General features: G+C 40.1%; 1 protein-coding gene, 1 long non-coding RNA gene and 1 pseudogene across 5 annotated transcripts; 2 read left to right on the forward strand and 1 right to left on the reverse strand.

Annotated features, from left to right (window-relative positions):
- On the forward strand, nt 4451-4856 carry LOC610170 (prefoldin subunit 4 pseudogene; annotated as a pseudogene).
- Nucleotides 7916-56452, forward strand: AQP9 (aquaporin 9). Of its 4 annotated transcripts, none has more exons than XM_038580538.1 (6): nt 7916-7985; nt 35920-36046; nt 41107-41244; nt 42599-42717; nt 48335-48552; nt 53456-56452. In XM_038580538.1, the coding sequence occupies exons 1-6, from the start codon at nt 7947-7949 to the stop codon at nt 53628-53630; spliced, it is 816 nt and encodes a 271-aa protein (XP_038436466.1). In that variant the 5' UTR covers nt 7916-7946; the 3' UTR covers nt 53631-56452. The 4 variants fall into 4 exon arrangements, with proteins under 4 accessions (XP_038436466.1, XP_038436465.1, XP_038436467.1 ...); XM_038580537.1 differs by lacking the exon at nt 7916-7985 and adding an exon at nt 9454-9952; XM_038580539.1 differs by lacking the exon at nt 7916-7985 and adding an exon at nt 9998-10109.
- LOC111093315 lies at nt 22397-27209 on the reverse strand. The gene is made up of 3 exons (XR_005381705.1): nt 27026-27209; nt 26783-26924; nt 22397-22611 (listed from the first exon to the last, which is right to left on the reverse strand). It is a non-coding gene; the product is annotated as an uncharacterized LOC111093315 (long non-coding RNA).
- Nucleotides 56453-72089: the final 15637 nt, after the last annotated feature.

The raw sequence follows: 72089 nt of genomic DNA on the forward strand, positions 1-72089 counted from the left end.
CTTGGCCTTCAAAAGAAGAAGTGAATAGGGTTTGTTCGGATGGGAAGAGAGGCAGAGGAAGGGCATTCTAGACGAAAGGATAGAGCATAAGTAAGGACTTGTAGGCAGAAATGAGTAAGGCATTTAGTGGGAACTAGATAAAATGGAGTGCATCACGTTGGGGGATATTGATATATATATTTGGATATATGAGGAGGAGTGATATTGTGGAAGACCTTGAATGTCAGTCTAGAGAGTTTGGACTTTACCCTTAAGAAAATGGAAAATCAAGGAGTTTTAGGGGAAAGGATGTTGTAATTCCTGTTTTAAAAAGATTTCTCTTTTAAGGATGTATAGGGTGAATCAGTGAGGAGGGGGAAGCAAGGAGATCATTTTTCCTTCATTTTAAATGTTGTTTTATTTTTTATTTTTATTAATAAAACAAATATAAAGTATAAAAATACATAGTACAGTGAACATCTATGAACCTACCTCCCAGTTTCTTTTTTTTTTAATTTTTATTTATTTATGATAGTTACAGAGAGAGAGAGGGAGGCAGAGACACAGGCAGAGGGAGAAGCAGGCTCCATGCAGGGAGCCCGACGTGGGATTCAATCCCAGGGTCTCCGGGATCACGCCCTGGGCCAAAGGCAGGCGCCAAACCGCGGCGCCACCCAGGGATCCCTACCTCCCAGTTTCTGATGAGCAACTAGTCTATTATATGACAGTCCCCTCTTTGGTTCTTCAAATCTGTCCCTTCTTCCACCACCTGATAGTTAGCCCCTATCTTGAGCTTTTTGTTTATCATTCCTTTGCATTTCTTCATAAATTTACTACCTAAGTTTGGTCCCTAAAATATGTTAAATAATTCTGTATAAAAATGAAAATACATTACTCAGTAAACTCAAATAAGAACAGTAAAAGAAATTAAAATAAATAAGAGAAATATATGAAGAAAAAAGAGGAACTAGTTGACTTGAAAGAAAACAAAACCATAATTGATAAAAAAAAGTCAAGGCATCTTTCTTCAAATATAACAATAAAAGTAGACGGGAGCACACCTGATGTGATGAGCATTGAGTGTTATATGCAACTGATGAATTATTAAACACTACATCTAAAACTAAGGATGTACTATATGTTGGCTAATTGAATTTAATTTTTTTAAAAAAAGGGTGCTTGGGTGGCTCAGTTGGTTAAGCATCTGCCTTGGGCTCAGTTCATGATCTCAGGGTCCTGGGATGGAGCTCCCTGCCCAGCAGGGAGTCTGCTTCTCCCACTCCCTCTGCCCCTTCCCCAGCTTGTGCATGTGCAAGCTCTCTCTCTCTCTAATAAATAAATACAATCTTTAAAAAGTTACCAAGAATTAAAGTTGTACACTTCTGGCAACTTAGATCAAAGAGAAAGGAGAGGAAAGTACAAGTAAATAATGTTTGAAATTTAAAAAGATACTTTAAAATTGTATGATGTACCTGTATTAATAACTTTGAAAGTCTACATTAAAGAATTTATAGGAAAGCATAACTGACCAAAATTTACTTAAGACATATAAACAGCAGTAACTGTGATATTAAAGCATTCTCAAAAATTGACTGCCCAAAAAGGAGCTTGGCTCATATTTGTATATAAATGGAGCCTACCATTTTTTACGGGAACAGATATTTCTTGAATTATTTATTTTTTTAAAGTTTTTATTTATTTATTTGACAGAGAGAAAAAAAGCACTAGCAGGGGGAGTGGCAGGCAGAGGGAAAAGGAGAGGAGCCTGATGTGGGGCTAGATCTCAGGAACCTGAGATCATGACCTGAGCCGAAGGCAGACACTTAACCAACTGAGCCACCCAGGCACCCTTTGACTTATTTAAATCATTCCATAAAATAGAGAAATATGGAAATCTTTCCAGTTCATTTGTTCATGGATAGTATTAGTCTTCTATCAAGATCTGAAAAATAAAGCACAAATCACCTATTTATAATTTTAATGGTGAATATCCAAGTAAAAAAAATATTGGAAAATTAAATCTAACAGTATATGTATTTGTGTATCATGCATGATGAAGTAGGGTTTTTTCAGAAATGCGTGTATTTTAACAGAACATTTAAAATACAGTATAATTAATTAATGACATAATGATTAACAGGAATAATCTTTAAATGCAATATCTTCATTAAATATTCAAGACATTTGATAAAACCCAATATCCATTCATGTTTTTAAAATAACATTTCTTAGCAAATTTTTAAAAATGTCTTAGTATGATAAATAGGAAGCATGAAACTTAATGAATGGTATAAGAAAGGCATTATTTTAAAATTCAGAAACAATATAAGGATGCCTGTTTTTCATTATTGTGATTCAATATTTTTGTAATAGTTTCTGCCCATACAATAAGGCAAGAAAAAGAAATAAATAGGAATATTAAAAAGGAAAATAGTAAATGATGATTATTTATAGTTCATACTATATTCTCCTACCTTAATTAGAAGCCTGGTTTCCCCCAAGTTTATAGGATGTGTATATGTTATAATTGAGGCTATAAGTTTCCCTGTACATGTCCAAGAGATAGTAGAAAACCGGATTTTTATAGCTTTCTAGAAGAATTAAGAAATTAAGGAATTCCTTTCAAAAGCCCCAGAAAGCTTCTCAAATTTATTGGCTCAAATTGGAACCACATTTTTATTCCTGAATGAGGCATGTTTTCAAAGGTGGGAAAATGATTCTGATAGGCTTATACTCATCAGTGTTTACCCTAAAACCTGGGTATAATCTATCTTTCACCCAAAGCATATAATTGGTGAAAAATAAAAAGGTAGGTATCCAAATGAAAATCTGATACTATTAGAAAAAGAATTGAATAGATTCCAAATAGGCAACTAACAGTTTCACTATAATGTCAGCCTAGAAACCTACGTGAAACTATTAAAAAGTTCATTAGGATGGACAGTTAATAGATATATACATAGAAATAGAGTTTTGCTTGTAATGGTCAATTAGAAAATAGAATAAAATAAGGGATTTCCTCCTAACTTCAAAAATAAATACAACTAAATATCAAATAAATAAGAATTTGCAAGACCTAATAGGAGAAGGGTACAATGTAATTTTGCTTGAGAAGATAAAAAAAGATGGAATAGAGAGATGAGAATTATATTTCTGAATGGGAAAATTCATATTATGACTTTATAAAGTAAAGGCTTCCTCATTAATTATAGTTGGGAAGAGATGGAACTTAAAAATGATTCTAAAGTTCACCTAGCTAATAAATATTTGAAAATAATAATGAAGATGGTACCTATTCTAAGCAGAAAGGCATCAAAAGGTATAGCAGGGCTAGAGTAATTAAAAATCATAATTTTATGTTGGGGAATTTTTTATATAGGATAGATGAAATTCCAAATCAAATGGTGTTGGAAAACTTGTCAAAATAGTTGGGAAATGTATTAGAATCCTACCTTATGCTATAAATCATAATCTAGAAAAATTTAAAATATAAGTATGAAAGGTAAAATCATGAAAATATTGGGAAAAATATAGGACAAAGTTTAATATTTTTGTAATTTTGGTATAGGTTGAGTCTTTCTTAGAATAAATAACAAAGTAAGGGATGTCTGGGTGGCTCAGTGGTTGAGCGTCTATCTCTGACTCAGGGCATGATCCCTGGGTCCTGGAATCGCGTCCCGCATCGTGAGGAGCCTACTTCTCCTTCTGCCTATGTCTCTGCCTCTTTCTATGCATCTCTCATGAATAAATAAATAAAATATTTTATAAAGTAAAAAATAAAATAATATTATTTTTTAGCTGTTATATTGGGGAATGATTGAAAATGGTTTGCATTAACCAATATTGAAAAGAATGGGAGCGATAAATAAGTACTTTTAAAGCACTTGATATATGCATATTCTTTGATCAGTAAATAACTCAGTTTCAAGGAAGTTGTGTTAAGAGATCAGTAAGTATATACACGAGAATTTTCATTTAATGGTGGAAATTGGAAACAACTGTCAAAAGGAGCTAGTTAAATTATAGCATGTTTGTACAATGCAATGCTATGTAGTGATTAAAAAGATGAGTTATAAAAAAAAAAGATGAGTTATATAGGGGTGCCTGGTGATTCAGTCGGTTAAGCATCCGACTCTTGATCTCAGCTCAGGTCATGGTGATCTCAGGGTCTTGAGTTCAAGCCTTGCAATGGGAGTTATACATTGGTATAGGAAGATGAACAGAATGTTTTACATGAAAAAAAAAAAAACACTCACCTAATATCAAGGAAAAAAAATATATATAGATCTACTGAAAAAGAATTCTGGAGAGATATATTCCAATCTATTAACAGTGTTTATCTCTGAGAGATGAGATTATGGGATATTTTTATGTTTTAATTTAATACTTCTGAATTAGTTTTATTTTTTTCAATGTAATGATTTTATGCTCAAGGGGGAAGTGGTTAATTTTTCCCCAAATAAGTCCCAAGATGGCAGCCACCATGAAGAAGGCGGCTGCAGAAGATGTCAACGTTACTTTTGAACATCAACAAAAGATAAACAAATTTGCACAGGAATACAAGTAGAATCACAGAGCTGAAGGAGGAAATAGAAATAAAAAAGAAACAACTCCAGAATTTAGAAGATGCTTGTGAGGACATCATGCTTGCAGATGATGATTGCTTAATGATACCTTATCAAATTGGTGATGTTTTCATTAGCCATTCTCAAGAAGAGACACAGGAAATGTTAGAAGAAGCAAAGAAAAATTTGCAAGAAGAAATTGACGCCTTAGAAGCCAGAGTGGAATCAATTCAGCGAGTGTTAGTGGATCTGAAAGTTCAGTTATATGCAAAATTCGGGAGCAACATAAACCTCGAAGCTGATGACAGTTAAACATTTTATAATACTTTTTTAAAATTTGTTTAATAAACTTGAATATTGTTTAAAATGATAATTTCCCTTCTTCAAATGATATGGAAAGCAAAACTTTCTTTTTTTAAATTTTCATTTATTTAATGGAAACTTGCCTATTTTCACATGTCTTGCTTATTTATTTTATATTTTTAAAAGAAGACAGTATTCATCTATGTATTTTGCATAACGATTCTATCAAGTGTAGGGGCTTTATGTCATGTTATTAAAATCGGTTAAGCAAAAAAAAAAAAAATCCCCCAAATAGAAAAGAAAGAATGTGGAGAAAACCAATAAAATAATTGCTATGAACTGCTCATTTATGTCCTCCACGCCCCCCCACCAGATTCATATGTTAAATCCTAATCTCTAGTGTGCTAATATTCAGAGGTGGGGCCTTGGGAGGAAACTGATTCTGAATGAAGTCTTGAGAGTGGAGTCCCCATCATGGGATTGGTGTCCTTAATGGGGGATAAAGAGGAGGTCTCTCTCAGCCACGTGAGGATACAGCAAGAAGGTTGCTATCTACAAACCAGGAAGTGTGCTCTCACCCAAACCCAACCACACTGGCATCCTAATTTCAGTCTCGTAGTGGCTCAAACTGACTAAAACAAGAATCTGAGGTGGAACAACCCTGAAGGAATATTTTTCAGGATAGGTGAGACCTGAAGTTGTTTTTAGGCTCTGGTAAAGAAACGAATGGGGAAAAGAGATTGAAAGTGTGAGGAGATTATTTACCAGCTGAGATCCTAGAGGGGCTAGAACAGTCCAGCAGCATCAGGGCTAAGTTCAAAAAGAAGGAAAGAAAAGGAGGACAACTCTAATAAAATTAGGTTTTATTTTATTTATTTATTTTATTCAGTTTTTTGAGAAGAAGAGGCACAAAAGGTGTTATAGCTAACAAACCCATGGTTTTCCCGAATGGATTGGTTAGGGGAAAAGTTCATCAGCTGAGCAGGAGGTTTGGGACAGGTATCTTGAGAGGAATAGAAAGTGTATTGCTGTTACATAAAATGAAATAAGGCATGTTATCTGAATCATCAGGTATATGCTTATGAGATTCCTGAACTCCATCCTAGACCTACTAAATCATAGTCTCTGAAGGTGGGTGAACCTAATGCACCCTAGAATCTGGAATCTTTGAAATAAAAGGTTAACTAAGAATGTGCTCCCAGTGCTGATGCTAGATCATAATGATCTGAAATAGGGTCAATCAATATATTAATCTAATTTGCTCCAGCATCATTCAACACCCTGGGATGTTGAGAGAAATAGGTGGCTAGGTACACTCAGAGTTGGGCTTTGGCCATGTGGATGTAGAAGAAAGTCAGGATGTCTGAAACACCAGTAGGTACATCATTAACCTGGAAGATCACGAGGCTAGGAACTGGGTGGAAAGGAAGGAACTGAGGGACTGAAATTTATGAGGAGGATGTGTAGCACATTTGTGAAAGTCAGAGAGTTGGGGAAATGTGAGAAGCAGAAGCTGTAGTCAGTGAGATGCACGTTGGTGTGAAAGGTTCTGAAAGAGGAGATGGTGACATCCCAACAATGGCCTTCAAAGGCATTTCTGAACTAGAGTGGAGATAAATTTGTCCAAGTAGAAGAGGTTGGGGAAGTGAGGTCAGAGTGTGAGATAGTTCTCCTTATGAACACCAGACTTGTTGAATCCCATGAATGGAGGCAGAGCTGGTTACTCAAGCTACAACTAGATGGAGAAGAAGAGAATGTTGGGGTCAGGGAGTGACAGAGTCACAGGGAAACTGTAATTGCTGGCTAGGCTGGCCCCAGAGAGTCAGCATGACACTGCATCTAGGGAAGTATGATTCTAGAACTATTGGTGGCAGGATGAGTCAATATGTTGACAATGTACAGTGATCTCTTAGATGCCCATAGCTGGAATTTTACTTCAGTGCTTTGCATATGATTCCATTTTACTATACAATGTATTCATTTGGAAGTCTTTGTCACATAGACTATATAATCCCTTAGCCACTAGACATCTGTCTTCCTAATTTTTGAATATCCCCTGTGCCTCACATATGGTATACTCAGTAAAATCTTTTTCTGAATGAGTCAGTGAATGAATGAGTGAATGAATGAATGAATGAAACTAAGCGGCCCCATATTTCCAATAGGAACTCTGGTGTGAGGGTACAAAGGAGAGTGTGAGTGAGTTACGTTTGATGATAAGTTGTTCATGGTGATGAAGGTGAAAGTGTGACTGTCATCTGAAGGCAAAATAAATGACATAACAAAAATTTCATTCTCTACCTGAGCATGGAATGTCCAGTACCACAAACTCAGCCTCTGCTTTCTTGAAATCTCCCCCTAGGCAAGCTCACCTTTATTCTGGGCTTCAATTGTCACATCTATGAGCACACAGACCTTTCTTCTGACTCCAGAACCATATCCCTTCCTATTTACCCCCATCCCCCCAAGCACCAGAGAGCCCCGGTGGCTTAATCTGCACAAGCAGAAATCATGATCTGCCCCAGCAGTCCTGGTCTTCTTCAAGTGTTTTCTCTCTCAGTACTTAGCACCTCCTTCCCCAGCAAGCCAGGGACCCAGCAATCAACTGAGTCCCTCTTCTCACCTTCTATAGCCAAGCTGCCAAGTTCTTCCAATTTTAAGATATAAAGAACATTTGAATCCTTCCATTTCTTTCCATTACCCAAGCCACTCAGTCCTGGAATTCTGTAATAGCCTCCAGTGGGTATACTTTAGTCCCCCTCCAATCCCCTTTCCACCTCACAGCCAATCTGATTTTTTTAAAACTCAAATTTGGTGGTGTCGTGTTCTTGCTCAAACTACCTGTGTGATTTATCATTGCTTTTAGCCCTGAGTATGATTTATAGGCTCAGTATGTATGGTCTGACTCCTACCCATGGCTCTAGGTTCATTTTGCACTGTGTTCCTTCACTGTACCTGGGAGCCAGGCAGTAGGTTTCTTTTGTTCTTGGACAGGCATCGTACTGTTCCCACCCCCACTCCCCAAGGCCATTGTACATGCACTTCCTTCCCCACTGCATGCAGTTAAACCCTACACTTCCTTCTGATCTCAGCTCGGACATGATTTCCTTAGAAGCCATCAGAGGTCTCTCTGTTGAGGTGAAGTCCCCCTCTTTTATTTGCTCATAGAAATATGTCTTCCATCTGTGTAGCCTAAATCTTAGTTGTGACTTCATAGTTCTGTGTGTATGATTATTTCACTATGCCTATCTCCCTCATGAGACTCTAAGCTCTGTAAAGGGCAAGAACTGTGTGTGCTTTGCTAGGGGCAGTCCTTGGCACATAATGAGTATGCCATAAATATTTGTTAGATGAGTGAATGAAAAGACCAAAGAACACCCTTGTGTGGGGTTAGTTGTAGTCACTGCAATCAAGTCCTGTTTCTCTGGTCCATCCACTGGGACTTGGGAATAGCGTAGTCATAAGTAACCCTTCTAGACAATGGTATCCATGATAACTTAACCAATAGTTAAAGCCAAAATGTTGGGTTCTTATCCTGGCTCTGCAATGGTGTTCCCTCTGGCAAGTAAGAATTTCTTTAGGCCTAAACTCTATATTTCATCTATAGATTAGGTATCTCCTTCTATACTTGGGCTATCAACAGCTGTTCTCTCCAGATCTTTTCTCCCTCCCCTCTTGTCTGCCTCTTCAGCTGGAAATGACTAGGCCTCCTGCAAAGGGGGGGAGAAGCCTGAAACAGAACTGGCTTCTCTGTGGGAGGATTGGGAGGAAGCACAAAGCGTGGGTACTGATTCCAGGGAAGGGCCTTGGTATTCAGAAACAACTGCTGGATTCTGTTTCTTCAAACGAACTAGTTTTGAGAAGCAAGACTCGAATACTTGACATGACATGCTAGTCCTAAACAGTGTGTTGCCTGCAAGGATGTTAATTAATCAAACTTAAATGATATAACCTAGAAGCCTTCTTGAAGTGTGTTTAATCCCTTTCTCACTTAACTGGGGTCTCTCTTTCTGGCTCAGTGATCTTCAAGCAGTATAGAGTTCCAAGCCGCTATTGTTTATTTTCTCTGTATTTTGCTTAAATATTTACTTCATGATAAGTGAAGGGGAGTAACTTGGTTTTCAAACTGGAACGCTTCTACAGAAGAAAGTCAACAGGTTGCTTTCTCCATCATTCTGATTCGTGGATCCCAATCTGTCCTCAGTAGATGAAGCCCAGCTACAGTAACCAAGGAGGAGATCCATCCTGTCCTAAAGTCTTGCAAAGTGAAACTTGCAATGGTCTCTTTGTATGTTAGTATCTCCATCTCTAGAATGGATGCAGTTGTTTTTAACCACCCTTAGGGAGGTGTCATTAAATTACTGAAATGATATTGGAAGAAAACAAGAGTGTTTAATTAATCTTGCAGAACAACACATCTGTATATTCTCCAGTGTGCATGAAAAGTTTCTTCAGAAGAGAATGTTTACACTGGATGTATATATACCTGATTTGATAATCCCAAACTACACCCCAACCACCCACTTCTGAATAGGGAAAAAAAAATCAGAAGCCTGCAATTGTGTAACATGCAAATCTCTTCTGGACCATTGCCCATCGCTGTGGTTTGGCAATACAACCAGCACAACATCTCTTTTCTCATCTCTTGGAGAAAAAAAAAACAAAAAACAAAAACCAAAAACCAACAGAGAAAAAAATACCTTGAGAATAAAGGTAATGATTAATCTATCAGGCACAAAAAGAATAGTTTTTGGGATTTCAGGTTCTAACTCGCTAAGTCAGATAAACAACAGTGAACAGGGGATGAATTTCACCAGAAGAGGATTAAGTCACGGGCTCTAATTGGGACAGCGTTTGTACAGTCATAGAATCTCACCGGACATCTCCAGGAATCTGTGAGCAGTTGTCAAAACTTCCATTTTCACGTGCGAGTGAAGTAGAGACCAGAAGAAGCAGATTGTGGTGGAGAGAGTGGTCCTTGGAGAAGCCCCACGATGCAACCTGGGAAGGGGCGAAAGGGAAAAAGTCTCAAGCAGAGGCTGGTCTTGAAGAGCAGCTTAGCTAAAGAAACAATCTCTGAGTTCTTGGGCACCTTCATAATGATCGTGAGTATTTCCTGAATTCTGACCCAATTGTACCTCTCTTTCTGTGTAGCTGGTGGCGGATAGTTTTGTTTTGTTTTCTTTAAGCTTGTCACTAGATTCATCTCTTCCAGGAAAGAGCACGTTACTTCCAGGCTCTTTGGCTATTTACTGGCCTCAGGTTTGGTTTTCATTTTTTCATTTCATTTATTCACAAGAGTTGATGGGGGTGGGAGAAGGGGAGTAAACTACTTTCTTCATTCCAGAGATTTACTCAGACTCTGAGCTGGCTTTGATTTCAAAATCAATGAGAAATTTTTCTCATTAATTAATTGATTTATACCCTGTTTGTTTCCCATGAACGTTGAGAAGATTCAGTCCCTTAAAATAAGGATTGGCAGTCAATAAATATGAATGTCAAGAAACAACTCAGTATTACAAATCCTTGGCAAGGATTGTGTTTTTAGATAGCTTGACCTTTAGTAAATTAGAAATTGCACTAGGTAGAAGTAAAAATATGTATTTTTCAACCATCCACCTTTGGTTTTCATGATTTTCCCCCACTATTTATGTTCAGTTACAAGAACCTTATATATAAAGGAAGGACTGATTCTAAGAATTATTCAAGAATTTTGCCCAGGGAATTGCACAGCTATTAATGAAAGACTGGACAGTTTACTTAGGTGGCATGGGCTCTAGGCTTTTCATCCTATTGCACATTATAGCATTCTTTGGATGCTGAGTTTTTAGCTGGAGCCAGACCATTTGTGAGCAGAAAATGAAATGTTCAAGTATTCTCATATGCAACAATTACTGACTTTAACTTGCCTTAAAAAAATAAATAAACCTGCTCAAAGATTTCCTGCTTCAGATATTAATAATTTTATTTTTCTTGTACATAAATTTTGAACATTAAAAGTTCTTTAGTAAAGTGCAGCACAGTGACTATAGTTAATAACACTGTATTGCATGCTTAAAAGCTGCTAAGAGAGTAGATCTTTAAAGATTGTTATGAGGAGAAAAAAAGTTAACTATGTGGTGATAAATGTTAATTAGACTTATTGTGATGATCATTTTGCAGTATATACAAATATTGAATCATTATGTTGGACACCTGAAGCTAATGTAATGTTATTATGTCAGCTCTATCTCAAAAAAATTCTCTGCTTTTTATAAATACATAATAATTTAGGGGAATAAGCCAAGATCAAGAAACAAATGTAAACTCAAAAATTTGAATTAGTGTAAATTGAGAGAGAGCCATAAGTTTTCTGGTCTCTGAGAGCCTCTTTTTACTGGATTCACTCCAGTATTTTCAAGGCATATGGACAACCCTTTCTTGACCATCCTCACTCACTTGAGTAAAAACGCAGATGAGATGGGTAATTTGAAGGAAAAGAGAGAGAATAAAAGCCCATGATTTTTCTGATCTTAGTCAGTGCTTAACTGAAAAATCACCTTCAGTGAGACAAGAACTCTGGGGTCATGTTACTTGACAATTCGGTCCCAGTGAGGAGAGTGGATGTCCTCACAGACTCAATTCAGCAATACAGTGACCTATGGTGCAGAGAAGTAAAGCAAATTCAATTATAATCCACAGTGTCCTGCAGAAAACACAGAGGAGGAAGTGAACTAAACATCATTTTGCAATTGAAAAGGTTAAAACCTCCTTTATTTCTTAATGTGAAGCTGTTTCATAATGCCATCCCCTCTGTCTTGAGTAAAAAAAAGTTGCTCTCAGCCATTCACCATTCTACTCATCCAACCAGTAGCATGTCTACTTCCTCTAGTATTTAAGATGAGAGCTAAAGAAATATCTTCATACTGTATGTTGAAAATTAAACTTTGTATCTTCTGGTGAAAGCCAATAATTGCCTAAGTGTTTCATTCCCATCTACACTGTACATTTATTTTTTTAAAGCCAACTCTGATAGACTCCATAATTGTGGCTATAATCTTTTTATTGAGGCTTGGGGGATATAGAAAGGACGTTTTTGCACAAACATAATATTTTTTAACCAATTAATCTTCATGGTTTTGCTCAACTATTAGCCAAAGCAATTGTTTCTGCTTTATTAGAAAATGTGCATTTTGCATTGCTTTGTGTTGTAAAAAGCTTTGCATGTTGATAAGGCACAGGCAAAAAGGAACATAAAGAAGATGACACAGGATATAATAGGACTCATCAGTCCTTCAAAATTGGCTTCTCCCCCAGATGTTGGGAGTCTGGAGCCATTTTCCCTTCTCTCAAAACTTGCTCTTAGGAGAAGCATCTTTTTTTTTTTTTTTTTTTTAAGATTGTATTTATTTACTTGACAGAGAAAGCGAGAGTGCACAAGCAGGGGAAGCAGCAGAGGGAGAGGGAGAAGCAAGCTCCCTGCTAAGCAGGAAGCCCCACACAGGGCTCAATCCCAAGACCCAGGGATCATGACTTGAGCTGAAGGCAGCAGACAGTTAACCAGCTGAGCCACCGAGGCCCCCCTGGAGAAGCATCTTCACCTCATTTACACCATGATGTAAATGACTGATAAGGCCCATTGGTCGCATTAAAGTTCATGAAAAATTCTCTGTAAACTACAACTAAAAACAGTAATAATTGAGTTATAAGCCTATGAACTAGTTCCAATTTGAGCTTGTAGATATGGGATGGGTAGGCCTTTTCACCTTTGCTATAAAAGCTTAGATCTTTGCCCTGAAGGGAGATAAAATGAGCAGAGACCTGGACACAGGATATGGAGGGCACAGGGCAGTGGGCAGTGCAGGAGGGAAGGAGGAAGTGGGATGGGTTGTACATGAGAAATGTCAGCCCCTACAGTGTTTTCCATATTTGCTCTTGCCTTCCTCCATGACTTCATGACCAAACTTCCCACCTTGCCAAGGTACCGAGTTTGTCATTCTGTTCTTGGAGCGGTCTCAGATACGCTGACTATAGAAATTCTGGGGCTTTAAAATTATTACTACAAAGTCTGCTCAGATCTTGGAGTGGGTCTATTCCAGACTGGATAGCTTTTGAAACAAAAGAATATATCATTAGCATTTAGATTAAAATAGGAAAAATCTTAAAATAAGCTAGTTCTCTCTCTCTCTCTCTCTCTCTCTCTTTTTAGAAAAAAAAAGTGCTTTGCAGGGCATAATTCAGTATGTTTTGTATTGCTACATATTTAGAATTTCCAGGTACTAGTGGGAGGGCTCTGAGATGCTGCTGGCCCTTCTTATTGGTGGGGAAGCTGAGGCATAGGTTGATGCAATTGTGTGTCCTTTGAATCTGTGTGGAACCCAGGTGTCCTGCCTTAAGCATGCACTTGTCCTTGGTCTCCACTGTCCTTTTCCTCCAAAAGGCATAGAGTGCTTTCTCATATTGATTCTTTTTTCTAGATTCCAGTATAGTTAATATACAGTTATATTTGTTTCAGGTGTACCATATAGTGATTCAACTGTTCTATACATTACTCAGACCTCATCATGATAAATGTGATCTTAATCTTCAACTTCACCTATTTCCCCCATGCCCCCACCCACTTCTCCTCTGGTAACCACCAGTCTGTTCTCTAGAATTAGGGTTAGGAGTCTGTTTTTTAGTTCGTCTCTTTTTTTCTTTGTTTGTTTTGTTTCTTAAATTCCACATATGAGTGAAATAATGAGGTGTTTGTCCTTCTGTAATGGACTTATTTTGCTTAGCATTATACTCTGTAGATCCCTCTGTGTTGTTGCAAGTCTCATATAGGTTCTTGTTTATTTTTATATTTATATCTTTCCTGGGAGAGAGAGGGAGAGAGAGAGAGAGAGAGAGAGAGAGAGAGAGAGAGAGATCAACTCCATTTTGCCAGATGGAGAAACAGGTATAACATAACTAAGGGGTTTACCCAAGGTCACCCAGACTATGAATGCAAGATGCAAGAGATGGGCTTGATATTTGATTTCATTTATTCCTAATGCACCACTGTTTGATGAAAATTAGCTCCTTTCATGGGAAAGCCCAAGAGAAACTTACTAATTTTATAGTCTAAAATAAAATGTGTTAGACACTAAAAGTGTCAAAAGATGATTATATAGAAGGGACATGATCATGGCAGGGAAATTTTATAGAAGGTCTATCAGCATAGAGTTTAGGGACCACTTCAGTACCAACAAACACACTCAAACCTGTTGTGACGCTAGGGTTCTGAGATGGTTCAGTCATATCTTCAGGTTCCTAATGAATACACGGACCATGCATTGCATTGTGTTTCTTTTAGGGCTTCTATTTTCTGGATTCTCCTTGAGACCACCCTGTGGCTCAGAGCAAAGGACCCACAAGCAAGTGGTCATAAGAAGACACTGTAACTTCTCTTGCTTTCTGACTCAGCAGTCACTTGCCCTTTCTCTGATTCCTCTCTGCTTGGTCTGGCTCACTGCCTCACTCCACCACAGGATGTCCAGGATGAGGGTCCCACTGAGCGAGAGCTGTCTGTCTGCCAACAGGTGATTGGACGAAGCCTCTGCTGGCAGCAGTGCCTGATAGATTCTGGCCACAAATGGCACATCTACGGGAGCAGTGGAGGAATCTGTGTCCTCAGGCTCTCATGCACTGGCTTTGAATGAAGTCGGTCTCTGTAGTCTCAGCCCTGTGTCTTTCAGATGAGGAAACAGATCCACAAGCTCACAGAATTTTGTCACATGCTTTTTCCACCGCAGTAGGACATCAGAGAGAACTTGCACAGTCAATCCCACCTGATTCTTATTATTTACTTATGATTTATGTTTACTTCTCAGCTTCTGGTGGATTTGTGCTTCTGTCCTGGGGTGTTTCATTACTTTAAGAAAGTCCCAGCTTCTAAATAGGAACATGTGGAAGAGCTAAACACAGAGGGTTCTGTGTGCGCTCTTGCCCTGTGCCTTCCTCGGGGGTGGGAGGGCCCGAAGCAGGAGGTTCTTTCCCTTCCAGTGTGGTGATGTGATGAGGGCAAAAGACAACAAAAGGGGTTAACATTTACTGAGCATACACTATACCCAGATACTCTTTAATTCTGGAAAAATCTCAGGAGGTAAGGCAATTGTTCTCGTTTTACAATGATGAAATGAAGGCTTAGTACAATCAAGCAACTTGCCAACAGTTAAGTGTGTGGCAGAGCTGGGATTAGAGCCAAATAGATCCCTGCTTCTCCTTCACCATGCTGGAATTATCATTCTCACGTATGCTTTTGAGCTTTTACTACTGTTGCCTGAAACAATATATATATTACTGTTTTGTATGCTTTAAAAATGTACATACACGGGTTCCTAGTTTGTATACCTTCTACATCTGGAAATTTTTCTCCAAATACACTCCTGAGATTTATCTGTTTGGAGACATGTAAACGTGGATAATTCATTTTAGTTCCATAGTGCCGCAAGTTTATGGATCCATTCCCCTTGTGAACTGTTAGGTGGTTTGCAGTTTGTCACTCTGACCAACACTGCTGCAATGAACGTCTTAGTACATGTCTTCTTGCACATGTGTTTTCCAGTTTCTTCTGAATATACACTTAGGAGTGAGTTTGGTGGCCCAAGGGCATGGGCATTTTCAATCTCATGTATATTGCAAAATTGCTCTCTGAAGTGGTTTTAAATTTACACAACAAAAGGGGTTAACATTTATTGAGCATACACTATACCCAGTACCATCAGCAACCTGTGAGTTCCCATTTTCCATGTACTCTCCGACTCTTGATATTATCCGGCTTTCAGAGTTTGCCCACTTGACATGTAACAAATAGAATTTCACTAGTAATTTTAATGAATTCTTCATGCAGTTGACCATCTTTTCATGTTTACTGAACCTTTAGATTTCCTCTTCTGAAAATGGCCTGTTCATATCCTCTGCATTTAAAATTTTTTCATATTAGTTGTAATAGGATTACTGGTATTTTTCAAAATCCAGACAGTAGAGATATTTCGTGTTTCCTTATTGTATAGTTTAATGTCCTACTTTTGATATTTAAGTCTTTAAGTCGTTAGAATTTATTGTGGTGTATGATGTAGAGTAGGTGCTCTTCATCTGGTAGGAGAGCCAGTTGTTCCAGTAACATTTCTGACAGTCTGTTCTACTTCTATTAATTGTGATGACATCATTTACAGTTAGATAGAGATCATACATCAGTTCATATATAAATGTGGTTGTATGCCTAGACTTGATTGAGTTCTATTGATTTCTCTGTCCAAACCAGCACCAATGCCATATATTTTTGTTATAATTACTTTCAAATTATTTTTGTTATCTGATATTTTTCTTCCTTATGTTTTCAGTATTGTCATAGCTATTTTTAGCCCTCTATTCTTTCACATGAATTTTGGGATCAGTTTATCCAGTTCCATAAATACCCTGTAGACATTTTGACTGGAATTGCACTAAATTGCTATATTATTCTAGATAGAACTGATACCTTTAAAATATTGAATCTTCCATCCATGAACATGATGTAGCTCTTTCTTAATAGGTCTGCTTTTCAAACTTATTTTTAGGTTTTATAATTTACTTGATATAAGTAATATGTATCATTTGTTTGATATAGTTCTAGGTACTTTGTGATTGTTATTACTATTGTGAACAGTACATTTTGAAATTATATTTTCTAAAACAAATTACATTTTGGTGATTGCCAGGGTTTAGGAGCAGCATCGATTTGTGTGTGTTGATCTTGTATTCAGCAAACTTGGTAACTCTCTAATTATGCAAGCAAATTGATAGATTATTTTGGATAGTCTATATAGATCAGGACTGTCAAATATGATAGCCACGAACCATACATGGACACTTAAATGAAAATTAAACTTAAATAAAATGACATTTTTTTCTTCAGTTTTACTAGTCCCAGTCTGAGTGCTTAAGATCCATATATGGCTTCTGGCTACATCGGACAGTGTGGATATGGAACTTTCCTCTCACTGCAAAATATTCTACTGGACTGTACCTAGTATAGACAATTTTTTCCCTGAGAGTATGAGAACTTTTATTTTCTTTTTTCCTTAACCTTAAATATTTAATTTCTTATTACAAACCTCTCTAGCACGAGGTTATTAGAAGCTATAATTGTAGCATTCTTGGTTTATTCCCAACTCTAAAGAACCTGCTTCTCATATTTTACTATTAAGTGTGATAGCTCCTGTAGGCTTTTGGAGACATTCTTGATTGAAGTAAGGAAATTCCTGTCTATTCTTCATTTACTAAAACTTTCACCACAGATGATTATTGAATTTTTAAAAATATCTCTTCTATATTTATTGAGATAAGCATATGGGTTTTTCTTTTATCTGTTGACAAAGAAAATTACACTGACAAATATTTTTAGCATTTAATCATCCTTACATTCCAGAGATGAATTCCCACTAATATTGCAGCATTTAGTTTGCAATGTTTTATTAAGGATTTAAACTATAATTTCTTTTTATTATGTTGTCTTTTGTCTAGTTTTATCACTGAGATTATATTAACATCAATGAAATGTTCTTTCTCTTTTTATATTTTCTAAAACACTTTGCATAAAATAAGTATTAGCTATTTTTTGAAGATTACTTACCATATGCACTGGAAAAAAGGGAGGGAGAGAAAAAAGGAAGAGAGTAAGAGAGAGAGAGAAGTGTATGCAAGATTTCTCTAAAAGTTATGTCTAATTTAGATTCTCTATTCTTACATTTTAGCAATTTATATTTTTTCCTAGGAAACTGTACTTCATTTGTATTTTCAAATGTAGTTTTTCAAACTTGCTAATATTTTCAAAATCAATATGGTTTCACCATAATAATAATAATGAAATTATTTATAATTTCAATTTCAATAATTCTGAAATTTTTTATGGTATTTGCATATGGCTTTTAATATCTCTACTGTAACTGTGGTGTTGTTTTATTTCTAAATTTAATATGGTCTCTTTGTTTTCACCCAGTAGTTTCTGCTTTGACCTTTCTTACATTGTTTCATTGAGTTGATCAGCTTTATTTCTCCCTTTTTTCCTATGTTCTTTCTATTTATAAGTATTTACCTTTACATTTTAAAAAATGTATTCTTGAATACGCTTTTGAATTAACAAAGTTTAAAGTGAGTCAATATTTCTTTACTTCTGAACAACAGGAAATTTTTTTAAAATCCTGATTGTAATCAACCACTCCATCTTACACATCATTTTTGTCTGATATTTAAATCTTATCCTCATAATTTTTATTATTGGTGTTTTTAATAGGGATCACTTATTTAAATTTAGTATCATTTATCAGCTTATTTGCTAACTATTCCTACATACATGCATCTGTTTTAGTTGCAATTTCCTTCTTTGTGCAGTAAAAACACTTTTTTAAAAAAAGATTTTATTTATTTATTCATGAGAGACACAGAGAGAAGGTAGAGACATAGGCAGGCTCCTTTCAGGGACCCCGATGTGGGACTCGATCCCAGAACTCTGGAATCATGCCCTGGGTCAAAGGCAGATGCTCAACTGCTGAGCCATCCAGGCAACCCTAAAAAAACTTTTTTTAGAAATTTTTCAGGAAGGGTGTGTGACAGATAAACTTTGTCTTTGTTTGCCTAAGTTTGTTTTTATTACACTCTCATGTTTCAATGATTAGCTGATAAATTTTAGGTTGATGATTGGTTTTGCTTGACATTTCATAAATCTCATTTCCACGTCTCTTGTTGCTGTTGACAAGTCTGTTGTTCATCTAACTTTTGTTCTTAATCTAAATTTCTCAGGTTACTATTAAGAGGCTCTCTTTTTTATGTAGTACACACACAGAGAAATACTCAGCCTTAAAAAAGAATGATGTTTTGCCTTTTTTAACAACATGGAACAGACTTAGAAGTTATGCTAAATGAAATAAATCAGACTGAGAAAGACAAATACCATATAATTTCACTCAAATGTGGAATCTAAAAAAACATAACGAATGAATAAATAGAAAGCAGAATCAGACCTATAGATACAGAGGACAAACTGATGGTTGCCAAAGGGGAGGGAAGGGGATGGACAAAATGAGTGAAGGGGAGTGGGAGATACAGGCTTCCAGTTAGGGAATGAATAAGTCACGAGGCTGAAAGTACAGCACAGGGAATATAGTCAGTGGTACTGCAATAGTGTTGTATGGTGACACATGGTAGCCACACTTGCAGTGAGCATAGCACAACCTATAGAGAAGTTGAATCACTATGTCATACACCTGAAACTAATTGCATGTCAACTATACTGAAACTTTTACAATTATAAAAATAACAACAACAAAAAGAGTCTCTCTTTTTTTCCCCCTGAAATTTCACTACAATATGACTAAGGGTTATTTTATTTTATTTGTAGTACTCAGGATTCATGGTTTATCAGAATTTAAAGAGTCACGATTTTTTACCATTCTGGAAAATTCTCAACTTTATTACTTTGCCTTTCCCTAGTCTCTCTATTTTCTCCTTTTATTTTATTTTTTAAAATATGTATTTATTTATTCATGATAGACTTAGACAGAGAGAGAGAGAGAGAGGCAGAGACACAGGAGGAGGGAGAAGGAAGCTCCACACCGCGAGCCCGATGTGGGACTCGATCCAGGGACTCAAGGATCGCACCCTGGGCCAAAGGCAGGCGCTAAACCGCTGAGCCACCCAGGGATCCCCCTCTTTTCTCCTTTTAGAACTTCTATTATGTGTGCATATATGCCTGACTCTCACTTTTTTCTTCATCATTCTATCTGTATCTCTTAATCTCTCCACGATGCATTTTATGTAGTTGTCTCAAACCTATCTTCCAGTTCACTAATTCCTTACTCAGTTATATCTAAACTTTTGTTTAACACACTCATGTTTTAAGTCTTTAGTTTCATTCATATATTTTTATTTCTAGAAGTTCTATTCGATTCTTTTCAAAAATTGCCTTTCTTATATGTTCATTTCTTTCATCTGTTTAACTCACTAAAGCCTAATATATTTATGGCATTTTACGATTATTGTATCATCTCAAGTTTGGAGGGAACTAATGATCCTGCTTATTTTATCTATTAACTCTCATTGACAAAGTATCCTTTCCTTTAGTGTTTCATAAATTTGTATTATAAACTCTTCAAGAAGGTTTGTTTCTCTCTGTGGGAATTCTATATGGCCTGAACTGTAGGGTTATTCTTCCACAGTAGGTTTGCATTTGCTTCTGCTAGGTTGCCCAGGTATATCACCAACCAGAAATGATTATTGTGAAGTGGAAAATTGTAAAGGGAAGATTGATGAATGTGCATGCCCTGTTGAAGAGCACTCTCCCAAAAGTGTGGGATGTGTGACCACGAATGATTAGGAAATCCCATACTTTCTTCAAAATGAAGCTGGTTCTCTTCAAGTCCTTAGAGCCTGAGTCAGGATCAGCTGAAGGAGGACTTTCCTGTAGACTTCCCCTTATCAGCAGTGAACATGAAGGGCGAGACTAGCCCGGAAAATTTCAGAGTTCCAAAGGACTTGGGGAGAAAAGTCAATTCTGGGTCACTGATCTAAAGGCTACAGATTCCTAAAGCCAAACAGTTCTGCCAAACAGAACGCTGCTTTTGATCCCTGCATTTAAATTTTGACTAAGAAAACTTGCCACTTTCATTGACTTTCAAAGAGGAAGTATTTTTGTTTTCTACTTTGCAGAGTGGGCTTGGTTGGTTTTCCTTTAGTCACAAAGCCCATTGCAACATGTTCCCATTACTTGACAAGAAAGGAGAACATAGAAATGAGAGCAGAAGTTGGTTCCTCTTTACTCATCAGCCTTATGATAAAGATACAACATAAAGTGAGGGATCATAAGAAAGAGAAGCCTCACAAAAGTGAGGTAACTGATAGAACGGATCAAAATGCTAAAACAGCCCAACAATGAAGGCTACCCCGTATATCTAGTGGGCACCTTATTTCATGTCTGTGGTAGGACTGCTAAGCCCACAGAATCCACAAAGCAAAGCAAATGCTTTAAAAGAAAACACACCAGCAAAATATGCCCCCTTCTTGATAGATTAACTGATCATGCTAAGATACACAGTCCTGGCATGGCCAGCCAACATCACAAAAGACCTGAGGGCCTAGTCCTGCTCAGCCTAGAATCAGCCCATGTGCCTTAGTCTCTATTTAGAAGTTTTGATTTTCTTTGGAGGAAATCTCCCAAAACACCTATGCCTCTATCAACAGGTAAGTAGTTAAAGATACTGAGGTGCTTCTTTACAGTGGACACCTATGTAGCCATGAAAGATGATGAGGCCAATTTTTATATTTATATTTTCTATATAGTGAAAAAAATTCACTAATCTATTAAATTAAAAAAGCAGGAGGAAAATGGTATGTATAAAATACTCCTACTTATATAAATATACACACACAATCTTTGACAGAATATACCAGAAAGTATTGATACTCGTTATCATGAAGAAAAAAATACAAAATATGGGATAGAAAAGAGACAAATTTCTTAGATCTTATTGCATACCTTTTGTAATTGAAAAAATCTTATAAATTTATGTATATTTTCTTCACTCCCCTGCTCCCCCTAAAAGAGCTCACTCAGCAGAATTTCTCCCTTCCAAGTGTTTTAGGGAGCTGCCCAAAATGTGTTCTAAAGAACACTAGTTCCATGAATTACAAATAAAGGTGTATGAAAGAAAATATACTGACTTTCCCAAATATGTCCAAATAGGACTTATCAGAGCTTTTAATGTTCACTATAAACTCTAAGTGGGGAATAGAATATATAGATCTTCCCAGACTCACTTCGCCACAATCCCTTTTTAAAATTTTAATTCCAGTATAGTTAACATACAGTGGTATATTGATTGCAGGGGTACAAGATAGTGATTCAACAATTCTATATATTACTCAGTGCTCATCAAGATGAGTGTACTCTTAATCCCCTTCACCTATTTCTCTCACCTCCCCATCCATCTCCCCTCTGGTAACCACCAGTCTGTGCTCTAGAGTTAAGAGTCTGTTTCTTGGTTTGTCTCTATTTTTCCTTTGTTTATTTGTTCTTTGTTTCTTAAATTCTACATATGAGTGAAATCATACGGCATTTGTCTTTCTCTGATTTATTTTGCTTAACATTATACTCTTTAGATCCACCCACATTGTTGCAAATGGCAAGATTCATTCTTTTTTATGGCTGAATAATATTCCATTGTATGTCATATCTTCTTTATTCATTTATCTATCATTGGACACTGGGATGCTTCCATAATTTGACTATTATAAATTATGCTGCAATTATGCTGTGTAATTTATGCACAGAGGGGTGCATGTATCCTTTCGAATTAGTATTTTCATATTCTTTGAGTAAATACCCAGTAGTGCAATTACTAGCTTATATAGTAATTCTATAATTAGTTTGTTGAGGGATACCCATACTATTTTCCACAGTGGCTGCACTAGCTTGCATTCCTACCAACAGGGCACAAGGGTTCCTACTTCTCTACATCCTCACCAACACTTGTTGCTTCTTGTGTTTTTTATTTTAGCCATTCTGAAAGATGTGAAGTGATATCTCATTGTAGTTTTGATTTTTATTTCCATGATGATGAGTGATGCTGAGCATCTTTTCATGCGTCTGTGGGCCATCTGTATGTCTTCTTTGGAGAAAAATTGGAATGACAGAGAAGATTGGCATGGCCTCTGCACAAATCTCTTTTTTTGAGGAGCATCTCATGGAACTGATGATCTGTGGAATGTACTTTAGGAATTGCAGGGCCTGGAATGAATTTAAAAAACAAATCAGCCCCAGAATTCCTCTCTCTTTAGCAATCTTTCAGACCAAAAATGACCCAGGATGTACTTAATGTTGTTAGGCCACTCTGAATAAAGGGAAAGCTTTCTCAGCAACTCTCCATCCACATGCACAAAATCAGACCACGGTTATCCTAATATGAACACTCACACCTTAATAAATAAATGCTTAATTAGTTCCTTATTCTGGCCCTGGGATCACGATCAAGTTCTTGTCCAACCTAGCATTATTTGGGTGAGTTGAGGGATGTGAATGCCTGATGTAGGTCAGAAAAGGAGAGCACTGTTCTTTAAGCTTGTGAGAAATAATGGTGTTTAATCACCTTATATTTCTGAGGCCCAATTTTATTATTGGTACTCAGAGAGCTCTGAGGTTGGCCATCTGCCCATTCACCTGGTTCTCAAATCTCAGATTCCTCTGTTTTTATGAGCCTGCCCTAATATCATCTCTTTTCAAGTACAGCTGGTTCTTGAGTGGTGATTGATCTTATCCTGACATTCTCTCAGGCTACGTGCCACCAAATATTTTTAACCAGAATGTCCAGGTTGCAGTCTTGGTTTTTTGTGACTATTTTGTTATGACTGAGAAAATTTTATTTTTCAATTGAAACTAACTCACTAAAACTAACTGACTGGAAAGCCATACATAAATATGCATTCTGCCCAAATGAAGGGGACAAGCAGACCCACCAAAACAGCAGTTGTCCGAAGAGGAGCACACCACTAGGGGTCAGAAAACTTGGCTCCAAGTTCAGATTCTGCCATTTATTAGCTGTGCAAATATTGCCGAATTGTCCAGTCTTCCACTTTCTAAGTCTTTATTTTAATTCCAGTAGAGTTAACATACAGTGCAACGTTGGTTTCAGGTATACAATATGATGATCGAACACTTCCATACAACATCAGGTGTTGATCACAGCAAGTGCCCTCCTTCAACCCCATCACGTGTTTCCCTCCATCCCCCCCTCCTCTGGTAACCATCAGTCTGCTCTCTAGAGTTAAGAATCTGTTTATTCATTGTCTCTCTCCAGTCTTCCACTTTTAAAATTGCAGATTAAATGTTGGCAGGTAATGTATGTGACAGTGTGGTGTTCACGCTATAAATGTTTGTTCACCTAGCCAGTGGTCAAAATCATGTGTAGTCAAACCTGGGCACCATCGTTTACTACCCATATGAATGTGAGAAATTCTCCTAACCTCTCTAAAAACTTCATTCCCTTATTTGTGAAAGGGAGGAGATGAGAGGACTTGACTCATAGGGTCAAGTGAAGGACCAATGGGCTAATGTATGGAAAGTGCTTAGCTCATCAAAGCACTCAATAAATATTAGTTTTTTGTTGTTCCTGTTATCATTATGTGTTCCAATGGATATAGTCACATAAATTAAATAGATATATGATAGGCAGGATGTGGGACTTCTGGTAACATATACCTACAGCACAGGCTGGAGGGACAAGGTTTGCAGAGAATATACTGGCAAATTGGCATTTGTTCTCTCTCCTCCCCAGTCACAAAAAGCAAAATGTTTATAGGAGGAGGGAAATCTCAGGCAAAGCCCCAAAGCGACTCCTGTCTCAAGAATGGGGATGGTGTTTTTGGTCTTCTTACCACCACCATAGATAAGTCATGCCTATAGTCGATCCTTTGTTTGAAGGTAGCCACAGAGTCTCCCTCCAAGAACTGAGAAGTTGTGCTACATCTCAGGGATGTTATCACCATGCTTATCTGTGGGGCCAAGAAGTCCCTGGAACCAAAGCTGAATGGGTTTCTCCTTCCAGGGCTTCAGATGGGAGTCATGCTTATTTGAGATGAGGCAGGTCACATATATGAGTGAAGTGGACCTGGTGGGATTAAGGAAGATGTGCATTTTCTGTCTTAGGAGGCATCTGCCACCCAGACTCTCTCCACTGTGGCCAAGTAGGAAAGAGGTAGGTTTTTATCCGATTTTCAAGTTTTTCAAGAATGGTCAGAAATCAAAAGTTCTAGGTGCAATTTTTCTCTTTTTAGATACTGGCAGCAATTTTTAAAATTAAAAAAAAAAAAAAAGGCACCATGTAGGCCAAACAAACATTTCTCTGAGCCAATCCATTCATGGCTGTCTTTAGCCATGGCCACCAGTTTATGACTCTGCTCTAAAGATGTCCTTAACCGCGTTCTACAGACAAAATACTGTCACCAGTAAAGAGCAAATGGAGAGATTGTGAGAGTCTAAAAGCCTTCTGTTAAATATCATCTGTTTATAAGGGGCCTCTCTATGGGAAATCTAATTCCTACATGTGAGATTGTTGTCCTTTTCTTTTCCCATCCTCACACCTGGCAAAACTGACTGAAGCATTAGCGTGAAAACCATTTTTTTAAAGATTTTTTTAATTTATTTTTTGAGAGAGAGCAAGAGGTGGGGTACAAAGGGAGAGGCAGAGAGAGAGGCAGACTCCCCACTGAACAGGGACCCCTGCACAGAGCTCAGTCCCAGGACCCTGGGATCATGACCTGAGCTGAAGGCAGACACTTAACCGACTGAGCCACCCAGGCGTGCCATATGAAAACCATTTTTATTTCAGGCAGTATCAAAAGAGAAATCTCGATCTCATATAATTTTAATCAAATGTATCATGAGGCCAATCTGTCATGTGCATATATTAATATATCTCAGATTTAATAGTTTTATGTCAGATGATTCAATAATTTGGGGTATTAATCAACGATTCAAGAATTTGGGGAGACCTAAATGTTGAAATGGCTATCACCTAGTTAGTAAGAGAAAATTATGAAGCTGTGTCTCCATGGACACTTTCCCTAGGCATAAATGCTGAAGGTATTTTTTAATAACAAGCCTACAATATTAAATAACAGAACCACACTTCATCCATACTTTTCTTAGCTGTTACCTTTCCCACCAGTCTGTGAGCTCACAGAGGAACTGTGTCTGTTTGGGGGGGGGGGGTTGCATCCCCGCTACCAACAGGCATTATGCATGGCACTTAGAATTTTCGAATGTACCTATATACAGAGAATTAAAGGAAGAGAGGAAGGAACAGCTTGAGTGAATGTCAAATTCCAATTAGGGCTACTTGTAGTTTTGAGGATCTTAGTTTCCTACAATTGTGCTTTTTTAAAAAAAGATTTTTATTTATTTATTCATGAGAGACACACACACACAGAGGCAGAGACACAGGCAGAGGGAGAAGCAGGCTCCATGCAGGGAGCCGGATGTGGGACTCGATCCCAGAACTCCGGGATCATGCCCTGAAAAGGCAAATGCTCAACCACTGATCCACCCAGGCATCACGCTATTGCTATTGTACTTTTTGAAAGACAGACTGGACAAACTACTTACTTGGCTCAGGTACAGTTGAGGGCAGTTTAATTTAAGTGAAGAAACACAACCTTTGGACACAAATGTTAATTTTAGGTTCCAAAAGATCTTTTCACTAGCGGTATGTCCTGAGGCAAATTACTTAATTTCTTTGTCCCAATGTTTCTTTAGATGAAAACAGCAGATTTTCCTCCCTCTTAAGTTATTATGGGAACTAAAAGAGAATATTTGTAACTGTGTGTGTGTGTGTGTGTGTGTGTGTGTGTGTGTGTGTAAGCAAATCAGTTTCTTTAAAATACAAATGTTGGGGCACCTGGGTGGCTCAGTCGGTTAAGGGTCTGCCTTCAGCTCATGTCATGATCTCAGGGTCCTGGGATCGAGCCCCATGTAGGGATCCCTGCTCAGTGGAGTCTGCTTCTCCCTCTCCCTCCGCCCCTCCCCCTGCTTGTGCTCTTTCTGTCTCTCTCAAATAAATAAAATCATTTAAAAAAATAAATAAAATACAAATGTTGCCACAGATATACTCTTTTAATGATGACTTCTGTCTTATGAACATTTACATTACATGATAAATTTTCTACCGAAGGTTATTTTTCATTTAAAATATATGCCTTGGGCAGCCCCGGTGGCGCAGCGGTTTAGCGCCGCCTTCAGCCCAGGGCGTGATCCTGGGGACCCAGGATCGAGTCCAGCGTCGGGCTCCCTGCATGGAGCCTGCTTCTCCCTCTGCCTGTGTCTCTGCCTCTCTCTCTCTCTCTCTCTGTGTGTATCTATGAATAAATAAATAAAATCTTTTAAAAAAATAAAAAATATACCTTACCTAGTTCCAAGAAGACCTGCAGCAACACACCAGGTAAACAGCCATACATGACTCACATTCTTGGGTCCCATTGTTGCTGCCCACGTGACACATAGCAAACATCCCCCAGACTGGCACCACTGGATTAAAGGGTACTAACTTCCTAGAAAAGTTTTCAAGAGAATGCTAATGAGTAAATACTAGCCAGGTGAGCTTGGAAGCTCCTAGGGCATTTTATTATTGATGGCCACCTGGGTTACTTACTTCTTTGGCTCTGGCTAAAGGGGCAGGTGGGAGTGGGGGAATTGCTTGGCTTCTCAGGCCTTGGTATTAAGAATAGATGTGGGGATCCCTGGGTGGCGCAGCGGTTTGGCACCTGCCTTTGGCCCAGGGCACGATCCTGGAGACCCGGGATCGAATCCCACGTCGGGCTCCCGGTGCATGGAGCCTGCTTCTCCCTCTGCCTGTGTCTCTGCCTCTCTCTCTCTCTCTCTCTCTCTCTCTCTCTCTCTCTCTCTCTCTGTGACTATCATAAAAAAAATTAAAAAAAAAAAGAATAGATGTGAGTGCTAGTAAGTCGCAAGAAATCTGTGTGGCTCGTGGGTGTGATTCATCAGTGCAGAAAAGGACTGCCCTCCCATTTCTCAGCCCACTCACTTCCGGTGCCAGGCAGGTTTGGTCAGCATTAGGGACATGAGTGTGCCTTCTGCTGATGGTCACAAAGTTGTGAGATGCTATGGGAAAAGGAACTAGCCAAAAAGAACAAGAGGAAAGGGTTTGATGGGCTTTCTGGTCTAGTGTTCTGCTGAGTGCTCAGTCGTCTACTGGAAGATGCCTGTGCAGGGGGAGCTAGAAAACAAGCAAATAATAATCAGTGAAACCAGTTTTGCATAAACCAAAAAGCTGCACTTAATCACCAGCCTATCTCACCGATCTCTGAGAAAGGTGGGGAAATGGGGCTGAAAAGGATTTTTTCCTAGGTCATTGAAAGCTTTGGTGAAAAAGCACAAGTGTTGGGTATTTTTCTGAACCAGAGCGACCACATTTGTTCTCATCAGGATAGCCACTTGTCCTGGCACAAAAACCCAGAACTACAAGAAGATTCCCAATAAGCTTCATCCTCAGTCCTTTCTCTCGGGACTGGTGCATGTGGTTTACAGTGTGGCTTTTTACACTGGGTAGATGGGTAGATGGATAATCGATGGCTGCTTGTGTCCCCAAGTCCTTCAGCCCTCCTGGACAGCCCTTCACTGCAGTGTGCATGTAGGGAAGCTGGTGCCCCGATTCCACATTCTGTGGGACCTTAGTGGTCTTTCGGAATCTTTCCATGAGTCCTAGGGGGTGTTGGTTGCCTCTGATGTCCTCTCACTCCCTCCAATGTGTAATGGTTAAAAGCACAGGCCTCTGAATAAGACAGACCTGGGATCAAATCCAGGTTCTGTCTCCTTTGTTTTTATTATGTAATATTGGAACACTTGCTTGGCCTCTCTCAGCCTCCATTTGTTTATCCATAAAATGGAGGTAGTAATACTGTCCTCTTCTCCCAGAGTGAGCATATATTGGTAGTGATGACGTAATACAGGTAAGGCACTTAATATGGAACAGAGCACAGAGAGCAAACCAAGTAGCCGGTAGCTGGTGTTTGTATTTCCTTATCCATACTATGCTAAACAGATGGGTAGAGACAGCAAACGTTTCATGCAGCCTTTGCTCCAAAACCTGTGACAATACTTGCTTTTTAGGAAGCTTTTCCAACTATTCTTTCAGTATCCATGAGTTCCGAAAACACTGAACTACAAAAGGTAGATACAAGACCTGTTATCTTTTCCTTCTTTGGATGATGCTTGATGCACACAGAGAATCTGAGATCCCTTGCAATAATCACAAGGTCCCCCAATGATCCCTGGCATCACATCGCATGTATTTGCAAACGTTTTCTAAAGAATCCTTGGCCTTTATTAACTATTGTTTTTATGAAAGGGCTCAGTTTTTACATTGTGACTAGACAAATATTTGTAGAGTGTCTATTATATACTGTGTACCATGTTAGGAACATTTTGGTTTGCCCTTTGAGGAGGTAATAGATACCCAAGAGGTTTGAGAGTGGCCAAATGAAATAAAATCTGAGGGCTTATTATTCTCCCCATCCCAGCATTTGTTTGTGATAATTACTTTATCACTTTGGGCTTTGTATTATGTCCAGTAATCAGCTTGTCATAGGGGTCATGGCTCAACTGGGAACTTCCCAGCAACTCAGCTGAGATTTCTTAGAAATTACACCTCCCACTTCTCACATCCTACCCCCTGTTTCTATTGAAGAGATTTACACAGAGTTTTTACCCCTGCTTATGTTTAGATATTTTATTATACCCCATGAGATCAATATCTGAGCATGGAATGTGAAGAAGCATGAGCTGCTGTGGGGGATATCACAGTCTTAGTGGGGTGACACAAGGCAAGGTGGAAATGACAATGAAATGACACTAAAGACACAGTAGGAGAAGCAGAAGAGGCCTCTAAGGGCTTAAGCTGTCAAAGGAAAGCCCCACAGAATAGGTAGGATTTTAGCTCAGTGTCAAGAGCACACAGAGATTGGTTGGGGAAGAGGCACAGATGGAGAAGGGACATTCTGCGGGAAGGTATAGTGTGAGCAGGTGTGCAGAGTGGGAATGAGTGTCATGAAATCAAGTGACTGGGATGCCAGCCTGGCTGATGTAGGTTTATGCTGAGGAATACTGGGCAGAAACTGGGTGGGGTCATGAGGCAAGGCCCTGGGTACCAGGAGAAGGGGTTTGTGCTGCCATTTCCTGAGTCATGGTCGGGGGTAGTGGCGCGTTGAGTCCTGCTTCATCTTGTCATGGTTACTGAGTGGGGATCCACTGGGGATCAGGACACTGGTTGGAGGCTGCAGAAAAAATCTCAGAAGACATAGGAATGATTGGCTATGGGTGGCAAAGGGAGAGAAGAGGAAGGAATACCAAATGATTCCAGAATGTTTGGCCTGGGTGATTGAGAAAGACTAGTCACTAATCAATCCTTCAAAGGATTTCTGATGGGATCCCTGGGTGGCTCAGCGGTTTAGTGCCTGCCTTTGGCCTGGGGTGTGATCCTGGAGACCCGAGGGTAGAGTCCCACGTCAGGTTCCCTGTATGGAGCCTGCTTCTCCCTCTGCCTGTGTCTCTGCCCCTCTCTCTATGTCTATCATGAATAAATAAATAAAATCTTTAAAAAAAGTATTTCTGCCTTTCAAAAGTCCTCCTTGCCTTTCCACTGAAATTCTTTCTCTAGCTCCTGCCACGTGTGGCACCTGTTGAATAACAATATGTTCAATATTCAATACATTGAATAACAACGGTATTGAGCCTCTCCTCTTTTCTAGTGTTGCTTTCCCACCAAAGATGCTAAAACCTCGCCAGCTATGAAAGGAGAGGAATCACAAATAGGCACAACAATGTGAAGCTCTTGTCAGCTTCACACTTCCACCTTTTGCAAATTTTGATCCTATGACTAGGAATGAAACAGCAACTATTTCTAATATCTGTCAGAGATGTGTTTTTCTCCCTATTTTCATTGCCAGTCAGTGAGTCAGTGGTTAAGTTCATGAGTCCCTTTGTCTTAACTTATTCAGCCTAAATTGGGGTTTTCCTTTTGAGTTTATACTAAAAGCAACAGTATCCTGCACTTGCCATCGCTCCTTGTTATTTAAATAGTGCTTTCATTATTGTTATCCCATTTGAACCTTCCTGAACTATCTTATGAGACAAGCCGGTCATCACCATCCTTTAATAGATGATCACGTGGAGACTGAAAAGTGACATGACCACTTACACAGACACCAAGTGTCATACCTGGAAATAGCACCTAGAATCCAGTTATTTCGTTACCTGCCATATACTAGATGCTCTTACAGAGACAAAGACATTTAATATGTGATCTTGAGTACCTTATAAATTTGGGGAAAACAAGGCATAGATACGTCAATGGTTAGAGTACATCCTGTGCCTGAGTGCCCCACTAGATGGCAATAGAACCAATAAGCAGAAGGTAGAGGATGAATTACCCTGTCCTAATAGAATGCACAAGTAAGGGAGAATTGTGCCCATTTCTGGGCTCTGTGTTTTAAGAGGGACCCTGAAAACCCAAAGCTCAACCAGGTGAGACTCACCAGCAATCAAAGATGAAGGGGCAGGCATCCAGGAAAGAGAACTCAGAGAGGACCTTATGCTCCCTGCATTTATTGGAAAGCTTGATATGTGGAACGTGCTTATTTTTCATAGTCCTGAGAATGGGCCTAGAGCTAACGGACAGAAATTACAGAAGAGAGGATTCCAACTTTGTATAAGGAAGGACTCCCTAGCCACTGGAACAATAATAAATATATAGAACAAGCTGCCTGATGTGGTAATGAGCCCCCCCCCCCCCGCCATATCTCACAGTAATCCTATACAGGACAGATGAACACCTATTTAGGATGTTGTAGGGGAAAATGCCTCTATCAGATCCAGTATGTGTGCCATTGAGATCAGAACCAGCGTAGTGTTAAGGCTGAGGAGAGAGCATCATGCCAGGTTGGGACCCCAGGCTTTGGAGACTACATGGTGTTCACTATGTTGTGAAGAAGCCAGGCCACATGGAGAGGCCATGTGTAGGTGATTTGGCCACCACTCCAGCTAAGGCATTAGCTGACCGCCAGTATTCACTAAACACGTGAATGTGTTAGCCTTCAGGTAATTCTAACCTTCCCACTTTGAACCATCACACTTAATATCAAATGGAGCAGAGATGAGATGCCCTGCCCAACATGGCCCAAATTCCAGATTCACAAGCAAAATAAATGTTATCATTTTGAGCCATTAAGTTTAGGGGTAGTTACATAGTGCTGGATAACAGGGACACAATGGTTATGTCATATTCTAAATTGCCACCCATCTTCAAGGCAACTTACAGGTGTTGGGTCAAGTAGAAGGTGGTGTTATTTGCAGAAAGGGGGCTGTGTGCTTGGGCTCATGAGAGAAGAGAAAGCTTGGTGAAGCTATTGGGTGGATATGAATGAGAGATGAACGAGGACTTGACCCATGATTCATCACACCCTCCCTTCTCGACTGGGTTTTATGAGTTTTCTAACTCTCCTTGAGAAAGAAGCTATATTGAGCAGATCTGCAAAGACGAGATCCTGCAGATCCTGACAAGAAGGTGGAAGAGAATTTTGAGGTGTGTAGATGGAGAAGGGAGTGGTGGACTTAGAAACTCAACACCTGAGGAAACAGAATGAAACAAAATAGGCCAACATATTGTTTGCTGTTGGTACGGAAAGGAATCGTAGAGATTGTGTTCTAGATAAGGAGACCGAGATCTGGCACGTAGGAAACGACTAAACACTAATTGTATAGTACAGACAGTACAATTGAATTTCAGAGAACAAAGGTTAGGTGTGGTGAGGGTATGGATGGGTGATGGGTTCAAAACAGCTTTCCAGATGAGGGGGGACCAGAAAACTGAGACAAGGTGGATATGATAAAAGACTCTGTATTGGGCAGCCCGGTGGCTCAGCAGTTTAGCACCACCTTCAGCCCAGGGCGTGATCCTGGAGACCCAGGATCGAGTCCCACATCGGGCTCCCTGCATGGAGCCTGCTTCTCCCTCTGCCTGTGTCTGCCTCTCTCTCTCTCTTTCTGTGTCTCTCATAAATGAATAAATAAAATCTTTTTAAAAAAATAAAAATAAAAGGCTCTGTATCTAAGAAGGGGAATGGTATGACAGTTCCTCTAAAAGTTAGGGCAGGGAACCATGTCGGAAATTCTCTCATGGAGGACAGTTCTCTCATTTTGGAAGCGAAAAAGTTACGCTGGGCACACGAAGAAGGGAACCAGAGTGGGTGACCAGTTCCCCCAGCAGTCAGGCCGTGGTACTTTAGGGTATCCAAAGTCAGCTTTCCTGGTGCTGTGGATGCAGGCGGGAGGAGGCAGGCATGGGACGCCACTAGAAGGTAGTTACCTGACTTCCTCATTGCCTTTCAGGCTATAATCAACATATTTTAAAATTAAAAAGCAATGATGTAAATATGGACTGAAATCTTCGAGTGTGATTTCTGAAGGTCACTGAAGTCCCCACACCGTTCACTTCTCCTCCTTCCTTTCCTGCAGCACACAGCATCGATTACCCTCCTGAAGAAAGAACAAAAAAGCAATTTCAGAATCTAAAGTGGAAGAGGAGGGTATTAATCATAGTGAAATTTGACAGGACAGAGACCTCCCTGAATCTGCTCGGACCATTTAAAGCCTTTCTGCCCCCTCTGGACTGACTAACACAAGCATAGGCGCATCAGACCGCAGGAGGGGGAAGATGCTTATGCGGAAAGCAGTAGTATGTTCAGACTGGCCTGTGTCTGGACGTGTCTCGTCTTACCCCCCGTTGTCTAAATCAGGTCATGTCAGCTGTCAGTAACATTTCATTCCTCTTTTCAGAAGATGCTGTCAAAATGCCAGTTAGTTTGGAAGTTGTGCACAGGGCAGTTAATTGGCTTTAAGTTAAAAAGAAATATGCCAATGCGGTGGTGGTTTTAGTTTGGAGAGTTATTATAATAGATAGGAATTCTAGAAAAAAATAGGTCAAGTCTAAGTGGAATTGATAGGCTAATTGATAAGCTATGAGATGGACTCAGGGGTGTTTTTGAATAGGAAAAAGGAAATGCGTTCCTACTACAACCTTATTTAAGATTCATTGTAGGAAAAAAAAAAAAAAAGATTCATTGTAGGGTCTGGAGCCCAGCCTGTGCATGTGTGATGTGTAGCCCAAGGGCTTCTCTCAAGATGTCAGGCCCACCTACTTAACCCTACTGTCTAGCAGTTAGAGCTAAGATGACCTGATATGTCTTAGACTTAGGGATTACAGAAGCTGTTGATCAAGAGAATTTCTCTGCCTTCAGGGAAGAGTAAACCAAAATCATTCTACGAGTATTAAATTATTGTTTGTAAGTTATATTCCTATGAAAGACCTCATAGATGCACCCCGGGGGAAGCTATTTAGAATTAATTCATCACTGTCAGCAAATTGCCCACGTGCGATCTCTCATACTGTGAGCTCAGACTTCCCTTCTCACCCTTTTGCAAAGAGACAGGCAGTAGCTGGTTATTACCTTCCTGATAAGAAGCATCCACATTCTTAATCTCTTTCTCCTTACATATATTTGCTTCTGAAATTTTTCTTCATATGCCCTTAAATATTCATGGCTTGATGCACCCCTTGAAGTCGGTTGCTCTTTCGTTATGAAACCCAAGCTGGGCTGTGTATTCTAGAAAAACTTTGGTCAATTCAACGTAGAAAGAGCTATGATTTAATGATCCTACAGTCCAGAGCTTATTCTCCAGGACCACACTAGCTCTTTAAACCACAGTATGAGGATGGCCGATGGCCATTTATTGTCTTGTTACTTTCCTACCAGACTTGCATGTGATTCTTCTCTTTCCCAATAACACTCCCTCACCAAATGTTTCCTTAACGGGCCATGATTAAATGGTTTTGATTCATTGTTCAGTGAGTATGTAGGACCCATTTTTTAAACATTAGGAAATACATGGTGCTACAGCCAGAATGCTTGTGTCCCACCTCACCCCCCAACTTCATTTGCTGAAAACCTAATGCCCCCAGCAATTGTATTAGAGGTGAGGCCTTTGGGGATGATTAGGTCATAAGGATGGAGCCCTCATGAATGGGATTAGTACCTTTTTAAAAGGCTTTCAAGAGAGCTCACCCCTTCTGCTATGTGAGGATGCAACAAGGAAGTCTGCAGCCTAGTTGAGGGCCCTCACCTGACCATGCTGGTACCCTGGTCTTGGACCTCCAGCCCCCAGAACTGTGAGAAATAAATGTCTGTTGTGTATAAGCCACCCAGTCTGTAGCATTTTCTAGCAGTACAGACTAAAACATATGATAAAAAAGAAAAAAAAAACCCATACGTAATGAAAAGTTTTTTTCCAGTATCTGCCGCAGCCATCTAGCTCCAAACCAAGGAGTCCAATCGCACCTCCTGCTCTTTTGTGTGTCTTGAATACAGTTGGCAGTGTGCCTTAACAGTGTTCTGCATCTTTCCTTAAAAAATAATAGATACATATTGGGGATCTTTCCCTTTGGTACACACAGATCTCCCTCATTCGATGATAACAGTGGCATAGCACTCTGCTGAGAGGATGTACCATAATATATTTATTCCAGACATTTCTGGATATTGATCCCATTCTCCAAAGTATCCTCTACAGCTGAAGACTGTGAAAGTTCACTGTTGAACTTCATTTTCACTGTTCACCGATTTGCACAGTGCTTCCTATGAGCACAGCTCTGTGCTTGGTGCCTAAGGGAATGCAAGCAGCAGCGAGTTGGGCAGCCTCTGCTCCCTAGGAAATCACAGCCCTCTGCAGGGAGAAAAGACATGCAGATGAGAGCCTGTTTGCCAGTTCTCCCGACCCCCCTCCGCCCCCATCCACCTTTGTTTTCTTGCACATCAGATGCTCTTTCCCATGGCCTTGTACATGGTACATGTGGCCTTTCCATTTGTGGGATGGGCATCTGACTGTGAACCTGAGACAGCTTACACTGGGACCTTCTAGAGCAGGGATTGCCAGCTCCCCTACAGGGGCCAGCAAGGAGATTTACGTGAGTGCAGTGAAATGAGTAACCCAATTGGGAGTGCAAGAGCTCTGTTTAAAGGGAGCTGTGGGCTGCTGCTCTGCTCCAGGAAATCATTTCCCAGAGGCTGCTAGATCTTCTGATTGATTAAAAGGAAGCAGCTGGTAAAAAATACATGGGATCTTTCTGTGTTATTTCTTACAACCTCAAGGGAAACTACAACTGCCTCAGAATAAAAAGTTCGATTTAAACTCATAGCCAGCACCCTGGATCAGTGTGTGAAATTACCCGATTTACAAGCAGGGGAGGAATGTTAACACTACAGGCCCAGCAAAACTCATCTGTAAGCCAGATACAGCTTCAAGACCACCATTTTGCTATCTGTGCATAGCTGGATCATTATAATTTGAGTTGCCTGAAGCCTGAGGCAGCCCAATCCACGCATTTGCTTAAAACATATTTCTTGTTCCTGGGACTTTCCATTGTCTTCAACAGTGGCCTTTTCCACTTAGTTATTGAGCTTCCTCTCATTCCAGGTCCTTGGATGTGGCTCCGTTGCCCAAGCTATCCTCAGTCGAGGACACTTTGGAGGAATTATCACTATCAATGTTGGATTTGCAATGGCAGTTGTAATGGCCATTTATGTGACTGGGGGTGTCTCTGGTAAGTAATAGAAATAATAGCTGCCATTAATTGAGCCATTCCAGTGTGCTAGCACAGTGTTGGAGGTTTTACAGTTTATTTGGATCCCAACAGCCCTGCAAGAATATGTATTTGATCCTGTTTTTATAGATGTCAGAATCAAAATGGCCAGCAAATGGTAAGTGACTTATGCAAGAGCAGCAATTTAGTAAGACACAAGAGATGGGGCTTAGGACTAAGAACTGGCTGATTCCTATACTGAGCCATTACATTCTATTCTTCATCTGTCAGTATGATCTTTTTCTGGTTTCTACCCCATGCTTGGAAGCCATTCCCAGAGACCCAAAGATCGTTCCAACTGAGACAAGTCCCTGGACCTTTCCCTACAGCAATCGGAAAAGTCTAGGCCACTTGCAAAATGGCTGGTGCTTTCATGGACGTGGTCTCACTGAGCAGCTGTTGGTTGATTTCTGCTCTGAGAGGTGGACTGGTTCGAAGCCATTCACAAAGTTCTGAGAAACAAAATGAAATAATAATACTTAATGCAGTCTGGGAACCCAAGAGAAGCCTGTGGAAGTGATGCAGTCCACAGAGACACTCAAAATCTTTCAGCAGCCTGGTCCGAACACCAAGGCAAGTCTGCTAAGGATAAGGGCAGAAAGGACAGCAAAGCGTAGTGGGCACTGTGCTGGCTGCTGTACATACCCCATCCCCTTTCTCTCTAGCAGCACTCTGCAGCAGGCTTTCCAGTCTCCATTCCACCAAAAAAAAAAAAAAAAACAAAAACAAAAAAACCAAAACAAAACAAAACAAAAAACTGGAGCTCCAAGATAACAAGAAAATTGCTGGAGTCCTACAGCTGATAAAGATGCAGAGAAAAGATCTGACCCAGGTCTCTGTGACAGAAAAGCCTCCTGTCCCCACTGTTATACAGTTTGCATGATGGCCTATTATGGGAAGGGCATGACATTACAAGCAGGGCCTTTGGGCAGAACAGTCCTGGCAGAGGGTCCTGTGGTCAAGCCGGCTGGCCTGGTGACAGATGCTTGCCACAGGAATGCTGAAGAATTGGTTGCCCAGACCCCCTGGGAGCCTCGTGGAGCTGGGCATCTAGAACCGTCATCTGCAGGCTGCCACCCTTTCCATAGCACATAGACTCAGCTCCTGGGGCAGTCAGGGTTAGAGATTCCTGTGAGTGATTGTTTGGCATGAGTGATGTTTATGTTCACACTCTTGTCAAGTCTTTGCTGTGATCCCAGCGCTGTAGTGCCTCCCTAAACACAGGGATAGACAGGGGACAGTCCTGACTGTGCCAAGGCCTTGGCAGCTGACACAGATCATAGTTGCGGCCTAAAAGGAGTAGGCAAGATGCTCTGCTGCTGCCCTCTCTGTGTTCCCATTACATTCACACAAGGCTGGTTTCCACACTGTGGAATATAAATGCAGGTGTATTTTTTTTGGTAGAGACACAGATTTGGAATATTTCACCTGCACAACACCCCGAATTGAACATCATCACATATTTACTTAGAGGAAATTAGTCCCAAACTTTACCAATGTAGGTAATAGCTTTCATCACCAATGTGGCCCATGTCTATTTGCATCTACTGATATACTCGGGGATTTGGACAGTCACCATAGAGAAAAAAAGGCAGAGACCAACAGGAGGAAGAGAGAGTGAGGGATGGTGTGAGGTCTTCCCATCAGGTCCCTGGACTGGGGTTAAGCTCCTGTGCTCAGAAGAGTGAGAGCTAGAGCCTGTGGGGCTCTTTCCAGGTGAGGGGTAACTGGCTACCAAATTGTTCACGAGAGTCCAGGAGACCCAAAATACAAGTAGAGCAGTTTCTGAGCCTGGCTGATACAGGTAGCATTGGGTTGGGAAGGAAGCTTATCTTCCCATCTCTGGGACCTAGCGCTCTTCAGGTTCCTTGAGGCCTGGTGGCTTTGGAGACATGCAGAGACAACATACCAGCCCACCGTTGACATCCCCACAGGCATCAGTATTGCCTTTTAGCAGGCACAGGAATAGGACAGGAAGACTGTGTGTGGAAGGTGACTTTCTCCTGTGGCTGCAGCTAACATACTGGTTTGCGAGCACATGCGAGGCTCTCTTTGAGGATTATAAAAATAACCAGTGGAGAGTGGACATAAACATGAACAAGATTCTATTTTGTGGTCACTGACTGGTGAAGTCAACTGACATCTGGTTTTGCAATAGAAAACACTACCTTACTGGAAGGAAGTTACCATGCCCTCTGTTCCCACATGAACAAGCCAGTGGTCCGCCACTCCAATCTGGCCAATCAGAACTAACAACTCCCCCATTAATTATGCCAATGCACCCCCCCCATTAAGTGTTTATGCCGCCTGCTTGTATGGTGGTTGTTTTTGATGTAGAGAGTTTTTTTTTTTTTTAAGATTTCATTTATGTATTCATGAGAGACAGAGAGAGAGAGAGAGAGAGAGAGAGGCAGAGGGAGAAGCAGGCTCCACACAGGAAGCCCAACGTGGGACTTGATCCCAGGTCTCCAGGATCACGCCCTGGGCTGAAGGCAGCACTAAACCACTGAGCCACAAAAAAAAAAAAAAAAAAAAAAAAAAAAAAAAAAAAAATTAAACCACTGAACCACCCGGGCTGCCTGATGTAGAGTTTTATGAGCAATAAAAATTCTTCAAAAAGCAAAAGAGCTTTGCATAATGATAGATAAAATATTAAGGTTGTCTCTATCACAGAATGGCCTGTGCGTGTGGGAAAGGAAGCGACGTGCCTAGAGCAGCACCTTGAAAGAGTTCATTCTGCTCACATAAGACTTTCATCTCATGGGCCTGGTGGGCTCCAGCTCCACCCTGGGCTCTTCATATGAGTCATCTGATCGTCACAACAACCTTGGCAGAGCCAAGACTGGAGGGCGGCGCTCCCTGGGTCTAGCATTCGTGTTCACTCCACTACACTGCTCTGCTTTGTCCAGCAGTGAGCCAGGAGCTGAGCACTGGCCTCTGCGAGGAGAAATCTTTCCATTGCTTGGCAAGGCACCCTCCGGGACACACCCCCTCTCTGATTCCCAAACAACATTCCCTCTCACTGGGCCTTTGTAGTCTGAACTGCCCGAATAAAGGTTTCTGACTATTTATTTGCTCAACGTTCATATTTTGAACACCTACTGTGTGCCTTGCATTGTGTAAAGTCGGAGATGAAGAATGAGCACCCTGTCTCAGAATGTCTGCGAGGGGCTAAAAAGCAGAAACCTACCTGTGGGAAGTTTTCTTTTGGAAGGGGAGCGTGCCAAACACAGAGCTCTCTAGAGCATCGGTGGATTCTGAGGGAAGGTGTTGCTGATTGGAGGTGATTTCTTAAGGGCTCTTGTGCTTTCACAATGGATCCCTCTGGGCTGGCTGGGTGATGGCTCCTCTCCAAACAGCCACTGGGAAAAGGGAAACAGGCCTGGCTTCGGGAACTTTCCACTGCCTATGTGTTCCTCTGTCCTAACCCCTGTTCCCAGCTTGCCTAGTGGCAAGCTTACTAAGTGGTGATCCTGCTGGTCTCCAGAATTGTGGCTCTCTTAGACTTAAAAGTAAAACAAAACTTTGGATATGTTCGTAAGGCTTCAGGAAGTCACTCATGCTTTGCCATATTGGCATTTTCTTGCTCAGATTAGCCCCTAAGTGACAGGGGCAGGTGAAGAAAGAGCCCATGTGGTTTAGGCAGCAGGGAGAACAACTTTCCACAAGCCCACTTTGGCTTACAGACTCAGGAAGAGCATTGCTTTCTTCACAGGGGGAGGCCTTCCAGAAACAAGCTCACCTGTAGGTTCTATAAGGAGTCAAAGGATGAAATTTCTTCTTTTCTTCCTTCTCCTCCTCTTCTCCCTCTTCTTTATTACCTTTTGTTCACAACTATGGCCACAACTATGTCCATTGAAATGTGGACACATTGACAGTGACTCTACTTCCCCCTGCACACAAAGTGTACTCTTCAAATGAACATGTTTCATTTCTAGGAACTAAGCCTAAATGCTCAAAGATGATATTTGAAATTTTTTTTTCTGCCCGCTAAGGCAGGGAAGACTTATAAACATGGTGAAGGAGGTCTGGAAGTGGTATAACATAGAACATAGACTCTAGAGTTTGTATGAACCTGCATTTGAATCCCATTTCTACCACTTAACTAATCATGTAGGCTTTAAAAAGTTGCTTCATTTCTGTGCCTCAGTTTCCTCACCAGTTAATTGGAGTAATACCCAGCTCACTGGGTTCTAAAAAGGGTCAAATGTGGGTAATACCCCAATAATAACGTATGGCAAATGTTTAGTAAATGCTGTTGTTAGTAGCAAAGCTGATTGGGGTGTCGGTGACCAACCGCTGAGCAAACCTTCTCTTGGATCTGGCAGCTAGACGAGGAACTAGGAAGCTGATTTCTCTAGGAGAGTTTAGGTCAGGGTAATAGAAGTGGTGCTACATTTGTGTGTGAGGGAGAAACTGAGCTGTTCCTCTGTGAACAGTGAAACCAGACACTGTGGTCACCTCAGAGTAAATTGAGCCCCTCACCCCAGTGAGAGGCACAGCCCACCGACCTAGGTTCTTTGCCCTTAGACATCTCTTTTCCATCTTAAGGTAGTTTTATATCTTCTGGACATAGACCAAGGAATTTCTAGATGCAGATGTAATCCTTAAACAATATATGGTGTCAATATATTGACTTTAAAAATATATTGAAGTTAATAGTTTATATCAATCTCTTTGAGGTTATTGTTTCATAAAGACCATTGGATAGATGATAGCTAAGTAGATGATAGATCGATGTCATAGAGATAGAAGATGAACCTCTTGAGCACAACTTTTTTTCCATATCTGACTCCCTTTTCAGAAAGCTAACCTTCTTAGACAGTGTCGAGTGTGGTTATTAGTCCCCCTTTTCTCCCTGCCCCCATACAGTACAAACACACATCTAAGCCTCTGTCTCTCCATATACAGCTCTCTACCTAGAAGACTGAGTCTTCCTGAGGTCTCTACATAAGGTCTTCTGTGTAATAATCCTCCCTGGCCTGCTGCTGACATCCCTAATCATCTTATCTTTCTTGCAGGTGGCCACATCAACCCAGCTGTGTCTCTTGCAATGTGTCTCTTTGGACGGATGAAATGGTTCAAATTTCCTTTTTACGTGGGAGCCCAGTTTTTGGGAGCCTTTGCAGGAGCTGCGACCCTCTTTGGCATTTACTATGGTGAGTAAAGCCCCTGAGCCCAGACCTTAGGGAGAGTTGGCCAAGATTTGAGAGTCATAATTACTTGCTAGGAAGAGATGAGATTAGGCAAGAAGAGGGAAGTGTTCCACAATCAACAGGCAGTTCTAAGAATTCTAAGTTCTGAAGAGTGAGGCCAACATTATCATTAGGACAAATTCATGAAGTCTTTTTAAGAAAATGGTCACAATTTAAATGGAGGGCAGAACTGGAAGTCTATCTTTAGGTCCAATCAGTACTACAGCATGAACATGCACGAGATAAGCAACAGGCCAGTGGCTTCTCCACAAGCTTCCTCTGGCTTGGCTGGGAGAAAGCGTGTTCACTGGTAGCAGAGGGTATGATGATTAAGTATTCAGAGAAGGAATCTGGATTCCTTCCTTTGAAGGAAGGGGTGCAGTTGAGAATAGGCTAGGTGGGGATCTCCTCCCCATTCTGTTCTGCAACAGTCCTGGGGGCAGAAACAGTCCTGGCGATTGAAGACACAGACTTTAATTCTATGCTATGTCAGTAAGTAGCTGTGTGACTTAAGTAAATCTTCTGACTTTATCCATCTGTTTCCTCCTCTGGAATGTAAGAGACTTGACTTCTAAGACCATTCAAAGTAAAAGATCTTGGGATTGCATGAAATTAACTGTCAAAGTAGTTCCCAGTGTAAGTCTCAGTACATTATGATTCTCAAAATGAAGTCCTTCAGAACTAGAATTTATGAACCATGCCTTAGAAAAATACATTGTGGAAGGAGACTTCATCCCACAGAGTGTCTTTCTGAGAAATAGAGCTTAAGAGGACTGGTAGAGAATTTGAGACCAGATCAGAAGAGAGAAACTCAGAGAGCCAGCTGCTGTGGCAGGAGAGACCTGGGGTCGGCCCTGGCTGTGTCAAGGACTGTTGTCTCTCTTGCTTCAAGGGCATCTTCACTGGACCATAACACCCTCAACTTCTGGCCTGGTAGTATGTGTTACTTGAGAACCTCCTGGGAATTATGAATTCTGCCCACAGTAGATCACAGCTCCATTTTGGCATTCGGTTGATCTCAAAAATTCCAAGAATTCCCCCCAAAGAATATTAGTTCCCTGGACCCACCAGCTAAGGATTTGGATGAAGTGTGGAGTGAACTCTGGAGGGCAGTCAGGACTTTCTATTTTTGACTTGACATCCTAGAATTTCTCTGGGTATCTCTAAAACTACCATGATATGAAGTGAGGAGAAGCAAATGGTATGGATCTGTCTAGCTGAACCTGAGTGTTTGTAGTTGTTTAGCACAAGACCAGGCATAGGTCTCCCTAGGTTTTGCCCAGAGAACACTAATGTGCCAGAGTTCTGTCTTCCATAGATGGACTTATGTCCTTTGCTGGTGGAAAATTGCTCATCGTGGGAGAAAATGCAACAGCACACATTTTTGCGACATACCCAGCTCCATATCTGTCTCTGACGAATGCATTCGCAGACCAAGTAAGTGTATACTTAACAAAGATCGAACTTTGGTGAAAAGATATGAGCTAATAAGAGGGACACACAGGAGCATGCAAAATCAGAGGTCACTAGGCATAACCCAAGCCTTTTTGACAAGTTTTTCCTTTACCAAAGTTGATACCACTAAAAAAGTTTTCTGCTTTCTTTTTAATAGGTAGATTGGAGGGTACCTGGGTGGCTCAGTCGGTTGAGCAGCCAACTCTCAATTTTGGCTCAGGTCATGACCTCAGAGTCATAGGACTGAGCCCAACAATAGGCTCCCCACATGGTGGGGAATCTGCTTGAAATTCTCTCTCTCCCTCTCCCTCTGCCCCTTTACTCACTCTCTCTCAAAATAAATAAAATATTTAAGTTTTTTCTTTTTTTATAAATTTATTTTTTATTGGTGTTCAATTTGCCAACATATAGCACAACACCCAGTGTTCATCCCATCAAGTGCCCACCTCAGTGCTCGTCACCCAGTCACCCCCATCCCCCCGCCACCTCTCCCTCCACCACCCCTAGTTCGTTTCCCAGAGTTAGGAGTCTTTCATGTTCTGTCTCCTTTTCTGATATTTCCCACTCATTTTTTCTCCTTTCCCCTTTATTCCCTTTCACTATTTTTTATATTCCCCAAATGAATGAGACCATATAATGTTTGTCCTTCTCTGATTGACTTATTTCACTCAGCATAATACCCTCCAGTTCCATCCATGTCGAAGCAAATGGTGGGTATTTGTCGTTTCTAATGGCTGAGGAATATCCCATTGTATACATAAACCACATCTTCTTTATCCACTCATCTTTTGATGGACACCGAGGCTCCTTCCACAGTTTGGCTATTGTGGACATTGCTGCTATAAACATCGGGATGCAGGTGTCCCGGCGTTTCACTGCATCTGTATCTCTGGGGTAAATCCCCAGCAGTGCAATTGCTGGGTCGTAGGGCAGGTCTATTTTTAACTCTTTGAGGAACCTCCACACAGTTTTCCAGAGTGGCTGCACCAGTTCACATCCCCACCAACAGTGCAAGAGGGTTCCCCTTTCTCCACATCCTCTCCAACATTTGTGGTTTCCTGCTTTGTTAATTTTCCCCATTCTCACTGGTGTGAGGTGGTATCTCATTGTGGTTTTGATTTGTATTTCCCTGAGGGCAAGTGATGCGGAGCATTTTCTCATGTGCTTGTTGGCCATGTCTATGTCTTCCTCTGTGAGATTTCTGTTCATGTCTTTTGCCCATTTCATGATTGGATTGTTTGTTTCTTTGCTGTTGAGTTTAATAAGTTCTTTATAGATCTTGGAAACTAGCCCTTTATCTGATTGGTCATTTGCAAATATCTTCTTCCATTCTGTAGGTTGTCTTTGAGTTTTGTTGACGGTATCTTTTGCTGTGCAAAAACTTCTTATCTTGATTAAATACATGCACTTGTTTCACATTGGTTGAGGTCCAGAAAAGAGTGGACAACTGGACATTTCAACCCCTAAAGGGGCAAATAGGGTTTGCTTTATGATTACTCTCTCTTCTGTGATCTGAACATGAACAAGAAAAGACATTTCCATCTCAAATCAAGGACTGTGAAATGTGGCAGTTGAACCTAGAGTATCATTGATCCTCTGTGTCTCCTCATATGCATAGGTTTATCTAACCTCTTAAGATAGCTAGAAGTATCTCTGCCTTATTGTTATATAAACAAGCTGCACCTAAACATCTGTGATGTAGCCAATAGCACAGCTATTCTGGTCAGTTTGTGGCTGATCAACGTTGTCAGCCTGATAGCTTCTTCCTCCCTTAATGTATCCCAGAAAGACCGTTGGTCAGCCTGGAAGGAAAGAAGAAAGGAGGGAAGGAGGGGAGGAAGGAAGGAAGGAAGGAAGGAAGGAAGGAAGGAAGGAAGGAAGGAAGGAAGGAAGGAAGGAAGGAAGGAAGGAGAAGGGAGGGAAGAAGGAAGGAAACAAGGGAGGATGAAAGGACATCTAAGTTGTTTTCTTGTGATTAGGATTGCACGATGGGGCAGAGTAGAGTGGGCATGTGTATAAAATGGATCTACCAGTTTGCTAACTCTGTCCACTTCCATTTAATGGATAGATGAAAAAAACTATGCCCTCATGTCCTTAGTCTTTTTCCTTTCCACTTTGCTCAATAAACCAGACAGGCAAAAAGCCCTTCTTGAGCACTCTCTGTGTGCTCGGCCCTGTGTCCAGAGCTTGAGGGACTGACAGGTACACATGAGTTGTAAAGGCCTGAGATTTGGAACTTGCATGTCCGAATTAACATAGCAGTTCTGTTCCCACTCCCTGAGCAACTTTAGCTAAATTATTGAACTTTGAGGGTCTCAGATTTGTAAGTGGGGATAATATTAGCACTTACCAGATTCCTTGCCAAGATAAAGTGAATAATATCAGGAAAATGCATTGTAAACCGTGTCTGCCCAGGAATTTAGAATCTAGTGAAGAACTAAATGATCACCTAAGGACAAAAGGAACAATACAAAAGTGAAGACAATTAGACGGGAAACTGGACTGTAGGAGTCACATTAGTAATTTGGAATACAGAGTCTAAATGAGCTGGGGTGGTGAGAAAAGTGTCAGTAGAAAAGATAACAGAGAACTGTAACTGCCAGAAAAAGGAATGTTCTCCTAAATGAGCTGAAAAAAATAGAAGGATAGTATTCAAATAAAGTAGTTTAGGGTCTTATACTCCATTCCATACTGGAGTAGTAAACTCATTTCCAAATGTCCACTTCAAGAGGGTATATCGCTGAAAGAGAAGAAGCAAAAAGCTAATGATATTGCACAGAAATGAGTAGAGAATGGGGATGTTTACTCTAGGGAAGGTGCGTGTGCAGGAGCTGGGGGGATGGATGGGATTTACTAGTAGCTTTCAAAGAGCTGAAGGAATGTCAAATGCAAAAGAACTTAGACTTGGTATGTATACCCTCCGAGGAGATTTGGTAGAAGTTAGTACCTAACAGATGCTCAATAAATATTTATTAATGTACTTACATATTAATTATGTAATATTTACACACTAGTATTTATATGCTAATTATAAAATATTTAGTTCATGAAATTATGGTGAGATAAAGTTACATTCAACAAAAGTTAGACTTTCCTAGCAATTGGGGCTGGGCTAAATATAGACCATTTCCCACAGGACAACAGTCACTAGAGGTGTTGGAGGCTTGTCTGGGTGACCTCCAGGGCTGGAAAGTGGGGGTGGGGCATTTCTCAAGAAAACTCAAACATCAGATGATGGGCATTGTGGAGTGTGTCACCTTTAAGATCCTTTCTGACTTGGAGACTAAATTAGCCAGTTGGAAACTAGGGAAAACTGGTGCCATCTGAAGGAAGGGGGCTGGGGGTAGTTGTCGCATAAACTTTGGAGAGCAACACAGAAAAAAGTGTGAGAGGGAAAAGATGGAGGGTAGGGGAGGAGATTGCTGAAAGGAGGATGGTAGGGGTCCTTTATCTCTCTGGGCATCAGTCTCTATTATGTGAGAGAGATTGGCCAGGTGACAAAAGCTTCAAAGTGCCAGGAGGATAAAGAGGGTGGGACCTGTTGGTGCTTTGCATGCACATGGGCTGCAGTGGTGAGCTCTGCATTTGCTGGGTCAGTAAGGATCCCAGAGCCGCCTCAGAATGGACTTTCGGGATGTGGAAGGGTGGGATTTCTCAGGGATCCTACTTTCCATTAAATTCAGGCACAGTCTGAAACCCCGCGCCTTTTGATGGGGTCATTAAGCCCGTTCACGTTCAGAGTTACTATTGAAAGATATGAGTTTAGTGTCATCATGATATCTATTCAGTCCTTGTTTTTGTGGATTGTTCCACTGGACTTCTTCTTAAAGGGGAATTTTAAGAGTCCCCCTTAAAATTTCTTGCAGAGCTGGTTTGGAGGTCACATATTCTTTCAGTTGCTGCCTGTCTTGGAAGCTCTTTATCTCTCCTTCCATTTTGAATGAGAGCCTTGCTGGATAAAGTATTCTTGGTTGCATGTTCTTCTCATTTAGGACCCTGAATATATCCTGCCAGCCCTTTCTGGCCTGCCAGGTCTCTGTGGAGAGGTTTGCTGTTACCCTAATACTCCTCCCCATAAAAGTCAGGGATTTCTTGTCTCTAGCTGCTTTAAGGATCTTCTCTTTATCTTTGGAATTTGCAAGCTTAACTATTAAATGTCAAGGTGTTGAACGGTTTTTATTGATTTTGGGGGGGGAATCTCTCTATTTCCTGGATCTGAATGCCTGTTTCCCTTCCCTGATTAGGAAAGTTTTCAGCTATGATTTGTTCAAATACATATTCCGGTCCTCTGTCCCTTTCTGCGCCCTCGGGAACCCCAATTAAACATAGGTTTTTCCCTCAGGTTGTCATTTATTTCCCTTAATCTATCCTCATGGTCTTTTAATTGTGAAGGGAAGGGAGAAGAAATGAGTGGGAAATATCAGAAAGGGAGATAGAACATAAAGACCCCAACTCTGGGAAACGAACTAGGGGTGGTGGAAGGGGAGGAGGGCCAGGGGTTGCGGTGAATGGGTGACGGGCACTGAGGGGGGCACTTGATGGGATGAGCACTGGGTGTTATTCTGTATGTTGGTAAATTGAACACCAATAAAAAATAAATTTATTATTAAAAAAATAAATTCAGGCACAGTTTATCTTATAATGAAGAAGGAGGCATCAGAGTCAGGAGCTGTTGGAGGACATTTAGAGGTTTCTCATGTGAGTTCAGGTCCTTTCCATTAGAGGTAAGAGAGAAAGAATGCTTTCTCTCTCAAACCTTGGCTTGCATCAAAAAGGACAGTGTTGGGGCACCTGGGTGGCTCAGTGGTTGAGCATCTGCCTTTGGCTTAGGTCATGATCCTGGGGTCCTGGGATCGAGTCCCACATCAGGCTCTTCTCAAGGAGCCTGCTTCTCCCTCTGCCTGTGTCTCTGCCTCTCTCATGAATAAATAAATAATTAGTCGAAAGAAAGAAAGAAGAAAGAAAGAAAGAAAGAAAGAAAGAAAGAAAGAAAGAAAGAAAGAAAGAAAGAAAAGAAAGAAAGAAAAGGACAGTGTCTTCATTCCTTTTGAAAGTGGCATGTTTCATTCTACTAGAAGAGCTTGAGTGAACAGGTATCATTTCCCTAATCTTTAGTACTATTTGCATTTTTTTCATTACAAATCCATGTTCCCCACTTATTTGTTTCTTCATTTTACTTTCCTCTTACAAATTTTCTGTTCATTTCCTTTGCCCGTTTATCCATGGATGTCTCACCTTGTTTTTCTCACCAGTCTGACTGTCTTCAACCAGGTTTCCAGCCAGCAGCTTGCCTTTCTATTTAGCAGGATAGTAGCTTGTTGGGATAGTTGTAGAGAAGATAACAGTCTCCGGAGCTGAAGTCTCTGGGTCCACATCCTTGAGCGAGTACAAGTGGCTCACAAGTGGCTAATGTGTAAATGAGAGTAATGCTAGCACCCACATCTAGGATTGCCATGATGAGAAGAGAGCCTGGCACGGTGTGCTCACCAGTGACTGTTAGTTATCACTAGGTTTGTTCTTAACGAGAGGCAGTGAATTCTGAGGTGGGCAAAGGAGCAGGATACAGGTTAAACCCCTTATGCATTTTCTCCCTCCCCAGGTAGTGGCCACCATGTTCCTCCTCATGATTGTCTTTGCCATTTTTGACTCCAGAAACTTGGGAGTCCCCAGAGGCCTAGAGCCCATTGCCATCGGTCTCCTGATTATTGTCATTTCTTCTTCCTTGGGACTGAACAGTGGCTGTGCCATGAACCCAGCTCGAGACCTGAGCCCTAGACTTTTCACTGCTTTGGCAGGATGGGGGTTTGAGGTCTTCACGTAAGTAACAGTGGTGTTGGGGGAAGAAAGATCCCTGCTGCGCCTCATGGGAAAGGGCTGGGATTAAACTAGAGAGGTCCAGGAGAGTTCTCTTGGGAGCTTGGAGATCAGGTGCATGCTCTGGTCATCAGTGTGGATTGTTTCACTGGCAGTTTGTGATATGGGGTGTGGTGGGGGAGGGGAGTAGGGAAGACACACATGGACACAGGGAGAGAGACAGAGAGAGTCTCTGGGTAAATTCAAATGCAACAGGCTTACCCTGTATAATAATAATACTAAGTCCTCAGGTGGTAGATGGTTTTATGTGAGTATTTTGGTCATATAACTCATCTGCAGATTCACTTTGTGATAAAATTGGGCCTAGAATTTACATCTTGTGATACTACTACAAGGCTCTTGATAGTGAACTATGCTATGCTTCCCTCATTCAGCAAGTCTTTACCAAACACTGTCTGTGCTGTGGTCACTGTGCTATGTAAGGAGATTTCAAAATCAGCTAAAACACTAGCCTTGAGCAATAATAAGTGCCTTGGCAACCCCAAAAACAAAGTGCTGAGTGAACATAGATCAGAGGATGACTAACTATGCCTGGGAAATTGGGAAAGCCACCACCAAAGAAATGAGAGCTGAGTTGGGTCATGAGTAGGAAATCCCCGGCAGAAAAGACATAAAAGAGAGCTCTTGCACAGGAAATGGCAAGACCTCATGCTTTCTACCTCAGAATGTGCTGGGTCAGTAAGGAGCCCAACTCCTTGGGGTTGAGGCAAGTTGAGGAAATACGTCAACTGTTGGCAACTGTTCCAAAACAAACTGTGCCCATTTAATTCCTTCCCACTTTTGCCCCATACAACCACAGTGGTCTGTCCTCATCTACTTATCACATCTCTCGATGGGAAAGGAACTCACTTTGGTTCATCAAGGAACAGGGCGCTAACATGGAGAAAGAGAAGTAGGAAAGACATGTGTGAGGAAATTTTAGTTTGATATTTGCTGTGAGGAAAGACTTGAGTGTCCCTAAATGCTTACCTGTACATGTAATCATACACATGTGATGGCTCATTTCAGTGAAAGTTTGGGTTGCCTTCACCAGTGTAAAAAATTAACTGTTGAAATAACTGACACCAGTCAGGTCACCAACACAGATAGGTCTGAGAGCTACCACAATGTAAGCATCCTGAGGTCAGAGACCTAGCAGCTTCCTCACCTCTGCACTCATAGTGACAAGATTAGGGCCTGGCATATACAGAGTCTCAAGAGAAGTCAGTAAAAAGAATGGAAGGATGGGCAAATACTACATGTAAAACATGTCCTAAGAGATGAGGGATACAAAGAAAACCAAGCAACATCCCCTGTCTTTAAGAAGCTAATAATGCAATGAATTTTCTAGAGCAGTGGTTCTCAACCAGAGGTGATTTTTTTCCACTCAAAATATTGGGCAACGCCTAGAGACATTTTTGGCTATCACAACTGGGGAAGGTGGAGATGAAAGTTGTCACCGGCATCTAGTGAGTTACAGTCCTGGGATAGTGCCAACCATCCTACAGTACCCGTACAGATCCCCACAACAAAGAATTATTCAGCCAAAAAATATTAAGAGTGCCACAGGTGAGGAGCTCTAGTTCAAGAATGATTGCCACTAGAACATGAAAAGGTTGAACAAAATGTCCCTAACTAGGAAGGTTCTTTTATATTCTTCCAATGGAAAATGAAAAACATATGTCAGAAAGATTCCCAGAACCCAGAGCCCAGAATTAATCTGAGTTTCATTAATCCCACCTTCCTGAGCCTCACTTTAGAAGACCACTGCCCCCATGACCAAGTCACCTCTGTTGGCTTCACACAGACCCCTGGAACAAAGAGGCCTTGAAGGCCACCCTTTGAGCCCTGTTTCATGACTCACCCAAAGCTCTAAGAGTGGGGATGTTCTAAAATAGGTAGAAGTCTTGCCTATTCTCTCGTGGCTTTGTCAAGTATATGGTAGGAGATCATGTCTGTGGCAAAAATGCTAGAATCATCCACTGCCAAATGAGCTCCATGTCCCTCCATGTCAGGGTCTTTTCTTTTCATGCATTGGTTTATTCATCCCTGCAGCAACCTGATCTCCTATTCAAGGCCCTGTGCTAGAGATGAAACCCTGCTGCCCTTCTGCTTCCTTTGCGTTCTGTTTCAGAGGGGTCAGCATAAGCGCTTACACAAGTTGAAGCTGTCAAGTGCCATTAAAGAGATTTGACTTGTTGACTCTAGGACTTGAGAGGTTTACAGCTCCAAATTTAGGAATTATGGAGGTAGAAATAGAGGCATTTTATAGTATTTGGACATCTTGAATGGGGGACAGTGAGGATATTTCAGGTAGAGAGGATACTGTATACAAAGACAGAATGTTAAAATAACTAAGTGATCTAATCTAGCTGGAAGGGTACGTGAGGAAGGCTGGAAAGGACAAATCTTGTCAGGTCACGGAGGATCTAGACTCCCAGAATGAAAAATTTGGATTTGGGCCACTCCTTATTCTGGAGATTATGGGAAGCAGCAAAGGATGTAGAGCAGAAGTTTGACATACTTAGAACTCCAATTTAGTTAAATTAAAACTACATCACTACATACAATAGATTAAAAAGGAGAGAGTAGGGCAGCCCCGGTGGCGCAGCGGTTTAGCGCCGCCTGCAGCCCAGGGCGTGATCCTGGAGACCTGGGATAGAGTCCCACGTCGGGTTCTTTGCATGGTGCCTGCTTCTCCCTCTGCCTGTGTCTCTGCCTCTCTCTCTAGCTGTGTCCCTAAGAATAAATAAATAAAATCTTTAAAAAAAAAAAAAAAAAAAAAGGAGAGAGTAGAGGAGCAAAAGCCAGTTAGAAAAGAGCTAGCTGGCTGGTAATCTTCAAAAATTCCCAAGAAAACCTTTGAGGGATAGCGATCTCCAGAGAGTTCCAATCTCCCTCCCTTTCAAGGTCTCCTATCCCTGGTAAGCATCTCAGGAGATATCCTAGCTTGGATCTATACCCAAGGCCTCTGATAAAACCAAGACTGCCTAATTCTCTGGTCCTCACTTGCTTCTGTCTGGCAGGCAATGAGGATGACTGGGGACTGGGGCAGGGGGCACCAGAGGGTCTGTCTGACAAGGACAAGTCAACAGACCATGGCTAACCCTTGCTTTTCCCATAAATATTAGGATGTTTTCCATCTACTCTCTCCCCAGTAATTCACATTAAGGTTTTAATGACTTCATGGATGAAAGATCTCAGGGGTATCGTTAATATTTTAAATAGTTTACCCAAAGGAATAAATGATGGTGGTACATAAGTGAGTAACACGGACATTTCCCTGGCGCACCCCACATCACCACATGCATATGACACTGTGGACATGGAAGACTGACCAGGCAGGAAATCATGTGTGAGGGCCTCCACTTATGACTTGTGACCCTGGTACAACATGCTCAGCCCAGACAGAAGAAAGTCCGGCCAGTTAATGGAGGACATGTGTCTTGGCAGATACCTGGGACCCTAATCTGTTAAAGGACAGTGGGATTCGCCAGGAAATCATGATGAAAGAAAGGAAATGACAAGTGAGACAGCTTATACTTGCTTCATGTGTTTACCAAAGAGAAGGCTCCTAGCTCTTTAAAGTCCATGTACCTCTCATAGGAAAGTCCTCCTGGATTCCTGGGGGCTTGGGAAAGGGCCCTGGGAGAGCAGAGAAGTGCACAAGTCCTCTCTCCTGTGCAGTAAGAGCGACATCTGGTGGCTACTGTGCTCAACCTCAGGGCTCTTCCCTCCAGCCTGCATTCCTGATCCAAGATTTCTGGGTCCTAGGGACGATCCAGGTAGAAGGGATCACCAAGCAGAAGGAAGAATGGAGGTCAAGGGCAGGGCTTATTTCCTTTAATATCCTTTCTAATCCAAACGTAATACTGTAATACAAACAAAAGGCCACCTGGAACATATGTGTGTTATTAAGCAGAATGAAAAAAGGAACAACCATGAGCCTTTCCCCAACTGTGAAGTCCTCAAGTGTATGTGAGAGCTCCTGCCCTTTCCCCACGGCCTCCTCCCCATTATCCTCAACATTGGTGTTTCTCATTCCTCTGCTTTAAAACAGTTTTATCTGAAATGTATAAATCCATGAATAATGTTATAGGATTATTGTATAGTTTGGCTTGTTTCTGAACCTTGTGTTCCTTCCTATGGAGTTATTTTAATGGATTTCCTATCTTCAAAGAAGATGGTGACAATTTATGAAGGTGCCTGCTTTCTCTCAGAGCTATACTTTTAGTATAATGTATTGTCATTGAGGACTTCTGCAAAGGACAGAGAATCATGGCAGGAAGCCCTTTATCAGAAAGTAGCTTTAAGCTGTGACCTTAGAAAATCAGCATGAAATTAAATTATATTTAGTAGGTAATTCATATATCAACCTTCCATTTTTTAAATTCATTCATTGACAAACATTTCCTGATTGGTTTGTTCTGTTTTTTGTGTTTTGTGTGTGTGATTGCCCTCATAGACCAGCCCTGCCCAGGAACCTCTCCACATCCTTCCATTAGTAATCCCCAGGATTCATCATTTAAGAATGGAGGAAAGACGGTTCCTGAATAATCAACCAGCACTGTCCCTAGATGCCTCCAATTCTGACAGTGGGTTCAGGGACTGTCTTTCCTGAAAGAAAAATAAATGGGACATATTGTCTCACGGGTACTAATAGGACAATGGAATCAATCATTTGAAATCAGGTATATGGAAAATCTAGGATGATGATTGCCAAACTGCAGTGAGTGTCCTTATACTTAGCTCTTGCTGAGTTAAATGGAAACCATGAGCAGGAGAAAGACTGGCTTGTTAGTGAATAACTAGTAAGGCCAGGAGGAAGATCCAAATGGTGTATCACTAATTTCTTGTTTGATTTCAGAGCTGGAAATAACTTCTGGTGGATTCCTGTAGTGGGCCCTTTGGTTGGCGCTGTCATTGGAGGCCTCATCTATGTTCTTGTCATTGAAATCCACCACCCAAATCCTGATCCAGACTTCGAGACGGAACAATCTGAGGACAAACCAGATAAATATGAGCTTAGTGTGATAATGTAGTAGTGTGCTTAGTTTGGGTTTACAATCGGCTGAACTAGTGTTCTCTTCAGAAAAGATGGCATCCAGGGGTCTGTGTTTTCATAAGACTAGAATGGAATCCACCCAATCTTCTCTGCTAGCCGTTGTGAGGCACCTAATTGTAAAAGCATTCAAGTGAAAGTTTGCAAATGCTGACCTCTTCACCAGTTTCCCACAGGACACCACTGACTGTCCCCTGAAATGGCCTTATCTCCTGCTCTGTTTGTTTCATCCTTTGATGGGAATCCTTGTTACTAAGCAAGCACTGGTAACTTAGAACCTTGACCATGGACTTATTTGCATGATCTTAGCTGCATTACCTGTACAGAATAGCATTACAAAAGCTTTGTTTTTCCACAAAGATTATGTTTTGAGTATCAACCAAGACTAAATTGGAAGGCAACACAGTGATTTCAGTTAATATGTCCATGAATTAGGGAGCTAATGAGTTTACTCTGTAGTTATGTTGTGCCACTATATTTGTATAAATACCGATATTCTTCAAACCTAGGGATATAGGAAACAGTAGAATACATCTGGAAAGCACAGGGGAAGGACATTGTGCCATTCAGAAGCCTCAGGAGACAAGATAAATTTGGGAAACCAAATGGAATTTTTTAATGGAAACCATTTATCAGATAAATCTCTTGCTCTTTGCATTTTAGAGGGCACCAATTAATTTTCTTGTCTTTAGCATATAATAACCTAAAATACAACTGTAACCTCAGTCATGAAAATTACATCACCCTATATTTTTAACTCCAATGTATTTTCCTAATTGTCCACTTGAGGAGAGACATTTGACAAGTTGAGCCAATGGCTGCACTCATCCATTATTCTACACATGCCCCGAAACCAAAACTGGAAGCCATTGGATCCTGGTCTAGTGGAATCTTCAGGATAGATGGTCCTCGGAAAGATAATGTTACCTTTCGGGCTTACAATTCACAAAACGCTTTCAAGGTTATTATCTAATTTAATCCTCGTAGTGACTTTCTGAAGTAAATGCCATGCTGCCCATTTTATCAGATATGGAAACAAAATCTCAAGGAAGTTAAGTGAGTTGCTTAAGGTCACATGGAAAGTTGAACTTCATCTAATGCATCCCACACCTTTCAGAAGATCAATAACTGGCCAAGAATATCACCTAGCCCTCTTTGGCTGTCCAGAAGACATGGGATTGGCAGCTGCCAGAATGTGTACTCCTTCTGGATATAATGGTCCTGGGATCCTAAAATATAAAGACCTTCATCATATGGTTTTATTCCCTCTGTTACTGAAACACTAACAAAAGGAAGAGGTAGCAATTTGGTCATATTTTTCATGTGTTGGAAAACATTATCAGAAGGCCTCTCTTCCTAGTCCACCCTTGCTCTTTCTAAGTCTCACTCACCCCTCCTTCCCTGCGAATCACAAACATTACATTACGTTTGGGGGATTTCCCCCTGGTCAGGCTCTTCCCTGTGAAGTTCCCTAATTGATGTCACTTTGGTGACAAGTCTCTGAGAGTTACAAGCACCAGAGAAATTGCTCTACATCAAGCGATGCACCTTCAGTCAAAGCATTTAAAAGCCCAGCATTCCCAGAGGTATCGAGGTTCCCAAATGCTTTGTGATCATAACAGAACAGAAAGTAAATGTGAAATGTCTCCAGTGGCCTATGTTCTATAAGCTAACAACTTGGAATTTTTTTTTCTTGCTCTGAAACTACCTGGATATTTCCTATTTGAAATAAAATCGGTGGCTCTTTTTTAAAGTTTTTTTTTAAGTTTTTATGAGTATTATGACCGCTAAATATGCATGTTTACCCTGTCTACAAATTGAGATTTCCTGGGGAGCTTTTAAAAAATACTCATGCCCCGTTAATCATTTGTAAATACTGCAGTGATTCAAATGTGCGACTGGGGTTGAGAACATTGACTTGGTTAAATTATAATATATCTAAGATTTCTTTGAGAACCACATCTGGTGGTGCCCAAGTGATTTCTGGGAGGATTCCCAATAGGGGGCAACTTTACCCCCTTTTCACTCCATTCTGCTGCTCCCGCAAAGGGATATTTGGCAGTGTCTGGAGAGATTTCTGGTTGTCACAATTGGGACAGAACAGTTGTTAGCATCCAGGGAGAAGTCAGGACGCTGCTGAACATCCTACAAAGAACAGGACAGCCTTCGATGCCAGCCTCACAATAAAGAATTATTCAGCCCAAAATGGCAATTAGGCAGAAGTTGAAAGATTCTGAATTTGAGAACAGGTAGGGGGAGGAATAAGAGAAGACACTGAAACCCTGTGTCTTGAATCAAGTTCTGCAAAAACAGAAATGCCAGACAATTATAATTATTAGAGGAAGAGGCAACCTAAAATTTGAGTTTTCAGGTTGGATTGTGGAATCCATGATCCATGCAGGTGTGCATTAAACACTAACTGGTGATTAATGACTGGGATCATGAAGAGGAAATACACACTTATGGAAATCAACCACAGGAAGGCTTTTTTTAAATGGAAAAAAAGGTACTCTTGTTTGAGGTGCTCACATTCAAATTCTTCCTCTCACCCAGTTTATAAGTGGGTCTTACCTGTGGCTGGTTCTTTTGCCAGAGAATGTCTTTGTGGTTGAATGATCTGTATTGGAAGTCAATTAGAGTCAAATAACCTATTTTTTAAAATAGATCCTTTAGAAGCTGGAATTGTAACATCCTCCCCTCCTCTCTTCCTTGTCGATCAGAAAACTTAATAGAAGCATTTATTTTAATGCCCAAAACAGAATTTCCCTATGATTCCTGCACTCTGTTAAGATCTCAAAGCCTGTCAAATGTTGTAGAACTTTTCTAACCAGTAGAAACCAGAGTTAATACTCAGCTATTGAAGAGGTTAAGTGAAGTAGAAATGTCACATTTAAAAGTCTGATCCTTAAAATATAAATTATTGTTTCCTTTAAATTGCTTACACACATACACACAAACATACACACACACGTCTTATATAAAAACACATCAGTGCTCAAAAATATCATCATGGAAAAGGATTTACAACTTCCAGTTAAAAAGAATGGTTTACAAGTTTTATTTAGCCATGGAACCTATTGTTCAAATAAGATCTTATGTGGTAACCACTAGTAAACCAAAGCTGCTATTAATAGAAAGAGAGTGGGGAAGGGGGTAGGAGTCACCCTGCCTGTGATACCCTCATCTGCCCCCAGCCCAATGCTGAGGGGTCTCTGCAAAGAAACTGTATGTGTGTATGTGTTGGGAGGGAGATCTTCAGAACACAATTTGAAAATCGTTGATAAAGGACTTGGGACAAGTTGTTGATGAACATTTTTGTAAAAGCATGAGATACAAAGGCAAAACCTACCTAAGGTCATAGTACTCCAATCTCAGGTAATTTTCCAAAGACTTCTTAATAAATTAATTAGATAGGTTGAAGCAGAACTACTTAACCCACCAAACATCATCCACAAAGAGATGTTGTATATCAACTTGCAAACTGCGAATTTAAGTTCTCTAAGATGACATGTTTAACTAATCGCAGCAAATGGAGAGAAACAATGTTAGTCCTGGGTTAGTTACTGGGTTAACTAAGTCTCTATAAAAATAAATAGATAGATAGATAGATAGATAGATAGATAGATAGATAGATGATAAATAGGTAGATAGGTAGGTAGGTGGATGGACTGATCCACCAAGCTCCAACCTCTTACTTGCTGCTAGAAACGGACTAGCTCTTACCTAGAGAAGCCTCTCTGTATTGAGGAAAGAACGGCCTCCACATGAACTGAACATGAATAAATGAGCTGAATGAGCTGAGAGAAAAGCCAGGGAAGTGTGTGTGGATAGAGATGCTGCCCAAGTACAGTTTGACTCTGTCTCCCTCCAGATGTGTTATTTGTGGACTTTAGACATGTATGCCTTTGTGGGCCCCTTCCTTTGCAGAATCTTTAAAAATAAATAATGTTTTATGATTAAACATTATTTAATGTTATCAGGCTGGTTATAGATTACATACATATTTTTCTGTTTTGTTTTGGTTTTGTTTTAAAAATTTACTTATTTGAAAGAGAGCAGGGGGTAGGGATAGAGGGAGAAGCAGGCTCCCCACTGAGCAGGGAGCCCAGTGCAGGACTCAATCCCAGGACACTGAGATCATGACCTAAGCCAAAGGCAGATGCTTAACTGACTGAGACATCACTGAGACACCAGTGGTTCATATGTTGTTTTTCTCATATGATGCTAGAGAACATTAAAACATTTTCATGGGTTCTAGGCATCATGCTCAATGAATAAATAGGCCCTGCCTCCTACTTTCTCCCTCTAGCACGCTCCTCTGGTGTCCAAGCACCCAGTTACAATGCAGCCTCTTCCTGTGGCTCTCAGCTGCCTGCTCATAGGTTCTCAGATAATAGGTAGAAGGGCAGACTGAGCCCAAGAATAAAGGGATGGAGACTGAGAGAGCCTTGAGAGTGCTAGAGGTTGTGAGGGATACTCCAGAGGCCAGTCCTACAGCCATGGGAATCAGACACATCTTGATCCTTCCTTCTCCATCACAAACACTAAGTAAAAAAGGGGCTTCTCGACCCAAGAAGGAAGCAGTGAAGGCCTAGACACCATAAGCTCCAGAGATGCTATAATATGTTATTAACATGTAATTCTAGTGTATAGTCTTGCAAAGCATGTTCACATTCAGTATCCTGATAAAATTCTCAGAACAGCTGGATGAGTAGATTATTATACTCATTTAAAGGTGAGGAAACTGAGGCTCAGAAGCCTAAATGATTTGCACCAAGTTCCAGAGTGAAAGAGTGGCAGAAGTGGAATGCAAATCCCATGCCTCAGTAGAGTGACCACTGCTGTTTTATTCACCACTACTGTCCTAGTGCCTGGAACATGGTAGCTGCTCAAGAAATATTAATTGGATGAATGAAAGAATGGATTATGGAATCAAACTCCCTAGGTTCAAATCCTGGCTCCTCAGAATTTTAGTTTCTAGTACAGTAGCCGGGTTACTTAGTCTTAGTTTACTTATCTATTAAGTAGGTATAATAATAGTGAGATAACCAATGTAAAGCTTATAGAACAATTCCATGCCGTGGTATGTATTCAATAAATATGAACTGGTGCTGCTATAGCAGCAGCCATTTTTAGGAATGTTATCACAATATATTGTAGTTTGAAAATATGGAGTAAGGAAATCAGAATTTGGTTAGAAACTCTTCTCTTACATTCTATAATGTAGTAATTCTTGGTCACGTGTATCTTCTGGAGCTTTAGAATGGAATCAAATATAAGTTGTTATCAACTTAAAATAGATTGTTCCAGATAATCTGTTATGTGTAAGCCTCATGGTAACCACAAAGAAAAAAAAACCTATAGTAAAAAAACAAATGATAAAAAGGATATAAGAAGGAAAGAAAAAAACCCATCAAACCACAAAGGAAGAAGAGAAGAAGAAAGGAACTATAAAACAGCTAATAAACAATTAACAATATGGCAACAAGTACATACCTATCAATAATTACTTTAAGTATAAAAGGACTAAATTCTCCACTAAATGATATAGAGTGGCTGAATGGATTAAAAACAAAAAAGGAAAACAGGACCCATCCATATACTGCCTATAAGTGACTCACTTTAGATGTAGGAACACACAGAGACAGAAAGTGAAGGATGGAAAAAGATATTGCATGCAAGTGGAAACCAAGAGAAAGCTAGAGTAAACATACTCATGTCAGACAAAATAGACAGTAAAACAAAAACTTTGATATTAGACAAGGATGGATGTTACATAATAATAAAAATGTCAACCCAACAAAATGATATAATATTTATAAATATTTATGCACCCAATTTTGGAGCACCTAAATATATAAAGCAAATATTTTTTAAAGCAAATATTAACAGACTTTAAGGGAGAAATAGACACCAATACAATAACAGGCAATTTTAATACCCCACTTTCACCAATGGATATATCATCTAGACAGAAAATCAATAATGAAACTTTGGCCTTAAACAACACATTCTACCAGATGTAGTTAAAAGATAGACACAGATCATTCCAACCAAAAGCAATGAATATACATTCTTCTCAAGGGCATATGGAAGATTTTCCAGGATAGATCATATAGTAGGCCACAAAATAAGTCTTAAATTTAGGAGGTTTGAAATCATGTCAAGCATCTTCTGATCCCAATGGTATGAAACTAGAAATTAATTACATGAAGAAAACTGGAAAATGTAAATTATGTGAAGATTAAACAACATATTAACAACCAGTGGGACAAAGAAGAAATCAAAACAGAAATCAAAAAATACCTGAGGTAAATGAAAATGGAAATAGACCAAAAGTTGTGGGATGCAACAAAAGCAATTCTAAAAGGAATGTTTATAGCCTAAAATGTATACATGAATGAAAAGAAACTTGAAGAGCCAAAACAAATGAAAAAAGGAACAAAGTGGGAGGACTTACACTATCTAATTTCAGCCCTTTCTATAAAAGCCATGGATGGTATGCCATTAACATAAGGAGGGGCAAATAGATTAATGAAACAAAATAGAAAATACAGACTTTGATCCACATTCATGCAGAAAATTGATTTTCAATAAAGGAACCCGTGTAATCCTACAGAGAAAGGACACAGGTTTCAAAAAATAGTAATGAATAACTAGAAAAGAGGAAACCTTGACTCCTACTTCATAGTAACATAATACACAAAAATTAATTCAAGATGGATCATTGGCTTCAGCATAAAAGCTAAAACTATAAAGCTTCTGGAGAAAAACATGGGAAGATATATTCACAACTAGGATTGGGAAAGATCTAGTAAAAGAATATAAAACAATAAAAATAGATTAATTGGACTTCTACAAAATTTAAAACTTCCACCCATTAAAAGACACCGTTAAGAAAATGAATGTGCAGGGCACCTGGGTGGCTCAGTCAGTTAAATGTCTGCCTTTGGCTCAGGTCATAATGCCAGAGTCCTGGGATTGAACCCTGCATCGGGCTCCCTGCTGAGCTCCCTTCTCCTCTTGCTTGTTCTCTCTCTCTCTCTCTTTCTCTCTGTCAAATAAATAAAAGTCTTAAAAAAAAAAAAAGGAAATGAATGTGCATGCCACAGACTGGGGAAAATATACTTGTAACACCTATTAACTAACAGAATATCTAAATATCTTCAACCCAATAAAGAAGACAAACAGATCAATTTTTTAAATGAGCCAAGGACTTAAGTAGACACTTTATTAAGGAATATATATGAATGGCCAATAAGAATATCAGTGAAGTTCAAATTAAAACCATTATATAAAGTTACAGGCACTAGAATGGTTAATTCCAAAATGCACTGGACAACAGTAAATAACAGTAGCTGAACTCATATATTATCAGGGGAAGTGCTAAGTGGTACTACTTTATAAAAGTGTTTTTTATTAAGTTAAACATATATATATCCCATAACTGCATTTCACTCTAATACTTACCCAAGTGAAACAGAAAATATGTTCACCAAAATACCTTATATAAGAATGTTAAGAATGTTCATAGCATCTTTGTTCATTATAGCCCTAATCTGGGAAAAATCCTAATGTCCATCAACAGGAAAGTGGATATATAATTTGTGCTATATTCTTACAATGAAACATTAATCAGCAATAAAAAATAACAGGCTATTAATACATGCTACCTCTTGGATAAATCATTAAAACATGCAGAGTAAAAAAAATCAGACATAAAAAATACATTTGCTTCCATTTTTATAGAGCTTAAGGACAGGAAAAAGAAATCAGAGTAGTAGCGGCTCAGAGGTGGACAGCAATATTGGTTATAAAAGTGCCAGAGGAAGTTTCCTGAAAATATGGAAGCTTTAAATTTTTTGATTGGGTGAGAGGTCAAAACTCATCAAACCTTACACTTAAAAATCTGTGTAGTTAACTGTGTGTAAATAATACAAGAAATCTTCAAAAATATTAACAACTGATTTATCATTAGAAACTATAGAGGCCATAAATCAGTGGGATAGTAAATTCAAAGTAATAAAAGAAAAAGACAGTCAACCAAGAATTCTATGTCCAGCAACTATTTTTAGAATGAAGGAAAAGTAAAGGCTTACCCAGATAAACAAAAACTGAGAGAGTTTGCCACTAGAAGATCTGCACTACTTGAAATGCTAAAGGAAATCTTTCAGGGTGAAATTAAAGAACATTAGACAGTAACCAAATCGACATGAAGGAATAGACTGGTAAAGGTGACAATGTAGGTAAATATAAAAGGCAGTATACATGTGTTATTGTTTGTAAATTTTTTCCCTGTGATCTATTTTATTTTATTCTTTTAAATATTAATCCATTTTTTTAGAGAGAGAGAGAGAGAGCGAGCACAGGCAGGGGGAGGGCAGAAGGAGAGAGAGAATCTCCAGTAGACTCTTCACTGATCAGGGAGCCCAATGTGGGGCTCGATCTTACAATCCTGAGACCATGACCTGAGCCAAAATCAAGAGTTGGCCACTTAACCGACTGAGCCACCCAGATGCCCCTCCCATTGTCTATTTTAAAACATAACTATGTAACACAATAGTTATAAGGCTCTGTTGACAGCTTTATAATGTATAAGTATGTAATTTGTATGATGATAGTAGTATGAAATGGGAAGGGAACGAAGCTATGTAGGAGCTAAGTTTTTTACAATATTGAAGTCAAGTGGGTATTTATCAGAAGTAGGTTGTTACAAATTAATAAATTTATTGTAATTTCGAAGGCAAACACTAAGAAAATAACTCAAAAAATAGTAAAAGAAACGAGATAATTAAAATGGAGAACTAGAAAATATGTTTAACACATAAGAAGGCAGCAATGGAGGAATAAAAGAACATAAATGACATTAGACATATAGAAAACAAATAACAAAATAGCAGATGTAAATTCTACCTTATTAGTAATTACACTAGTGTGAATAGAGTGAGTACACTAAATGTAAATGGAGTGAGTGAGATGTGAGAAGATGAAGATTGGCAGAATGAATTAGAAAATATCATCCAGTCATATACTGTCTACCAAAGGCACACTTTAGATTGAAAGCCAAAGATAGGTTGAAAGTAAAACAATGGAAAAAGATACACACCATGCCAACAGTAATCAAGAGAATGTCTATACTAATATCAGAAAATAGGTTTTAATTAAAAAGTGTTACTAGAGACAGAACGTTTAAAAATGATAAAAGTTTCCATCTATCAAGAAGACATAAGAAGTATAAACATACATGGTCTTAAATATAGAGCTCCAAAATACATGAAGCAAAAACTTAGGGAATTGAAGACAGAAATAGACAATTCAACAATAATTGTTGCATATACCAATACCTCACATTTAATAATGGGAGGAACAACTAGACAGATCAACACCAAAATAAAAATCTGGAACAACACTATAAACCAGATAGACCTAACAGATATCTGTCTATAGACACTCCTTCAAACAACAGAATATGCATTCTCCTCAAGTGCACATGAAACATTCTTCAGGACAGACCATAGGTAAGCCAGTAAGTTGCAATAAATTTAAGGGATTGAAGTCACACAAAATATGTTCTCTGATCATAATAAAATGAAATTAAAAATCAATAACTAGGAAATTTGAGAAACTCACTAATACATGTAAATTAAACAGCACACTATTAAATAATCAACAGGTCAAAGAAGAAATCATAAAGGAAATTAGAAAATACGTTGAGATGAATGAAAATGAAAACACAACATTTGGAAATTTACGGGATGCAGTGAAAGCAGTGCTCAGAGGAAGATTTATAGCTATAAATGTGTACATTAAAAGAGAAAGATCTGGAATGCCTGGGTGGCTCAGCCATTAAAGCGCCTTCCTTCGGCTCAGGGTGTGATCCTGGAGTCCTGGGATCGAGTTCCATATCGGGCTCCCTGCATAGAGCCTGCTTCTCCCCCTGCCTGTGTCTCTGACTCTCTCTCTCTCTCTCTCTCTGAGTCTCTCATGAATAAATAAATAAAATCTTAAAAAAAAGAGAAATATCTCCAATCAACAACCTAATCTTCTACCTTAAGACACCGAAAAAGAAAATCAAGCTGAACTCAGAGCAATGTTAACTACATCGGAATAAAAAAAAATCCTAAGAGTAAGCAAAAGGAATGAAATAATAAGGATTAGAGTAAAAATTAATGAAATAGGAAATAGAAAAATACTAGAGAAAATTAACAAAATAAGTCAGTCAGAGAAAGACAAATATCATATGATTTCACCCATATGTGGAACTTAACAAATAAAACAGATAAGTATACCAGAAGGGAAGGAAAAATCAAATAAGATAAAAACAGAGAGGGGCAAACCATAAGAGATTCTATAGTTAACAGAACAAACGAGGTTACTGGAGTGGGGTGGGTGGGGGTCTGGGCTAAATGAGTGACAGGCATTAAGGAGGGCACCTGTTGGGATGAGCATTGGGTGTTATATGTAAGTGATGAATCCCTAAAGTCTGCTCCTGAAACCAATACTATACCTTATGTTAACTAACATAAATTTAAGTTAAAAAATTTAAAAGGGGGGATCCCTGGGTGGCGCAGCGGTTTGGTGCCTGCCTTTGGCCCAGGGCGCGATCCTGGAGACCCGGGATCGAATCCCACATCGGGCTCCTGGTGCATGGAGCCTGCTTCTCCCTCTGCCTATGTCTCTGCCTCTCTCTCTCTATGTCTATCATGAATAAATAAATAAAATCTTAAAAAAAATAAATTAAAAAAAAAATTTAAAACGAATGAAGTACTGATACATGCTACAACATGGATAAATCTTGAAGACAGTTTGCTAAGTGAGAGAAACCAGACACAAAAGGCCACATATAGTATGGTTCTTTGTATACAAAATGTTCAGAACAGGCAAATCTACAGAGTCAGGCAGTAGATTTTCAGTCCCTGGTTGCCATGGTCCATACATAGGAAGAGGAATTAGGGAGTGACTGCTGGTAGTTACCAGACTCCTTTTGGAAGGCGCTGAAAATCTTCTGGGATTTGATGCACAACTCTGTGAATAGTCTAAAACCACTGAATCATACACCTTAATAGTGAACTTTATAGCATGCAAGTCATTTCTCAAATAAAAAGAATGTTAAGACCATTTAGATTATTTTATTTTTATTTATTTTTTAAATTTTTTTAGTAAGCTCTACACCCAACATGAGACTTGAAATCACAACCCCAAGATCAAGAGTCACATATTCTATGGACTGAGCCAGCCAGACACCCCTGCCACGACCATTTAAGAACAACTTGGGAGCATTTAGTTTTTTAATAGATATTTGTGTGCCTATGACCCACAGCCTCATTCCTGTGCATATACCTCTGATAATCAGATTCATAGGGACATATGCATGGGGATGTTCACTGTGTTTTTGACAGCAGGATGTCAAATAATCTAAATAATTACTTGAAATAATCTAAAAGTGTACGACTAGGGAAATAGATAAGTGAAATGTGGTGGATGTATGTTATCAACCACCGTGCAGCAGTTTGCAGCAATGAGCCAGATGGACATCTCACACTCTAAATAAATCATAGAAATAGTGTTGAGTTCAAAAATAAAAAGTAAAAAACAGAACAAGACCCATAGCAAGTGCCATTTATGTCAAATAAAAATACATAAATACAATATATTCTTCAATGATGCATGCAAATGCAAAAATACAGCATCTTAGAATGGCTGCCAGTGGCAAGAGTGAGAACTGGGAATAAAGACTCAAGATGAAGGAGGAAAATAATAAAATAAAATAGAAGCAGAGCCAAGGACATGCAAATGTTGATGATGTGCCATGAATGAGAAGCATAAATAACAACTCTCTGCCCTTGAGGTCTAAGGAGAGAAAGAGAAGAGGAGGACAAGAAGGAAGGATGAAGTGGGTAGAGGAGGGCAGAGAGAAGCTAGCTCAAATACACTCCAAAATATTAAGACATGTTATCTCTGGGAGGTGACATCATTTCTCTACTCTTAAAAAAAAAAGGAAGGGGGTATTTTTTTTTCTTTTATAAGGTTAAGAAATGGTAAAAGTCTTAGATGGCTTTTGAGTGACATTGAAGGGCACCTTGATGCTACAAACAGCCAAAGGATTATAACCAGTACCATTCCCTTATGTCGTTAAAATGTATTAAAAATGACTGCCCTGTGAAGTGTAACCCATCACTGCCTCTCTCCACTCTTATCAGCTCTGTTCTAACATAAAATTGACATTTTGAGCACTCAGAGAGTCACCAGTGACCTGGATCGTACTCAGCGGTAGTCAAACATTGTCATCCTGTGGAAAGAAAGGCATTCGATAGGTTTATGTCTAGTCTTACAATAAGGCCATGTTTCAAACGTCTCAGAAGTCGCTGAGAGGGGGCTCTCCAGGACCTAATTCAAAACCTGCTGGCAGAACTGGATGGGATAAACAAGTGTCAGGAATGGCAGAAATTCTCTTGGAGCACATCTTAGTAGCTCGCTTAGCTCTCTGCTGGGGTCCACCGATCACTACTCACAGATTCAACTCAGATCAAAGATCCGATACCATCAGTTTTAGGGGGCTCCAGATAAGGAACCCTGGATTTTGTGCTTTCTAGTATCTCATTATGTCAGCTTCGTGCCCAGTTCCATGACTTGGTACCCAGGTTCTTGCTACTACAATTCTATTTCATTTCTCCCTCTGGTACTCCAGTTCCCCTTGCTTCTCCAAGTCCTGCTCCCTAACCCTAGGTCTCATGACTTCTTAGTGCTGACTGGCTTTCTACCCCACCCTCGCAGAGCTGAATAACTTTCAGGTCTGGTTCAACCCACTCCTGGGTTCACAGACCTATAACAGGATGACAGACCTATACAAAAGATGGCAGGAGCAAGTGTGGCCCCAATGGGTCTCTGTCTGATGGAGGTTGGAGCCCCAAGTGAGTTGAGCCATGTGAAACATGCTAGGAACACAAAAGGTATGAGTTGGGCATAGGGGTAAGGGACACACTTTAATTAGTGTTTTGAGCAGGAAGAGAAAAGGGATAGGCCCACAGCTTCGGGCAGATGGTTAATGTTAACACATGGCAGATAGAAGCACTATTTTTACTTTTGCTATATTCTTCAACACGGTACCATAAAACTAGGGATAGGCATATATTATTCAAATTTTCAGAAAAGTGAAAAATAAAAGAGGTCAATTTTAGAAACTACAGATTGAGTAACAACTTACAGTTACAATAATAAAACGGTAACAATAATGAAACCCAACATGCATTGAGGCATTACAAGAGGAGCATGGTACTAACAGTTTTCCATAGAGTATCTCATTTTAATCATCACATCAACCCCCTAAAGAACATGTTATTATCCTCATTTTACAGATGAGACTGAGGCTCGGAGAAGCTGAATAACTTGGCTTAGTTCACCATTAAAAATAGCCAGGCTTTCAGCCCAGGTGTGTTTAACACTAAACCTGTGCTGTCCAAATTCTAAAACAAATTGTTTCTGACTGTGTAGAAAATAAAGCGGTGTTTGTTAGGAGCCTACATGACTTGATTAACGGCCAATCATGGCAGACTAAATTTGAACCATTTTATTGGAAAATTATACCCACAAAGTTCAAGGGAGGCAAATGCTCTGCTTTGTCATTATGAAGAAGAAGAAAAGCAGCGTGGTGAACAACAGACCAAACAGACTTGTAGCTGGAATGATCGTTTCCTAAAAGTGCTGCTTAGTCAGTAAAACAAACCTACTCACGAGGAGGTTACAGTGCCCTGCTGAAGGACTCCGAATTTGCCTGGTCCCATTTAACAATCTTATCACAATTATTTGAATAAGATATGTATGGTATGTTTGTCAAATTGCAGAGGACACAATTATTATCTTAGATAACAGTGCAAAAATTCTTTCCCAAAAATCACATCGAGCTGGAATGATGAGTCACAATAGACAAGATGAAAATTATCAAGGAAAAAGATATAAAATCTTTTATTTAGGTCACTAACACCTTTTAGGACTACCTTAGAGAGAAGCAGCCAAACAGCCTTCCTGTGACAAATGCTAGAGATGTATAGTTAGCTACATATTCAATCTGATGATACGATTGTTAAATGTAAAATAAGTCCAGGACAGTGTTAATAGTGTCAGGTTAAACAGGCACTATTCCTTCTACCCTTGGCATTGGACAAGCAATTTGGGTTCTAGAAATATTTTTTGAATGGGTTGTTTCAGTTATCTGTTGGCATAAAGGAAACCATTCAAACGTAGTAGCTTAATAAATGTTATCCTTATCTCTCAGGATTCTGTGTGTTGATTGGTCTCAGTCCTGTGGTTCTTCTCTTGATTTTGCTCAGTAACTCTTGCAGTTGCAGTCAGTTGGCAGCTGGGGCTGAAGTACTCTGGAGGCCGTTGGGCAGGAACATTCAAGATGGCCTCATCACTTCCAGAGCTGACTCCTCTGTTTTCCATGCGGCATCTTATCCTCCTGGGCCTTTCCTCCCCAGCAGGGCAGCCAGACTTCTTAACACATTGTCTAGCTTCCGAGAGCACAAAGACGCTAGGTGTCAGGCTTTCTCAAGGCTTAGGACCAAAACTGTGGCACAGTCACTTCTGTGCATCCAATGTAGGTCAAAGGACAGCCCAAAATTCAAGATGACAGGGACCACACAAGAACTTAAACACCAGGAGGCGTCATTTACTGGAGGCCATCATTGGAGTCCACTGGAGGAGGACAATGAGGTTTGTAAGGAATTTTATTTTAAAATTTATATATAATGTGAGAGACAAATGCGTTTGGGGATTTTAGCACAGACATGATGTTTTATAAGTGCACAAGAGTTGTTTCCAAATTTTGGGAGGACTGCGTACAGAAGATGGCTTAGATATCCTGTATAGCTCCAGGGAACGGGATTAGAACTGCAGGTAGGTTTCAACTCAACTGCTAAGTATCCAGTCATCAGGGGAATGGAGAGAAGCTTCTGTTGAAGCAGGAAGTCACACTAGAGAGCCTCCAAGGCCCGCTTCAGCCTCAAACGCTAAGCTGCTAATTACAGGCCTCCTCCTGTTCATTATTTCTTGGTATATTAGTTCTAGCTCCTTGGACAGATTTTAAATTGAAGAAGCTGGACAAGAATTAAATAAATAAAAATATTTCTGGACTAGCTTCTAGCATTAACTCTACCAGCAGTCAGCTGCTGTATGACTTTGGGTAAATCGGTTAATGTCTCTGGGCCTCAATTTCTCCAACTAGAAAAGGAGGGGTTTGGGTTGTAACTTCCCTCCTAGGGCAAAGTGAGGATGATAAACAGCAACATGGATTGAGTTACTTTGAGAATGCAGTAGGAATGAAAGTAGATAAAGTACTTGAGATAGTGAGTGGCCTATTGTCTTAATAGTGCTTAATAAATATTAGCTCTTGTTAGCTCCATCATGATGATGGTGATGACGGGGGTGATGATTCTATGATTTCCACATATACAATAAAATCTTGAATTACATTAGACCTTCACTCCTTTTGCTCTGCTGAGCAGCGATCGGGAAGTGACTCATAATTACTGGTCTAAGTGTTCTCACCAGGTAACCGGGTGCCCACCACACCCTTGTAAAGGGCAAACCCTTGGTTAATAATAGAATTCAATCTGAAATGGTTTGGGCAACAAATGTGTTCTCTTGCTCCATGTCAGCAGAGGGAGCCAAAGAAAAGGAACAAACCCTTTCTTAGATGAGGTGCCAACAACAAGGCAGATCAGGGACTTTAAGAGAAGGGGCTTTATTCACCCTCCCCACCCTCATTTTATAGATTGTGAAACAGGCCAGTGAAGGAGAGGGGACTTCCCAAGGTTACCAAGTAAGGTTCTAAGAGAAGCAAGTCCTGGTTCCTGGGTCTTTGATTCGCAGTCCTCCTCAGGCTACCATATTGCTTTCTTGCTCTTCAAGGAAATCAGCTACTAACTACAGCTTCAGTGTTCTCATTTGCCTGACTTATCTGACAGCATAGCCTCTGGGTTCAAATCCTGGCTCTGCTCCATACTAACTGTGTGACCATGAGCAAGTTACACAGCCTCTCCAGGATTCAGAATTATATATATATATATTTTAAATGGTTACGTATTGCAAAAGGTTTGGGGGAGGAGCAAATAAAATAATGTAATAAAATGTCTTGTAAGGCATTTCATGCCTTGAACGTGTGAGGTGCCTTAATGGATATGAACACCATTTTTGTCAAAAGAATTTTATCTACATGAATTGAAAATGGATAATGTAGGTCCCAGATTCAGATGCTTCCAGGAGCTAGCCATTTAAATAAATCTGTCTGGGTATACAACAACAGGGACTTCTAGGGACTGTTGTCCTAGACAAACCACAGAGTTCATGGCCATGGGAGACAACCTTCACCAGGAGGAAATTCAAGCCCACTGTTGTCAGATCTTCTGACATGTTGAGAGAAACTGAAAACCTGGATTTTTATGTGCAAATTTCTGATTTTCAAAAATATTGCACAGGCCAAATAAAATCCAGGCCAGCAGCTTGTTAATTTAAAGTTAATTTTAGAGCGCCATATGCAGCAGACACACAACACACTAGAATTGAGAAACTCAGCCCAATAAATGCAGAGGAAGATATTATGTCTCTCATTTGGAGTGCCAATAATATGAACCCACAGGAATGTTTTTCTAAGGACCTTACTCAGCAAACACACTGAACCCCCGAGGATTATTTTGCAGTCTCTAGAATATCCTCCAGCTTTTCTTGGGGACTTCATATTCTCTGCCCACTCCATGGCTGATGCCATTTGAGTTGCCAGAGTCTTCCAGCCTGACTATAAATTATACATTCCACACTGACATATTTTTTCTTTACAAGGTAGAAAATAACATCTCACAATTTTATACATAACGTTCATTTTTATTTAACAGATACCTTCATTAGATATTCATTGGAAAGAGGCTCATTGTGAGCAGCAACTAGATGAGGGGAAAGGGGTTGAGTATCCAGAATTTTGAATACCATGTTGCCAGTGCACCTGAGGAATATGGTATACCAAACTTCTGGTACACCTGCAGAATAATGATCATTTTGTTCCAGTCAACAACAACAAAATAAATTGTAGGCACATCAGAATAGGAAAGAGAGAATGTAACAGTAAATAAAAATGAAAAAAAAGGGGGGAGGTGTCAACTAGTAGAGAAGTTCAATCCCGCACTGATTAAAGATCCTTGAGTAGTTCCCACTCTCCTACTCTTCAGCCCTATGGTTTATGCCCGATTTCCGGAGAATGTCTCCACCACTCTCTCCCTTCCTTTGGGAGAAGAAAGGCTGATTGGGAAAAGTTAAGTTTCCATCATTTCACTGAATTGCAAAATGTACTCAGCCTGATAGTTTTATTTATAGGGTTGGTGCCTTTCAAGCTACCTTTCTGGAGATTGTGGCAAGATACTGCCCTGAGTGTAATCTTTTGTGTAAAGCAGAGGTTTCCGATGAGCATGCCAAATGTGATTAGGTTGACTTGGTTATATCAGAATTTGCTTCAATACTGTAAAGAAGCTGTTCAAAAACCAGCCCAAGAATATTAAGAAACAGTGCCGGGTCAATGGGAATGACACCAAGTTAATGAAAGGAGGAGACAGTGAAGCCCCAGTGGCTGAGATGGGGGCTGAGTGAGACTACTTTGGAGAGTGCTGGGGGGATCCTGTGGTCCAGAGGTGCAGGTCAAGTGAGCAGGGGAAACCAGGGCCCTAGGGAGAGAGACAATGTGCCCTTCCCTCCCCCACTCATTTTAATATGGAAAAGCCAGTGCGATGCTAGAAGAGATTAAAAAGAATTTTACATTAAAACGTGAGTCTAATTTTCATGAGCCAGCAGAGAGTAGTGGAAATAACACTGGGGGCCGAGCTCTCTGGCTTGCTGACTCTGGGGCCTCGGGCAAGCTGCTTTACCTCCTTGGGTTTTAATTTTACAATTCCTGAAATGAAAGATTTAGAAGATAAAAATCGAAAGACTCTTCCAAATCTTATATTATACAGTCAGCCATGTTCCCGCAGCATTTTATTGGGAAAAATTTGAAGTCTATAGAAAAAAAAAAAAGAGCTAACATCCATATAGTCTGCATCTAGTTTCACCAATTGTGAACATTTTGCTGCGTTTGCTTTAACTTAGTGTTTCTGCCTGCCTATCTATCTCCTACCATCTATCAATCATCTGTCCATCCATAGAGCCACAATATCATAATCACATCTAAGAAAAATGACAGTAATTCCATATACTTTACTATCCAACTTGAATTCATATCTCTAATTGTACCAAATTCTTGCACTCGATTAGGTCTTTAGCCTTTGACATTTTAAGATATTGAACAGTGCTTCTCTCTTTTTTTTTTTTTCTTTTTTGAAATTTATTTACCTCATTTTCTGGGCAGTCCAATCATTTTGAAGAATGTGTCACACATTCTGGACATGACTGTTTTCTT

The sequence above is a fragment of the Canis lupus genome, chromosome 30 (genome assembly GCF_011100685.1).
Source record: "Canis lupus familiaris isolate Mischka breed German Shepherd chromosome 30, alternate assembly UU_Cfam_GSD_1.0, whole genome shotgun sequence".
Lineage (NCBI taxonomy): Eukaryota > Metazoa > Chordata > Mammalia > Carnivora > Canidae > Canis > Canis lupus.

Coding starts and splice junctions, on each gene's coding strand:
- AQP9 (XM_038580537.1), top strand. CDS start 9,842: ATGCAACCTGGGAAGGGGCGAAAGGGAAAAAGTCTCAAGCAGAGGCTG. Junction 36,047..41,106: donor TGTGACTGGGGGTGTCTCTG/GTAAGTAATAGA, acceptor TCTTTCTTGCAG/GTGGCCACATCAACCCAGCT. Junction 48,553..53,455: donor TGGGGGTTTGAGGTCTTCAC/GTAAGTAACAGT, acceptor GTTTGATTTCAG/AGCTGGAAATAACTTCTGGT.